The sequence below is a fragment of the Marmota monax genome, unplaced genomic scaffold (genome assembly GCF_021218885.2).
Source record: "Marmota monax isolate L192 unplaced genomic scaffold, Marmota_monax_Labrador192_F-V1.1 WCK01_AAM20220418_F8-fsc00211, whole genome shotgun sequence".
Taxonomy (NCBI): domain Eukaryota; kingdom Metazoa; phylum Chordata; class Mammalia; order Rodentia; family Sciuridae; genus Marmota; species Marmota monax.
In genome coordinates, this window is record NW_026694080.1 from 4096 (window position 1) to 75665 (window position 71570).

Sequence of the window (71570 nt, forward strand, 5' to 3'; positions counted from 1 at the left end):
AACAGCTCTGGCTTGATTGAGGATGGAGTGGGGAGACAGGGAAAGCCGAGTACTGGGGAAGAGGAGGTCAAAGAAGCAGGTGGCCAGGGCCACACCCGCTGGGGAGGTAAGTGGATAGATAGAGAAACACTGAGGACCCAGGCAGGACCAACCACCATGAGGTGGCAGCTGAAAGTCACAGGGACACCAAGAGCAGCACCCCAGGGGCTGGGATATAGTTCAGTTGGTAGAGTGCGCATGCGCAAGGCCTTGGGTTCAATCCCCAGCACACACACACACACACACACCCCAAAAAACAAGGCGGAGCCCTGCAGGCATGGAGCTGCGCAGCTCGTTTTCCATCTGGGGAAACCCTTTTCATTTTTATAATAACAGGCAGGAGAGAGCCGCCTGCGTCCTGAGACGCTGCCTAGGCACCAACACGCTGAGAAACGCCGGGAAGGACCCTGTGGGCACCGGGATCGAAGCCAGAGGCTCAGAGTGCAAATGGTGCCTGTCGCACGCACGGCACTGAGCTGCAGGTGACGGCTCGTTTTCTATGCATGAGGACCTTCCAGTCGTCTCTGGAATAATGGCAACTCGACAGCCACCAGAGCAGAGATGATCTGTCAGCTGCCCTGCATCGAGGGCCGCGCGGGGACGCATTGAGGGGGGCTCCGCTCCTCCTGCGCCCTCACCCGCGCCCCACCCCGGCGGGGGGGCGTCTGCGCCTGCCCCTGCCGGTGGGAGGAACGGAGGAGCTGCGCGGACCCCAAACGTTGCCACCCGTTCCATCTCTCTGATCTTTGTTGGCAAACAAACAAACCGATTTCAAAGCCTGTGACTGGGGAATGACAAACAAGGCTGAGGAGCCGTCCTGCCTGGGCTAGTTGCTGCCCAGCTGCCACTGGGAGGCGGTGTGGCCCCAGGGCAGGGGCTGTGCCGCTCTGGAGGCCCTGGGATTCCTCCTCGGCCTCAAGGTGGAGGGCAGGTCAGGTTGTTCCGGAGCCTCAGCTTGCCCACCTGTAAAGTGGGCATGGTCATTCTTGCCAGGCTCACACAAGGCTGTTTGAGGACCAATTAAGGAAATGGTGACACATGAGGAAGATGGGTGCTGCTCACCATGCTGAGTGACCTCCTACTGTGCTGGGCACATGGCTGGGGAGTGCCACCTGTCCCCTCCCTGCAGAGTCCAGAAGCCGGGACCTGAGCCCAGAGAGCCTCAGTGTGCAGGAGAAAGGACAGTCAGAGGAATACGTAGGGGAGTCCGTTTGTAGAAGGAAAAATCATTTTTTTGGTGAAGTCTATGGACAGATTTGGGGAGAAGGTAATGAATGGCACCAAGTGTGCCCAGCAGTTCCCCTTCCAGAGCATCACATGACAGACACACCTGCTCGTGCAAATGACCTGAGCACAAGGCTGTTCACTCAGAAGGGTGTGTAATTGTGCAGGTCAGAAGTCCCCAAATATCTGCTAGTTAGAGGGGGCTTGAATAAACAGGCTACATGAAGAATAAGGAAAAGATCTTTGTGAGCCAATGTGAAAAGATTACCAAGAGATACTAAGTGAGGTAAAAAACTGACCAAAACAGTACAAAAAAAGCAAGGAAGACTATCTATAGAATATACCTATTTATATGAGCAGAGAATGTTCTAAAACTAATTATCACAGACTAGCACCCTTAGTTGTCTCCAAGGAAGGAAAACTGGGAAATAGGGGTAGGAATATCATTGCATATCCTTTGTGTCCTTTGATTTTGGAGCCATTTAAATGCAATATCTATGAAAGAGAGAGAGAATAAAGAAAAAGGAGGAAGAGGAAGAGAGTGGGACTCCAGAATCCGACGTAAGAATTCCAGCTGTTCACCCAGAAGAGTGTGTAATTGTGCAGGTCCGCCACTTCCCAGCTATGTGACCTTGCCTGAGTTACTCAACCTCTCTGAGACTCAGCCTGGGCCTGAAAGAGGCATGATAATATCATAATGCCTCCAATCTACCTGGTCTGTTGGGAGTTAGAGACTAACGAGTTTCAAGCACTAAGTTGAACGTGATTGTTGTAGAAGTCATGGCTTCCCACTCTCCAGATCAGCTTCCAGACTCCCTGGAGGACATGCTGCTTAGTCACAGGCAATGTCACTGGCACCCAGCCCTTGGGAATCCCATGCTGCAGGTTACCAGGTCACAGCTGAGTTGGAAAAGGGCATTGGTCTGAGTCATGTGCCACCCCCCAACATGCTCTCTCCCAGTGCAAACACCCCAGACTAGCTACTGAGCTCTCTGGTAGGGGGTCCAGTTCTGCTGAACCCCACAGCCCTTTGTCCTGGGCTGCACCTCCCCAGGCAGATGAAAACAGCAGTTGTCAAGTATGGCTGTCAAGTTCAGGTAGGAGCGGGCATCTGAACTGCTGGCACTATGGCGAAGCCTGGGCCCACCCTGGACCCCATTCTGCCCACGGAGCTCTCCAAGAGGGAGCCCCAGAGGCACTCAGGGCTCTAAGTCCCACATCCTTTACCCAATACATCTTCCCAGTTACTCAGCGGCCCCCAAGCACATCCCAACCTTTCCACCCTCTCTCCTGAGTCTGGCTGCCTGGTGTCTTGTCCAAGGATCCTCACTTCCCAACCCATCAATGCCCTTTCTCATACTTGCCTCAGTGATGCCTGACTTGACAGAAGCAGCTCAAATATCCCCTCCCCAAGCAACCCTCCATCTGGGGCTCTGCTGGGCCTCCTCCAGGAGCCCTAGAGCCTCCAGCTTCATCACGGCTTCCTAGAACTAGAACGGTCCTGGATGACAAGGGAGCCAGCGCATGAACAGAGTGGTTCAGTAGCATTGGCCTGGTCCACTCCCAGCCCCAGAAAAGTAAGTGCTGTTGACCTTTTCATGGTGGGGAGAAGCTGAGACTCAGGGAGGGCAGAGAATTCAGCCAAGGTGGCACAGCACATAGGTGGGGGGCCAGGGCTTGTCCTATATTTGGTTGTTTCTGCGCATGTGCTGCCCCGGCCCCTTTGAGACTCATCATCTGAGAGAAAGGGGTGGGGGTGCAGGGCAAATGGGACAGGGTGGCCCTGCAGAGAGCAGGTGGATGAGGCTCCGACCCTGGGCTCCAGGAGTTAAAGAAATTTGCTGAAAATAAGCAGGCACAGGCCATAGAAGAAAGCAAACTGTCTTCCATCTAAACGGCTCAAGAGGTTCCCGGTCCAGACCTGCCCACCCACACCTCGGGCGCAGGTGCACTTTGTTCTCCACACCCCCAGTCACGTGCTGCCCAATGGTTAAAGATTGGAGGCCACTAGGTGTCCATTCTTAAGGAATGGTGCAATCAGTCAGGAGAATGTCATATGATGGCACCCTCTGCAGCCAAGATGGGAGGAGGAAGCCCTCACGGCTCTGATCAGGAATCGTTGCCAACATGCATTTGAAGTAAAAGAAAATGCCAGGTGCGTAATCAGGGAAATGAAAACCTAACCTCACTTAATGACGATTGACCTGGATCTGTCTGGCAGGTTTAAAAGGTGATTAAGGGGAACTCTTACCGCAGGCAGGTGTGTGGAAAGTCACCACCACTTTAGAAAACTGATCAGCAGCATCTACTGAAGTCACCTGTGCATTCATTCCCTAGGACCCTGCCCAGGTCCTGGAGAAGTTCTGACTCAACCCTCACAAACACCAAGTGAGACAACTAGGCTCATGCATACCCCTGCTCTGCCTAGAAGCAAAAGCTAGAAAGCAACCCAAATGTGCTCCAACAAGACGACGGAAATGAACCCCAGTGTCTCCATGCCATGGAATTCTGTGCAACAGTGAAGATGGGCTGGGCTGGGTCTCAGTGGTGGAGCGCTCGCCTGGCACGTGTGAGGCCCTGGGTTCCATCCTCAGCACCACATACAAGTAAATAAATAAAACAAAGGCCACAACTAAGAAAGAAAGAAAGGAAGGAAGGAAGGAAGGAAGGAAGGAAGTAAAAAAGAAAATGATCAGTCTGCAGCTTCCTCTCAGCACCCTGAGTCTGGGGACTACAGTCATGATTGGAATAAAAGTCAGAGAGGGCTACCAAAAGGTTGAGGAAGTATGCAGTATGTATTTGCAGCATTTTATTATATTTATTATATACAGTGCTTATGTTTATTATATCTACTGAATGTACTACTTTTTTATGATTATTTGATTATAGTAAATACATATTTATTATAATATATTATAAATAAATGACAAGATTACAAAGGAAAAAGGCATAATAGGCATAAAACTGGGGAGGTGTTCAGGGGAAGAGCAGTGGGGCTGGGGAAGGGCACAGAGAGCATTTTAAAGGCCAGCCTGGGCAACATAGGCTGTACAAAAAAAGGAAAGAAGGAGTAAAAGGAAGGAAGGAGAAAGAGAGGAAGAAAGAGAAAGGAAAAAAGAAGAAAGAAGGAAAGAGAAAGAGAAAAGAGAAGCAAGGAAAGTCAGCCCTCTTTGTCTAAAACAGATTGCAGATACCAGGTGGGTTCATTGTATCATGGGTGTCTTTTAAATTTATATATATCTTATGGGCTGGGGTTGTGGCTCAGCGGTAGAGCGCTTGCCTAGCATGTGTGAGGCCCTGGGTTCGATCCTCAGCACCACATAAAAATAAATACACAAAATAAAGGTATTGTGTCCATCTCAAAAAATATATATATTTTAAAAAATTAAAAAAAATAAATTTCTATATATAACTGTTATATCTGCTTAATACTTAATGAGACCAATGTTTAAAAATGAGGTTCAAAACTGTGTGTGCAATATGCTATAATACGTACACAAAACGGAGACGTGCGCATGCGTGTGCATACACACACGCACACATTCTTATACTAAAGGATCTCTGGAAGGTTGCATCTGTGGCTGGTAAAATCCTCTGGCTGAGGACAGTGAGAGGAGTTTTGGAATTCTGAATCATATAACAAATGGAAATCAAAAGTCATAAAGAGGGCTGGGGATGTGGCTCAAGTGGTAGCGCGCTCGCCTGGCATGCGTGCGACCCGGGTTCAATCCTCAGCACCACACCCAAACAAAGATGTTGTGTCCGCCGAAAACTAAAAAATAAATATTAAAAAATCTCTTTCTCTCTCTCTCTCTCTCTCTCAAAAAAAAGTCATAAAGAGAGAAGATTGAGAGGGAGACAAGGGGGAGGGCGAGATGAAGGGTGGAGGGGAGGCACCCAATCCAGGTCCCAGGCTGGGGGGCAGGAAAAGGGGAACTGGCTTTGTGGCTCCGGCTGCCATTCCTGGATATGTCCAGAGCCCTGTATCCAGCTCAGGAAAGCCTGTGGCCTCACCCGCCTCTGAGGACCCACCCCTGCCCCCAGTCCTAGATGATACTCTTTTTTTTTTTTTTTTTAAAGAATTTTAATATTTATTTTCTTAGTTTTCGGCGGACACAACATCTTTGTTTGTATGTGGTGCTGAGGTTCGAACCCGGGCCGCACGCATGCCAGGCGAGCACGCTACCGCTTGAGCCACATCCCCAGCCCCCTAGATGATACTCTTGAGCCTGAGGACAAGGCCAGCTTCAGAGCGTTGCTCAAGTCAACCCTGGATCCACAGTCCTGTGTGTCCAGAGCTTGACTCCCTCATGAGGCTGCCCAGTCTCTTCCCCTGACCTGCATTCTTATCTCCAATGACCTTCACCCCACCAGAGATCTGAGTGAGTCCTTTGAAGTCACTTCAGAGACTTCTGCGCCTTCTCCTGCTTGATTCTGAACACGGTCAGCCAAGGACACATGGGCCCTTCTCCTCTCCTTTTAATCCTCCCTCAAGGTCTGAGTGTCCTTGTCAATGGCCTCATGCAGACCTGCTCCGGTTGCCTTTGTTCATCCAGGTCACCAACCCTTTAAAGGGAAATGGACCCACTCTGACCGGGGTCGAGCCAGTGGGTCATGGCCTCGAGAGGTAAAAGCATGGAGTGCTAATGGTGGAACTGGGGACATCAGCCTGTGGGCAAGGAAGGATTTGGACACGATGTGCTGGGGGTAGACTGAAGTGCTGGAGGCTGGTGTCCTTTGGAGCCCCATGGGCAGGGGTGAGGAGGAGAGCCAGGGAAGGGCTGTATACTCTGAGCCAGGGACCGTTCAGCATGACTCACTTTGCAACGAGCCAGTGCAGAGATGCCATGGTGCAAGGTGGGTGCCAAGGGTAGAGGGCAGCACAGTCGGGTGGGCACATGCGTCTGCAGACTGCACCCGCTCAGCTTCCCTCCCCACCAGTCCCTTCAGTTGGGGGTTCCCCAGTTGAAAACACCCTGGAGCAGGGTAGCACTGTAAAGGAAGAAGAATGGCTGCCTGCTGGAGCTCAGTGGAAACCATTCAACAACCAGATCCAGAGCAAATGCCCTGGGCGAGGAGCCGTGTATGACATGGATGGGGAACACCTGGACTTGTGCCTCTGCTGCGGACCTGTGTCACTGGGGAGTGTAAAACGAACAACCAATGGAAATCCGGCAGAATGGACTAACGCTAAACATGAATCTGCCCCACCGCTAGGCGATGCCACTCCTGGGGAAACAAGTGCTTATGTCCACCAAAGACACATACAAGAACGTTCCTAGCAGTGCCGGCCTAACAGCCCCCAAATGGAAACCCCAGTGTCCGTCAGCAGGAGAACACACAGACAGACTGCAGGGTGTCTGAACAATGAAATGCTGCTCAGAAATAGCAAAAAACAAACTATAGCTACAGGCCAAACAGGAGAGAGCTCAGAAACATGATGCTGAATGGAAGAAGCTAGACACAAGCAGCGCTTTCTGTGTGATGCCATTTACACCAAGTTCAAGAATAGGAGGTCACCTTTGGAGCAGGGGTACTGACTGGGAAGGGCCATGAGGAAACTTCTGGGGCCCTGGAAATATTCTGCATTTTGACCTGCACATGTGCAAATTCATGGGACTCAAGGTAAAGTTACATCTAAAAAAAGATTCAAAGTTTAGAGCTCAGTTGCTCCTGCTCCCAACCCACCCACTCAAGCCCCAGGTCTTGCCCTCGGAAGAGCATCGTGTCCACCTGAGAATGACCTTCCATTCTTGATGCTGGTGGCTGTACTAAAGGGCAGATTGAGAGTTTCTTGAATCAGAGGATGATGTGGTCTTGTGATGCCTCCTTGTTCATGGACTTTTGGAAATGGGGCATAATTTGGTCTAGGACTTATTCCCATGGAAATGTACAAAGTTGTTGGGACAGAGATGTGTTGCATCCGTCTGATTTCCAATGCCATGGAGACTTCCGGTATTTTAACAAAATGAAGGAAAACAATGACAGGCAGTGTCTGGGGTGTATAGTTTTAGTAGAAGGCCAGTGAGGAGGAGGCGTTTGTGGGCAGAGGAGGCTGGGAGGCTCGCATCCTAGTCATACGGAGAACGGGGCCGATGATTTCTCAGCCACCAAGTACAAGAAACTAAAACACATGCTCACCTAGAGAAAACAAGAGACTCTCAGGAATCATGTTAAAATGGTTATTGCTGAGGATAGTTCTTATTTTCTCCTTAGCACTTTCTTTTTTTTTCTTTTCCTGTCCACTCCAATTACCAGCTGAGGCCCTTGAAGGGGAAGGGCAAACAGGACACCCCAAGTGCCAAGATGGAGCCAGTTCCCTGTTGCTCTGGCCCAGCACACACACACCTCCCTGGCCCCTGCAGTCATTTAGAAACTTCTACCCCTTGTTTTAAAGAAACTATTCCCTGCTCTTGACTCCGGTAAAGGCCAGATTGGCTGCAGTTGGCAGGACCAGAGATGCGCATGATTGATGCTTGTCCACAGGCATTGATGGAGGCCTGCAGCCCCGGGGCTCATGAAGGCCTCACTGTCCATGTCCCCCTCAGCACCCTCTTGCATAGCCCGGCAGTCAAGGCTGAGCCAAGCCAGGTCAGGCAAGCCCTTCTGAGAGGCAAACTCACGCTCAAGTGGTAAGGCCAACAGTAACGGAAGTGGCCAAGCCAACCATGTTTGTTGTTGTTTTTTTCTTTTAATATTTTTTTTCGTTGTCAATAGAACTTTATTTTTTTATATGTGGTGCTGAGAATCAAACCCAGGGCCTCACACATGCTAGACAAGTGCTCCACCACTGAGCCACAATCTCAGCCCCCGACCCCCACCATGGTTTTTTGGCAAATGCTTTTAGTGATATTTTAATTTTTTGATTTTTTTCTGTACCAGGGATTGAACCCAGGGAGTTTTACCACTGAGCTACATTCCCCAGTCCTTTTTATTTTTTGAGACAGGGTGCTCAGGGTCTCGCTAAGTTGCTGAGGCTGGCCTTGAACTTGCAGTCCTCCTGCCCCAGCAGCCCAAGTCGCTGGGGTTACAGGTGTAGGTGTGCACCATCACGCCCGGCTTCATGGTGTTTTTAAACTTCTTAGGAAAACAGGATTCTCTGTTCCAAGTCAGACCTCCCCTGCTGCATGCTCCAAGGTTTAAACACCGTGTTAGACTTGAGTCCATGAAGTCCAATCACACCATGAACAGAACTTACTAAGGACATGTTTGTTCCCCTGGAAGGCTCTGAGGGGTGGGTCTGCGGAGTAGGTGGTGCTGGGTTCTGGGCTCTGCTCCGGCACCGCCTTTTCTTGCCTTGTGATGCTGAGCACACCTGGCTGTCTTCCCCCCATCCCCACCTGTGGGATGATCCCTAGGGCTTGCCAATTCTCCACAGGGACCCCTGGGGACCAAGGCCCTCTGAGGGTGCTGTCTCCATCCTCTCCCTGCCTTCTATATACACATGGGACTTTCCTCAAGTCTTTTGTCACCTCCTCTTTCCTTGGCCGTTCTGCTAACTGCCCACCTCCTCGTCATCTATTCCTTTTCTTGAACTCCGGGTCCAACTCCCACTTGCATACTAGAGGTTTTTCTCAGAAGCTCCATAGGCAGCAAAATGCACCCTCCAACTTCCCAGGCTCCCTGATCCCCACAGTTAACCAGCAACCCTGTCTCAAACACCTGTTTCTTTTCCTTTCTGATCATCTCTTCCCTGTTCAAGTCCTTAGTGGATGCTGCCACTTTCTGTGTACTGATGCCTTGCCCTGGGGGTCCTCCACTACACCAGTCTCAGAGAGGCTCAGAGATGTTGACTGTCATGCTTGAGGTCACACAGCCAGTGAGTGACAGGGTTTTTAAGCCTGATGCACTGCCTCACCACCTTATTGGCTTCCAGTCAAAAGGGGTTTTAGTCGGTCACTAGTCAGTATATGCACAATTCCTTCCTTAGCCAGGACAAGTTGCTTCATCTATCTTCAGGTGTGCCTATTAAATCCCACCCACTTGGCCATTTTTCCTTATTTCTAAAATATTTTATAGGCTTCATAATTTCATTACACTATTTCATAATTCAAAATTCAATTCATAAATAAGGACTTTTTGACAATTTTTCAAGGCTTGAATTGCTTATTTCTTCTGAAAGTTTCATTATTCTCCAACCAAAAAAGTCTCCCAAACTTCTCCAGGCTTCTGGGACTCTGGTACTGGCCTCGTTCAGAGATTTCTGTGATGTCTTATCATCAGGTTGTGAGAACCTTGAGACCCAGGCTCTTTGCAACACAAGGATCATCAGCACAAAGGAGGAACCTCTTTAGTGTTAAGCTGAACTGACTTTCACACATTAGTAACCTCAATATCAAGAATGTCACAGGCCTGGGTAGAAGACAGTCAGGAGACCCATGTCCTCTGCCACACTAGACAGGCACAGGAGCTGGGCAGGCCCAGAGAGGCGGTGGGATGGGAAAAGCTATTTGAGGCCCAACAACCAAGCAGTTTGTTCCTGGGAATCCTCCTGCTGCTTCCGTTCTTCTCAATGCCCTTTCCAGAAAGGCTGAGGCCACAACCACCAAGAATGGGGAGCATGGAATACAAGAGGCCACTACAACCTTGAAATGCCGTGGAGCCCACGGGGCGCTCTGGCCAGATCCTCCTCCCAGGACTCTGCCACCATTCCTTAGCTCGTGGACCTTGGTCAAGCCTTTCACTCCTGCTGGCCTTGTTCCTTGTTTCTGTGAATTGGGGGCAAGGCAGGTTCAAGGATCCCTTCCAAATCTAAGAAGAGCTGGGCTCTGCCTGGTCAGCTGCCCATCTATAGAACAGACCAGCAATAATGGCAAAAGGAGAGAGCGTCTTAAAACTCTTGAGGTGCTGTGGGTGTCCGGATGGCCACTCCTCCCACTGAAGAGGAGCAGAGCTCCTACAGGAACATGGCCACAGAGAATCTGAGGTATAGGAAGGTGGGCTGGCCCTTCCGTGGCTCCCAGGTGGCACTATCTGGGAGGGAAACAAGGTCAGCACCCATCTTCATGCCTACCCAAAGGTTCAAGAGACAGAGCTCTCTCCAGCCAGGGGCCTGCAACAGCCAGACAACCCCCATTCTTAAGGGCTCTGGCCTTCTGAGGAGCAACTGAGTAGGTCTTAGGAAGAGGGGCCCCCACTGACCACATCAAACACAGCAATTGCTGCCCATTAGAACATTTATTTCTCAGAGAGAAAATAAGTTTCCGACAGTCATATTATAGTAGGTAAAATTAACTTTTGTATTCTTTACAGGCATAGATTTTCTCTGTTTATTACCTCTCTTATACCATCTGTTATAAACAATTCTAGAAAGCAAATAAAGTCACTTTCTACAATAAATAGAGCATCATGTGCTTCACAGCAGACGCGACAGAGACACACAGGCCCCATGCCACAGCAGGATCTGAGCCGTTTCGCGTTCTAAAAGAGCATTTTTAAAAATGAGACTCAGAGAGAGACTGAAGGATTCAGAGGTTGAAAAATAGACTAAGAAAAGAAAGTGCTAGGGGAAGAGAAGAGAGAGACAGACATGGAGTGGGGGAGTGGGGAGAGAGCTCCAAGATCTTACAACACAGGTTTAGACAAAGGTCACAGAGTCCACAGTTGACCAACTACCCGGGGAGAGGGGACGCGTAGGCTCCTTTAAATAAACCACACTGTGTGGCCACACAATGGAGGACTCCAGTAATGGACAGTATAGGCCTGAATAATTTAGAACAGTATTTTACAATTATATACACCATGTCCTTCCCTAGCCATATGCTGAATTGTTTTTTGTTTTTTTGTTTTTATTGTACAAAATCCAAAATCCCATCCTTTATGTTATTGAGTTTAGTTGGTTCCCTTTTAAACTCTGGCTCATGTCCCAAATGTATAAGAAGTCAGTGTGTGGTTGGCTGTATTTTTAAAAAGTTGAGTGTGTACAAATGGCAGTGATCTCCCCAGTGACTTTGTTTTGTCCAAAACTCCCCTATGAAAAATTTAAAACAATTAAAAAGAACGTCAAGTTAAAAATCAACATGGCGGTCAGTGGCCTGCAAGCTGGCCTGCGACTTTGGTGTTTAAGAGGAGGAAAAAAGAAATGTCCAGAGAACAAACATAGAAGCCTCTGAAAGCTGCGTTGGTTTGTCAGTCAGCATTCCCCATTCACAGTTTTGTATTGTTTTTTCCCTTCCATTTTTTGGGAAGGTGGTGGAGAGGAGGTTAAAGAGAAAGAGGGAAGGAGACAGGGGATGAAATTCAAGGGCTATGTTCCCTGGTTTGGGAGGAGGGAGCAGCAGAGCCATGGGGCAGAACCATGGGGCAGAGTGCAGGCAGGGGGATGTGCGAGGGCAGCGCCATGCTGTCCACGGTGGTGGAGAGCTTTAAGGCTGCAGTTACAGAACAAAAAAGCCCATGAGAGGGGAGGAGGGAGAGGGCACACCCAGCTGATGGGCACCGCTCCATCCCAACTGCCCATGGCATCTCAGGGGACAGATGGATACTCTCACAATCAGCCTGGTCTGCTGATAGGGGCCCACTCCAGCCTGGGCCCATGACACAGCAAGACAGGGAGAGGGTAAGAGGGCCACTTCACCCTGGGGCATGCTCAGATGGCCAGGCTCAGCCCTATTAGCAGCAGCAGAGGTCAGTGGGATGGGGAGGTATGCTGGTGGGTGGGGTTCTCACGGGTGGGCTGGCCCCTGCCTGGACCCTGAGGGGCCTGGCAGAGACATCCACCCAGCATAGCAGCCGGCCAGGAAGGGAATGAGACTTTAAAGAAAAAGACAAGTTTGGTGATGTTTCTGTCAGTTTGGCACAAGAGAGAAAGGAAGGAAAGGAACAGGGAAAGAGGGTGAAGACAAGATAGGTTGAGAATGGGTTGGCGAGGGGGAGAAGGGGAGCTCGGTGGGATTCCCCAAGGGACCCTGGCGCATCCACAGCATCTCTGGGATCAGTGTCAGAACCTCGCCTGCCCTGAGGTGTAGTTAGCTGGGAAGGGGCTGGAGGAGCCAGGCAGCCCCTTGAGAAGGAGCCTAGCACCTCTCGCCTTCTGGGCCAGGTCCATCTCCTTGTTGGGCCCAAGCCCCACAGCTGTTTCTACTTCTAAGTGGTTCTTCAGTGGAATGGCCCTGATGGACCTCAGGTGGGAGTTTTTGGCACACAGCAGGCCCTCCAGGGAAACCATGTTATTGGTCAAAACTGAGGCCTTGCCCTAAGTGAGGACACAGTCCAATCCCTGGCCTGCCATGAGTGGGAACTGCCGGCCATACATCTGGCTGGGCAGAAGAGGCTTCTCTGTGCCCCATGGGACGGAGGCAGGCAGGGCAGCCAGAAGCAAACCCAGCCTCATCCTTACAGGTAGCTGGAGGTGACGAAGGAGTGGGGTCCCCGGACTCGGCTCAGGTGGATCATTGCACGGTCATAGGCCACCTGCACTGACTTGCGGATGCTGGTCTTGCGGCCTTCCAGCATCTTGAGCTTGTCCACAGTATCTTCTACACCCAAGGGAAGAACTTTGTCCCTTGGAAGCCACTGCCTGAAATACAAGCACAGTTAAAAAGCTGGACTGTAATGGGTCCAGGGGCTCCTCTGGGCCCACTTGCCCAGAACAGGCAAGGCTGGAGAGAGGTTACAGGGCAGAGTAGGTTAGATTGGTACAAATTCATGCAAGAGCCACCAAGAACCAGGTGGGACAGGGCAGCAAGTATGCAGGGGTGGGGAGGAGGGCATAGGATCTGTTTGGCAGCCAGGTCCTTCCCTGGGCCCTCACTCTGCTCTGAGGGTTGTCAGGGCCCTAGAGCCATTAGAGGCCCATCTGCTGTCCCAGAGGGCAGGCTGAGTGACCCTGGAGGACTTTGATCCTCACATGCTTTGGGGAATTAGGGAGTTATGGCTAGGAAATGGAGCTGTGGTTAGGAAGTAGAGGCAATGCCAGGAATTTATGGACCTCCTTGGTGTCTACATTGTGTTTATGTGTGTGTGTGTGTGTGTGTGTGTGTGTTATCCCCCTACCCCCATCCCCACTTCCCTAGTTGGATCTAATGTGTGGCTGAGAGCACAGCCTTCAGATCTTGGTTTCTATGTCAGTTCTGGTCAAGGTGTCTTTTATTTTTTGGTACTAGGGATTGAACCCAGGGCACTTAACCACTGAGCCACATCCCCAGTTCTTTTTTTGTGTGTGTGGGGGGGGCAGGTACCAAGGTTTGAACTCAGAGGCACTCAACCACTGAGCCACACCCCCAGAACTATTTTGTATTTTATTTAGAGATAGATCTCACTGAGTTTGCTTAGTGCTTAGCTTTTGCTAAGGCTGGTTTTGAACTTACGATTCTCCTGCCTCAGCCTCCTAAGCCATGGGATTACAGGTGTGTGCCACCGCGCTCAGCATTCCCAGCCTTTTTTATATCTTAGAGACAGGGTCTCGCCAAGTTGCTTAGGGCATCACTAAGTTGCCGAAACTGGCTTTGAACGTGCAATCTTCCTGCCTCAGCCCCCGGAGTCACTGGTATTACAGGTGTGAGACAACATGCCCAGCAGGGGTATTGTCTGAGTCTCAGCCTCCTCATATAAAAAAATGAATTGTGAGGGGACTGGGATTTAAATGAGAATAAACCAGATCATGTTTGTAAAGCAATTAGCATAAGAACATGGAGTAAGCACTCAATAAACAGCAGCTATTGCTATCATTATTTTTACCAACCAGTTCCACCTCCTTGTTTTACAAAAGCAGAGGTGACAACACTCTCCTGCTAGTGTTAAGAAGAACCTTAAGGTGTTCATAAACCATGGCAAGTGATTCCCTTGTGGAGGGTTCACATCACCCAGATGTTCTCCAGGATGGAGATGCGTGTTCCCACAGCTGCAGGGAGTGCTGGCAGCCGACAGGCTCTCAGCTGAGTCTCTCTCTCCAGGAACCATCCACCAAGGGAGCTGCCTGGCCCAAGGTCATGCCCTCTCCAGGGACAGCTGGCATTCAGGGACAAATTGGCATGAAGGTACAAAGACACAGTGCCAATTCCCAACAGCCCTCCCAAGCTCCTCAGAGGATGAGCTGAGGCCTCCATTTCAAGGTTTTTGCACTTTGACTTCTTCCTCTGCCCAGTGCTGTGCCCCTCACCCCACAGCTCTCTCTATAGCCTGCCTCCTAATGCAAAGCTTCACCTCGGAGTGCTTCCCAGAGAGTCCCATCTGTGACCCCCTCAGTTACTACTAATACTAGTAGCCAGTTATCATTAACACAGCAATACAGGACAGCTGCTGGTAGGTAACGCCTCTCCCTTCACCTGATGGCCCCAAGTGGTGCCATCACTCACCAGGTGCGCTTGTTGTCAAAGAAGAGGACAAGGAAGAGCTTCTCTCCAGCCTCTGCCTGTTTCTGCTCTCCCAGCTTCAGCACGTCCAGCGGGGGGACAGGGATGGGGACACCATTGTGCAGGAGACCCTCCCGGGGCATCTTGGGATCGATGATCTGGAGGCAGAAAAGAAAATGGGCACTCAGTGGGGAAGGATAGGTTGAACAGGAACCCCTGGTGCAGGACCAGTTGCCAAAACACCCTATACCTAAGCCATGCAAGGGCTCAGCTCTGCCCACAACTGAGGAATGGAGAGGCCGGTGTCATCCATGACCTGCAACACTTCAAAACAGAAACCATGACTCTGTCTAATCCTCCAGCTCTGCCCAATCAATCCTGATGACAGAACTTGTTTTATGGACTATCAGGCCTTGGAGTTGAAACAAGAAATGGGAAGTTCATGCAGGGATGGTACTGAATGGGGTATCTTTGATGTCCTGACCAGGTAGGTAAACCCCTTCTTCCCAATGTCCTTTACAAGGTAAGAGTAGAGGTCATTTCCCCCCTCAATTTCCCTTTAGAACCTTTGTAATTCACCTCGAATGCTTAAGGAAATTGCCTAGCACCATGGCTACCAAAAAGGCTCAGTATTAGCAAGTAGGACATCCTTTCAGTTCTATGGAAAAGAACCTGGTCACCCAACATCTTTTTTTTTTTTTTTTGCGGTGCTGGGGATTGAACCCAGGGCGTTATGCATGCAAGGCAAGCACTCCACCAACTGAGCTCTATCCCTAGCCCATCCAATACCTTCTTGCCCAACTATAACCCATCCTGAGGTAAGGGTCAGATACACATCACACTTCCACGATAAAATCAGAAGAGGTTCAGTGTACAGGTAGAAGACTGAGCTTGGAGGGTCAGTGGAGAAGGGAGAATGAGATTGTTGGAAACAAGGACCACTGGAGGAACTAATCCTTGAGGCAGAAGCACCAGAGGTGCAGGGGCTGGGCCTGCCTCGTTCGGGGTTTGTTTCCAGCACCTAGCACCCCCGGCCTAACTCAGAGCAGGTGCACAGCAAAATGCCCGGCAGCGTCAATAAAACAATAATTTTCTAGGCCTATGGAGCACTCTCAAAGTTTCCAAAGCTTCTAATTATTTACACATCATCTCATTTCAATCTCTTGCTGATGCTGGGAGGTCTGAAAAGTGTTACCTGACAGACAAAAAGACCAAGCAAGTAGATGTAGTTGGCTGAAGCCATGGCTGGGACGACAACCAGATACCTGGACAAGGCCTGGGCCTCTGCTGCCAGCAGCCTCCTGCACAGCCCATTTCCAGAGGAGTGAGCTGATGGTCTCTGCGCACAAAGGCCAGAGAGACTTGGAAACTTATTGAGGAAGCAGTCTTCTCTAGAGACAGAGTAATCTTAATTCCTATACCATGTCCCAGGGGCCTCTTCTTCATAATAAATTGCTCTCATTATTTACCTTTGGGTGTCTGCCAACTTCCCCACATCCCTTTCAAGATAAGCAGCTGAAAGTAGGTGCTCTGTTTAAGAGTTTACTCCAAGGAAGAACCACCTCTACCCCACCCGCCAGCTGTGTAATTTGGTCAAAAGTCTACCTCCCCGCATGAGTCCCTTCTGGAACTGAAGCTAAGGGTCCTAATAAGAACAACTATACAAGCCCTTCTAAGCTTCCTCAATTACCAAAGGAGGCAGTGGGGCTACTATGGCATGCTGGTTCCTGAGAATAGATTGTGAAAAACTTTTTGAGGGCAAAAGCAAAGTAGGTAAGCCTGCCATCTGAGAATAGCTTTTATGTCCCAAAATAATAAATAATGGTCCATTCACTCAATGAATGCTATACAGATGTAAAACAAGATGGAAACAAAGCTTGTGATAAAATTTAACATTATACAATAAAGTGTACCTTCTCTATTATCACAACTACAATAAGTAAACAACAAATAAAAGTATATAAAATATTTAAGAGCAACATGTTAGAATGGTGGGGTTTATGTTGCTTTTTTTCTGTTTTCCCAAAACTTCTACATTTTAGCACACTAAAAAAAAAACAAAACACATTTGTATAAAAGACAAGGAATTAAAATAAGATTAAAGTACAATATAATATGCAAATATGTACTGAAATGTGCACAGGAGAAAGACTGGGAAAGCATGCACCAAAATAAAAACACAGGTTGTGTTCAGGTGGTGGCTGAATTTCTTTTTAAACGACTAGTTTGGGACTAGGTCTTTTGCATGTGAGGCTTAAAACAAAAAACCACCAAACCTGCACAGCCTAAATAAATCATTTCCTTAATGACTTAAGCTGGGAGTGGGGCGGGGGGGTCCTACAGTCTCACAGCTGGCAGGGCCCTAGCCTTGTGAAATCGGCAGCCCCTGGTCCAATGTGTACAGCTGCGGGACACAGGGTGGATCTTCCCAGCTGCCACTACTAGGAGAGAATGAGGTAGGTAAGGCGGGTTCCCATTATGGCTGCAGCAAACTGTATAACCTCTTTGAGATACAGTCTCCTTATCTGTCCAAACAGGATTGTGTTCCTGCCCTCTTTATCTTAAGATGCTGTTGTTAGGCTCCAAAGAAGCACAGATAGTAAAGGGCTTGGGGAAGCAAAAGCCCAGAGATGTGTGCATATGAGAGACTAGCAGGTGGCTCCCATCCTGGCTACAGAGCACTCAGGAAGTTTTTGAAAAAATTATCCATGCCTCAGTCTGGGTTTAAGAGAGTCTAATTTGGCGGTTGTAAGGTGGAGTTGACTCAGTGTATGTGCTGTTTTAAAATCCTCCCCACCCCCAAATGATTCTGACACGGCCCAAAGGTTTAGGATCAGTGGTATCTTCCAGAACCAGGTGGACTTTTCCTCCCCAACTGAGAAAGAGCTCTAAGAAATAAGACTCAAGGCGGTAAAAATGGAATTCTTAGCTACTGTACTATGGAAGAAATGGAAATTTTAGCTACTGTTGGTGGAAATATAAACTGGAACTCATATTCAGGCAACTTGGGAACTTGTACAAGAATTGTACAGACTTTGCCCCAGGAAGGCATTCCTCAGAATTCATTGTAAAGAAATAACAAGGATACACAGAAAAGTAAAGATACAGTGATCTCTATTGCCAACTGTTTATCATGGTGAAAAATTCAAACAATCTAAATGTCCAACTAGGGACTGATTAAAATATGGTACATGAAAACAACTGAAGATGATGCAGTCATTAAAAGTGATGCTGATGAAGAATGTTTAATGGCATAAGAGCTGCATATTCATAGTATGCTTTTTAAGTGAAAGGGAGGTTAAAAACAGTATGCTTTCGTATATATGCATATTTATGCATTTAAAAAAAGGCTGAGTGATGTATACACCAATTTATCCCTGAATACAGGACTGTGGATGATTTTGAACTCAATGGCTCAGAACAAGGGCTTTGGCATCACACATTTTGATCCCTGGACTCAAATTCCAACACATATGCATAAGTAAATAAATAAATGCTATCAAAACTCTAAGAACCCTAATTTCTGTCTGCCTATGCTTAACCTATTTCATATGCTCCCAGCTGGAAGTCTTACTGGCCTGCCCCATCCAGGCAGGGGTAAAACTCCGCTCCCCTCTACAGTTAAAGGCACCCTGACTCCCACCACACTCTGCTGGCTTGACCCACTCAGATAAGCCCCCAAGGCAAGGCAACAGGTGGAGGTAGGTGGGTGGTGTCTGGGGCAGACTCACCAAGGCAGGGTAGGAGGGGTAGCCTCGGCACTTGGCCCACACCAGCTCCAGGGGCTCCAGGTCTCCGCGGTCTTCAAAGGGCATCAGGAGGCTTCTGCCTGGGGGTGGGGGAGGGGAGGAGACAGCGCCCGAAGGGGACTTGGAATGGTGCCCCAAAGCCCTGCCTGTGGCCTCCACTTGTCTGGGGCAGCCCAGAAATGAGTCAGCAACATCCCCTCCACCCTTCCTTTACCCTGCCCTTTCCTTAGGAGAAATTCTTAGTGGATCAGGAGTCGGCAAACTAGTTCTACAAACTGCCAAACAGTAAATATCTTAGGTACTTAAGGGCTACATGGTCTCTGTCTCAAGTATTCAACTCTCAGTTGTCCAATGAAAGCTACCACAGATGATCTGTGAGTGAATAAGTGTGGCTGTGTACCAATTTTTGTTCTGGACACTGAGATTTGAATTTCAAGTAATTTTCACATTATAAAATATTCTTCTTTTGATTTTCTTCTTAATAGTTTAAAAATGTAAAAACCATTCATAGCTCACAAGCCATATAAAAACAGGCAGAAGACTATAGTTTACCGACCTCTGAACTTGAACCCTAGGATGGTTTTCCCAGGGAAACCTGCTTCATCCCCAGGGTCTCAGGGAGAAGGGCAATACCCCAGCTTGGGCAGAAAGAGCCACATATCACTCTCTGGCCCCGCTAAGTAGGGAGTCCTCATGATGGAAGCTTTGAGGGAAAAAGTATCTGGGAAGGACATTGCAGTAAAACCACTTGCAAAGTGAGTTCTTTTCTGACCAGGCCACACTGGGTCATCCAGGTCACCTGGCTGTACAGCACTCAGCAGAGCCAAGTAGGTCTGCAGGTATTTCACATCTGTTTTTATCAGACTTTTCTCTGGGTGTCTGGCCCTAGGCAGGCACCCTATCTCCTCAGCTTACTTCATTCTACACTCAGGCCCCACCTAGCACACATGCTCAGGTGCTTCACAAATGCTTCCAAACACCAGAGAAAGCTCTTTCTCTCCCCATATTTACAAACTGGGAACAAGGAGGCGATTGCACTCAACAAAGGAAAAAGGTCCAAAGCTCAACGTGGCTAATTATATTTCTCAGGAAATACTACACTCTCATTTATGGTTTAAAAAAAAAAATGTACCCAAATAATGAGGTACTGTTTTGACTCTACTGAATCAACAGTAATAACAATGAAAAGATAAAAGACACTAGGTGAAGAGGCAGTGTGAGCGGGAACTGGTGCAGTGATACACTGCTGATACAACTGCAATTCTTTTAGAATGTAATTTGGGGTTATGTCTCAGGAGCCATTAAAAAAGTATATGAACCATCTGCTCCTTGGCTACTTATTCTAAGAAAAATAACTTTAAAGATGAATAAAAGGATTCTGAACAAAAATGTTCACTACATTATATAATGTTAATGTATAATGTATGTTAAAAGTTGGAGATGTCTAACAATAGACCAGTTCATTATAATGCATTGATTATATTCAATACATTTTACAATAAGAGATATATAAAGATTATGTGTCAACATGAAAGAAGTATGAGATAATAGTAAAAAAATAACAGAAGACAAAAGTGTATATGTTTTGGATTAGCACTTTGTTAAAAACATGCCTAAAATAAACAGAAGGCAACACAGAGAAATGAAGATAATAGTGTTAAGATGATAGAAGTATGAGAGGTCAATTTCCTTTGGCATCATTTTAAGTATGTGGGTTTTAAAAATAAGAATAAAATGTCACCACCAGAAGCACAAAGTGTGCCAGTTCACTCTTGGTTTTGATATTCGATGCTACACAAATTCATCTAGACATGACCCTGCCTTCTGGGTGTTGACAGTCACAGAAAGTAATGAAACACGCGGGCATGCATTCATCAACACACATACCAGAAACTGATGCTAAGGGAAAAGGAAAGGGGCAGAGAAGTGCTGCAGAGACTGCATGGGGATGGACAAGGGTGAGCTCAGAGAACAGCCTGCTCTACCTGCTGCATCTGAGCCCCAGCCCAAGTTTCTCCTCTTGGCCAGGCCCTGCCCTTTAGTCCACTGATCCAAAGAGTAAGACCCATAAAACAACAGAGTTTTGTGAGATTCAGTGACACACTCTATCACTGATTAATGAGCATAGACAGGCAATATCCATCCAAATTACAAATGCATATTTCCTTCAATCCAACAATTTACTTCTATAGATATATCGCCCTGGATATAAAATGGTCCATACACACATAAGGATACTCGATGCAATACTGATTATAACAAATAAGTGAAAACAATCTACACTTCTACCTTTAGATGGCTAAGCAAATGAAGGCGCTCCATGTATTGGGAACAAGGCAACCAATACAAATCACAGAGAGATCTCCAAGCTATACTATTAGATGAAAAAGAGAAATGGTTTAGAGGAATATGTATACACTAGCTTCTTTGTTCATTCAAATAGACACACAAGTTCTGGCTTGTACATACATGGATTACCTCTGGAAAGACACAAAAGAAAATGCTAACAGATGTTCCAGGGAGGGGAGCACTGGCTGTCATTATATACCCTTTGGCACCTTCTCTCTCTTCTTTGGTACCATGGCATGGCATGCGTTATATATATAAATTTAAGATGAAAAAAATATTTAAAAGCACGAATGGCCTACAAGTGAGGGACATTTCCTTGGCCAGTGTCTGAGAGTTTGGGGAGCTCCAGGACTGGCTGCCTGATTCTGTGCCCCAGTGGTGAAGCTGCCTGAAGAGCTGGCTGCTCAGAAGACCTGCCCCCCCACCCACCAGCACTGCCTCGACACCACTCCTCACCTGAACCACTGTAGTCGGTGTCTCCGTTCACACCTTCCAGGAAGGGCACTCGAGACAGGGCTGGCTTCCCACGACTGCGTTTGGGGGGCGTTAGACCACTGCATACAGAGTAAGGAGAGGGGTGAAACGAGCAGTTTAGATGACTAACACACCCACTTCTGCTCTCCTATCTCTGACACAGTGGAGCTGCAGAAGCCCACAGGGAGGAAATTCACAGACAGCTTCACTAAAGCCCACACTGGACCACAGCACTCTTCTGACCTCAAAGTTCCCACCAGGTTTTCGGGAACCACTGCTTCTATGTAGAAGGATTGAACACGAACAGAGAGAGCCCTGTCCAGGGACTTTGGACTTCATCCAGAGGACAGGTCACCCTAGTCTCTTGTCAATCCTTCCACAGTCTCAGCAGCTTTGCCATGAGGGAGGGCCACTTCATATCTGCCCAGAATCCCTTGCTGTGTGGTTCACATGCTGCTTCTTTAGAAATCAGTTTATTTTAGAAGTACAAAAATTTGCCTCTTTTCCAAATTTTCTATAATGGACACATCTTACTTCTAGAATTAGAAAAGACATTTTTAAATGGAAAAAAAAAATCTACTTCTTACTTCCAAATGGTTTATGTGTGAAGTTTTTCTTGGATAGAGAGAATTTTTTTTTAAACTAAAAAGTAGATTGACTTTTTTTTTTCAAACATGGCTTGTGCAAAGAGGTAAAATATATATATTAGACAAAGACTAGAAGGTAATAAGCAAAACTAAGAATAGCAATACCAGAACAATAGTATAACGGAGGCCACCCAGGAGTCAGTATTTTAAATAGCTCCCCATGCAATTCTAATGCACAACCAAGCTGAGAGCCTCTAGCAAGAATGATGTGGCAAGGGCTCTTTTTCACCCAAACTTTAAAAAATATTACTGCTATATATTTTTTCCAATAAAACAATACTTAAAAGACAGGTCAACAATCTGCAGAAAAGTATATGTATTTAGGAAATCCTGGTGGGAAGAGCAGCAGCCAGGGGTAGAAATGGTTAGAGAGCAGAGAGCTGTTTTACTGAGTCAGAACTCTCATGATCTTATACTTTTTATACAATCCTCCTTTGGTAATAGGGATTGAACCAGGGGCACTTTGCCACAGACCTACATCTCCAGCCCTTTTAACTTTATTTTGAGACGGGCTCGCTAAACTGCTAAGGCTGGTCTCCAACTTGCAATCCACCTGCCTCAGCCTCCCATAGTAACAAGGTTTTGCTTAGCCAAAACCCATGAGGGCTAAAATCCTTTAGTAAACAATAGTTACACTGGAAGGTTTTTCTTCCTAGTCAAATTAGTATCTTTTTTTTTTTTTTTTTGGTGGGGGGAACCCAGTTCACATTAAGGATTCAGTTCTTACTCACCCTACAAAAATCTATCCATGGGCTTAGAGACTTTAAGGTCTTATACAAATGTTAAGTGCTAATAATTTTATTAGGAAAACCCCTCAAAGTTCATATCCTGAGTCTGGAAAGGCATCTTCAAATATGACAGGAGAGAGCACAGCAAAGGGGTTAAAATATTAAACTTGGAGCCAGGTTCTCTCTGTTCAAAACCCAGCTCTTCTCCTCATTAGTTGTGCAACCTCAAGTGAGTTATTTAACTTCTCTGAGGTTTGTGTTCCCTGTGTGATGTTATGGGGATTTAATGGTTTAATACACACAAACCACTCATTATAGCACATACCATGAAATGAATAAACAGCCGCTGTAGTTATGTGAAGGGCTGTAAATTTCAATGTCTTATTTAAAAAAGTATTCCAAACTACTAATGTTACACTATGGAATGATGAGCTCTGAGAAGGATGAGCTCAATATAATAGGACGCAATACTAACATGAGGCCTTGGGTTTCTGATTCCTAGAAACTGCAATGGCCTGCAATGCAGCCCTCTGTTAAGGGACCTTCTGGAAGATAAGTCCATGAGAACAGATACCTCATCCGTGTCTAGAACAGGGTCTGGCATACAGTAGGTGTTCAATTATCAATAGGTGAATGAGTGATCTATACAAAGAGGACACAGCCCCAACCTGCTAAGAAAACCACCAGAGAAAATCATCCCAGGGGTGGGTGGGGAAGAGGGAGTCTACGATGGGCTAGTGACCCATTCTTTCAAGGTTACATATAGTTCTGGGATGATGTGATTCCAGTCTAATAAGATCTTCTTTTCTGTACTTACTACCATAATGGAGGGAAAAGAAAAAAGAACTGCAGTTGGAGCCCCTCAAGCTCCTATTTTAAGCCCGGAAATTCCACTGATAATCACTGAGTTAAAGAGGAAATGCCTTCCAAGAGCACTGTTCCTATATCAAGTCGGTGCCCCAAAGCAATTGGTGACATTGGTCTGGAGTTCCTCCTAGACCAGCAGGCTGAGCTGAGCCTGGCTTGCTTCTCATGACTCATAGCTGGGAAGAATGCCTTCACAAAAGGAGACCAGCACACCTTCCACCTTTAGTCAAGGGCTAGAAGGGAAGGTTGGATGACCTTGCTCCTATTCCAACCTCAATGAACTAGGTTTCCAGGCACCTTAACTTTGAAGGAAGCCAGGAACTCCAACCTGGGCCCAGATTAGAAGCACCTTCTAAGATTCTGAACTCTCTGTTTCTGGTATTTCTCCTGGTATTTTATCTACTTCCCTTATCCATCTGGAGACTGCAACAAAGAGGGAGACAACTAGGGCAGTTTTGAGGCACTGTGGGAAGAAAAATCTCAAAGGAACCAAAGTGGGAGACCAGTCTAGCACCAAAGGGTAAGTAGAGGTCCGGATGGTCCTCCCTGGAGCCCAGCAGCCAGGGTAGAGAAGGTACCTACCAAACCATACACAAACCCTGCCTTGGAAGCACTGAAAACAAAGACATGTAGTCTACTGGTACTGCCCTGGGACCTTTCCTCCCCAACTCTGAAACTCAGCAGCTGTGGTAAGACCAAGCCATCAGCTTTTAGGACTAGTCATTTTCTTTCTTTCTTTCTTTTTTAAATGGACACAATACCTTTATTGTATTTATTTTTATAAACAACCCAGTGCCTTACATGTGCTAGGTAAGCTCTACCACTGAGCCACAACCCCAGCCCCAGAACTAGTCATTTTCTTTAGTGGCACCGAGGTTCTCTCAGTTTCTAAGAGTTTCACTGTTTCTGGGTTTTGCAGAACACAGAACACAGAGCAGAGGTTCAATAAACTCAGACCTCTGAAGAAACTTTTAAGGTTCTGGTCCCAAAAATCCTCCCTTCAGGTTAAAGAATGACAAAAGAGACCCATCCCTTCCCAGCTCAAGGATGACAGATGAGCTGGGGCTTTTATTTGAATAAAAAGCAATTTCAAATTTCCTATTTGCTCATTCCTTATTCCATACAGCACCTCTAAAGAGGTAGTTGCTATGAAACCCCAAGAGGCCTGGGGCAAAACTAAGTCTGTAACAAGTTGGGTTGCCTGAGTGTGTGTGCACACACGTGCGAGTGCGCAGGGGTCTGGCTTAAACATTAGCTTCATTGGGCAATAGGAGATTCTGCTGTCCCCATCCTCTAGAGTCCAACTTCAGTCCCACAGACCGCATAAAGCATCAGAACCACACTCTTCTCTTAGAGCACATGGTAGAGTCAAGGATCACCCTATTTCTTAGGAGCACCCCCGCTCCGCCCCACCAAGTTAAAGACTAGAAGCCTCAGAAAGTAGTAGGGGTTAGAATCAAGATAAGAAGTTCAAACCACTACTGAATGGAGAATAAAGGGAGAGGTGGTGGAGCTGCTGACAAAGTTTTGGGGACAGATGTCCTTACCTGCAAGCTTCAAATGCCAGTCCACCACTGAGACCCAAACTACATTCCGAGTCAGACCCGCTTTCAGTGTGTTTTCCAAAGCCATTGGTCACGCCTGCCAAGGACACACAGAGTGAGCCTGTGAGCACAGAAACTCCCAGCCCCTGACACATGCCACAGCATGAGGTAGCCACCTTGGTAGGGGTCAGTGAGGAGGGTGGAGAGGATGGCTGCCCTTCACTGTGGAAATGGATCTCGGGTGGTAGAGAGAACCTCACAGAAATAAAGGTTTAGGGAGAACACTCTTGGCTTGGGCAATAAGCTGACACTGCATTTTCCTTCCCCTTTAAGGAAAACAGCACACAGTTGACTTCTGCTATGTATCTGAATGACAATCCGAATGACAATTCGGATACAAAGGAAAATACTAAGACTTTCCCACCCTGGCAGGCTCACCCTGGATCTGCTTCTAGTTTCAAACCTCAATTACCAGGGAGTCTCCTCTGTTTCTTGAGGAGCCCACCCGCCTTGCCTCTTTAGATAAACATTCACACCCTGCACATCACACAGCTGGCAACAGCTTGCTTCATTCTGTGGACATGATGTCAGGAGGGGCTGAGGCAGGATAAGAGCTCCTGCCAACGGCCCCTGAGATATCTAGCAGAGATATCAGGATTAAAAATGGGAGACTTTCCAGGAGATCTACAGCATCCCAGATATTGCCAAGACAGGGAATCAGAACTCGGGGTTTTAGACTGGGCTCTGAAATATTGGGTCCCTTTTCCTTGTTAAGCCTTGGCCTTTCCTTTCATGAAGATAATGCCTTCTTACTTGTAGAAGATGCTACTCATCAAGATATAGGGGTCTGTTTATTGCAAGGAGCCTTCAGAAGCAGATGAGGATTGACTGGTCATCTCAGGGGCATGATCTTGCTGTGAAGGCTTCCACTCTGTCTATCCAATTTCTAACCACATTCCGGAGTCCTGCAACTGACAGCTGGATCCAGATAGGCAAGGAGGTGAGCCAGGCACCTGATTTGGAAGGTGTAATAGACACCTTGGCCAGAAAACTGTGAGGCAAGTCACATCTGTAAGAGCAGGTGTCTGAGCCAAGATGTCTGTACCCTGACCTGATCTTGCCTCTAACATTAGGACCTCAATTTAAATCACCGAATCCAGCTGTGCCTCAGGTGCCTCACTTGTAAAGGATCAATACCTGTTGTTATGAAATTCAACTAAGGTTGTACATAAGTATTCCTGGGTGTCAGGCCACCTGGAATCATGGGACTGAAATGTATTTTCTCAGTATCTCCAGGCAGGGGCCTCATCAGATTGGATGGTGCCGATGTCCAGACCTAGTTCCCAAGAGCAAGAGATTTCATTTTTAGTGTACAATGTTCTCAGTGCCATTTGGCGGAGCCACAAAGAGCAAAAAGATGACAATAACTGCTCTCAACTACTGAGTATATTAAGTGCTTTACACAGCCTATTTCCAATTCTGAGAGTCTTCCAAGATAAGTATCCTAGCTCCATATCAGAAAGAAGGAAACAGTTCAGAGAGGTTAGTTTTCCTAGGTTACACATCTGTAAGAAGCTGGAATGTGAACTCAGGTACGCCTGACTCTGCTCTTGCCCCTACATACCAACGTTCTTCCCCAACACAGGGAAACTTAGGACAGATAGGAAGAAAAAGTAATGTTGGAAACAAAACATTAGGTTGGAAGGGAGAAAAGCAAGTGCTTGTTACACATTTCAAAGCTATCACATAAAAGAACATGAGAGCGACACAGGAACAAAAGACAAGAGCAGCCCCTCCCTGCCAGCAAGCTAGCCTTCACTATCCAAGACTAAACTACTTTGCCCAGCATTCCTGACCCTCCACGTCTAGGCCCACCTTACTCAAGTAGGCTCCCCCTAACTGTCCCTTAGAGACTGTCTTTCTCCTTATTTCCACACACCTGGGCCTAAGCCCTTCACCCCCATGTATTCGTTTCCATCCTACCCTCACCCCTTAGGGCCAGCTCAGACACCACCAGACTGGGAAGCCTTCCTAACTCTTTCACCTCCAATTACAACAGCTCTGGCAGTGCCACCTGTCACCCTACACTTAACCACATACTGTTGGGTTCTGTGATTTCTCTGAACCTTGGGAGACTACTTTGTTTCCCTACTGAACTGTAAATTCTTCCAGAGCTGGGACTGAGTGAATCAGCTTATTATCCCCACAGGGACCAGTTCATTCTGGACACGTAATAAGAACTTCTCAGTGATATAACCTCACAGCCTACCTCTGGGCCTCATCTCCTCCACCAACCTCTGCTGCAGCCACACTGGTTCCCTTGCTGTTCCTCAGACATGCAAGCATGTTCCCACCTCCAGGGCCAGTGCAGCTGCTAGTCTCTCTTTTGGGAATATTTCTCCTCTGGATACACAAACAGCTCTTGCCTCAACTCCTTCAAATCTTTACTCAAATGTCACTTCCTCAGAAGATCTCTCTGGCCATCCTTTAAAATACCACTCGCATTCCCTATTCCCCTTCCCTGCTGGATTTTTCTTCAAAATTTCTAATACAGGATACCTCATTTTCTTTTGGTTGATTTCCCTTATAAAAGAGGAGATTTTTATCTGTTTTGTTCACTGATTTTTTCCCCCAGTCCCTAAGATAGTGCCTGATATAAATATCTGATGAACAAACTAAAATGAAGATACAAACTACATTAGCATATACAAGCCTGCATCCCCTCAGGGCCAAGAAAAGCTCAGACATAACTTGGCCTTCTGAAATGCCACTCAAAGCCTGTTTCCCTGGGTCGCTACTCATGTTGGTCCCACTGTGAGCTATAGAGCCCTCCATGCTACTAATAGCATGCAGAGGCCTTAGGGAGATAGCCAACTAGGGAAGGTGCTGGCTGGCAAGGCAAAGCAGAAAAGCAGCGAGAGAAGTCTCAGGCAGGGTCACCTGTCTCTTCCTCCTGCTGCGGGGACCTCTCCCCTTCGCTTTCACTACAGCTCCTGCTCCTTGGCCGCTTCCGGGAATGGTGCTCCTCTTCAATGCTGGCTGGAGAGTCAGGAGAGCCCGCCATACCATGGTCCTCGCCATTCTCTGGAGCCCGGTCTGGGCTCCTCTGTAACTTAGCCCCATTCTTGGCCTTCTTGAAGAGGACTGATGTGCGGCGACCCACGCCACTTAGAGAGGCACCAGTAGGGGTGTCAGGAGCCATGACAGACAGTCTGTTGATGCCATTGTCACTGAGCAAGTGATGCAAGGGCTCACTCCCTAGCTGCAGAGATGATTTTTCCAAGAGCTCATCTTCTTCCACCTTTTTGGGCTTTGGGAATCGGCTTGGAGGTTTACTATCATTGATGGGTTTCAGAGTAGGGGGATCTGGGGGAGATTCTTGCTCAGACAAGGAAGGTGCAGGCCCAGTAGGCTCCAGGGTTGGTGGGGGAGGCAGTTTGGAGTCATCTGTTAGAGAAAAAGGGAACCTGCTTGAACATTTTAGAATGAGTCTGACCCTACAAGCCAGATACTGACACTGAAAACCAGGAACCAAAGGTATGGGGCTGGCAAATGTAGAAAGTTTCTTAAAAATTCCAATGCTCAGGTCCCACCCCAGAGCAACTAAACCCAAATCTCTAAAAAATGGGGTATTTTTTTTTTTTTAAAGCTTAACATGTGAGTCTAAGAAGTGAGGGTTACAAACTGTTACTCTACACCTGAGAAAGCTGCCTGCATAGTCAATACTTAGGTTAAGTCCCAGCTTGGCAGATCAGAGGTCTAAAATTCAAGTGTTTTCTGTCTGTCACTGATTTCCTTTCATATCACCCAAGTTAGATCAAGTAGAGCAGGCGGCAAGAATGAGTTTATGGATGTGGAAAATGAGAGCAAGTAAATCAAATCAGTGCTTCCCAAACATGTCTACTCACTTACCACATTGCATCTTTTAAAAATTGAGACTTTCAAGTCACAGCCCAGACTTCCCTATCTGAACCTCTAGAAAGTGAGGCTGGGAATTTGTTTTTGTCTTTTAAACCCTAGTAGATGCTGTGGCATCTGGTCTATGGGGCATGACACTGCCCTGCCAGAGTCCAGAATGGGATTCAATGGCACGCACACGCCACACAGGGAGTTGGTAAGAGTCACATTGAACATTGAACCCTCTAATGCCAAATGTGACCTTTCAGCCATCTTCCCATTCTCTGCCAACTTAAAATAAAATGGACCACTCCCTCCAATTTGGGCCCCTATTTATTGGAGATAAGTCCCAGTCTTTTGGACAGTGTGGGTAAAAGGCCCTCCCAAGCCCTAGGCTCAGATCCCAGGGCAGGTGTGAGAGAGACAATTCTATCCCCAGCAAAGGGGAAGGATTGGGAGCAACTTAGCTTATAAAGCTCCGGAGTTTCTGAGAATCACTTCCCCAGCTACCTTTTATAGCCAGATGCCTCTGCCTGGGAGGGGCCTGCAGACCTGACTCAAGAGCCCAAGACATATGTAGGGTCATTCCTGCTCTGCTATCTCCTCATACCCTCCTAACCTGCTTGAAGACTCTCTCTTCATGGTGGAAGATCTAGACTGATATTTAGCTGAAATGCACAATATGGTCATATCAAGTGCAAAATATTGTGATATTTCTCAATTTAGGTTAGTCAATAGCTACTGCTCCAACACCTAAAACTCCTCTAACTAAACCTCCCCCAAATCAAGCAACTAACCATCCACATCCAGGGCCCCCAGGAGCCCAATCCAAAACAAAAGCCTACATCTACTATGACAGATAAATTTTGGTCTCTACAGGTTATTATATTTTGAATATCATCCCCTGAACATGATATGGAAGGGTGATTCCTCCATGGGCTTCTGCTTGCTCAGAGGATCAGACCTGACCTGAAATTTCCAAAAAATTTCAGCTTAGATTATGCCCATCCCATCCCTCCCACCCAACACACCAGCACCATGCCTGCCTGTGACACACTCTCACCTCTGTCCCCATCATCTTCTGGCTCCTCTTGCAGGGCCTGCTCCAACACAGCTGTATCCCCCGGGGGCCCTGCTGATAGCTCCCCATTGGACATTGTCTTGTTCAATGATGGCAGCTGTGGTGGTGGTGGTGGTTGTGCCAGCTTCTGCCGAAGGGCATTGATCTCCCGGCGCAGCAGGCGGACACGGCGGGTGCGGGCCCCACTGGACCGCATGGCACTCACCAGATCCAGTTTCTCCAGCAGCTCCTTCAGCTGCACCTCTGGAGACAAATGGGCCCGGTTCTCCGGGACGAGGATGTTGTCCACTGCCAGGGAGAAGAAAGGACAGAAGGGGCTGAAGGACCTGCCCAGCCCAGGACAAGGGAAAGGGGCTGAATCCCTCAGATGTGAAATGCTCTCCTGGAATGCCTGGGCCAGTGGCTTCCAGCAACATCACTGCCCAAAGACAGCCACAGGGATAAAGTCAGAATGTCGGAACTATCTGCAGGATACAGTCCCAACATGGGCTCTGTAGAGCAGGCACGAGGCAGCTTGGCAATGCCCTGGCCTGAGTGACTGTTTGCTATTGCCATCAAGCAGCAGAGAGCAGGGGCAGGTGGAGTTGGAGGCTCAGCGGCAACGCTGTCTTTCTGGTCCTCCACCTGCACTGAATGATCCCCCCACACAGCAGCACTGTGCTGCCCTGTCCCATGCTCTAGTGCCACACAGAGGTGATCCAGGAGAGGAAGACTCCTGTGAAGCTTCTCAAACAGACAGCAACACCTGATTTCCCTTTTCTACCACTCAAAAGGTATTCAGTGCACTGGTTAAACTTGACCCTGGGAACTGTTCTATCCACAAGCAGGACAGAACATGTACCTACCCCCAACTTTGCTTCTGGAGCCTACACTAGAGCCCCAAGGCCCACACTGACCCCTGGCTCTCTGAGCTCCGTCCCTGTGTTTTTCCTGGTGCCTTCCCCCCTCACCTATCCAGGCTTCTCACCATCTTCCCAGGAGAAGCGGTAAAAGTCTTCCAATTTGGGTGATTCAGGCAGATGGGTGCCCCTCTCGGGGTCATAGCCGATGTTCTCTGCCTGCCGACGGGCATGCCGCAGAATGGCCCCTCCCAGGTCCCGCAGGCGGACAGCTGCTCGGTGGAAAATTGTGTCTTTAGCATTATACTTCATGCAGTTGGTAACTATAAGGTTAAAGTCCTCCTCAAACTCCTCCAAGGTGCGGTACAGGTGGGACTCCAGCTTCCGCCTCATAGTAGAAAAATCCATTGGCTTGGATATGAATTCCAGGTAATCTGGAACCTAAACATATAAAACCTGTACAATTACAACAACCATTTACTAGCCAAACAGGCACACCCTTCACCGGCACTCTTTGCCTCCCCAGTTTCTGATTTGGGCATACCAGGGGTTCATTCAGAGCCTTGGAGGCCTGGTCCACCCTGACTTAATGCTGACCCTCACCATAGGCAAGTTTATTGGCTTTGCCAGATCACACCACTCAGAGTAACATAAACCCTTCAGCACAGTGCTATCCACCCAGCCCCCAGCCTAGTTACACCCTATTTCCAGGAAGGGTTTGCTGCTTGGGATGTGACAGGAACTTGCCTCACTCAGGTTGACAGGTTCGGCAAAGATGTGTGCAGGATCCTTTTCCTGCAGCAAGTCCAGTGTGGTCCTCAGCAGCACATTGAATGGCATCAGCTCCAACTCCATGGCAGCTTGCTGGACCTTGACCTGTGTGGAAGGTGAGAAGCAATCAGAACATCCCCTGCAAAAATGCAGTGAAACTTTTTTTTGACAACTTAACTTTCATCAATGATCTACAACAAATTTTCACAGAAGATTAAGCTGACCAGTGTATGAGGAGCTATCACCCTATCTTCAGCCTAGGAATAATGACACGACCAGTGGTATGGTATGAAGGTGTCTCTCAAAAGTTCTCGTTGGAACCTTAATTTCCAGTGCAGGAGTTCTGGGGACATGGGACCTGACTGGAAGTGATTTATATATTACAGGATTCACCCTCATGAATGGACTGAGACTGCTCTCATGAGAGTTCTCACAGGAGTGGGTTAGTTTCTGAGAGTGGCTTTGTCATGGAGGTGAATTCTCCCACCTGTGCTCTCACCCCTTTACTTTTCCACCAAGAGATAATGCAGCACGACAGCCCTCACCAGTCCACCCTTGAATTTCCCAGCTTCCAAAATCATGAGCTAGATAATGTATGTGTGATACACACACACACACACACACACACACCATACATATGTATTTATTTATGTATTTGGTACCAGGGATTGAACTCAGAGGTACTTTATCCTCTGAATTATATCCCCAACTCTTTATTTTGAGACAGAATCTCATTAATCTCATAGGCTGAGGGCCTCACTAAGTTGCTGAGGCTGGCCTCAAACTTGCAATCCTCCTGCCTCAGCCTCCTGAGCTGCTGGGATTACAGGTATGTATCACCATGCCTGTTAAACTTTTCATTATAAATTATCTAGTCAGTGTATTCTATTTATAGCAGCAAATGAAGTAAAATAGCCACCATTTTGTAAATGTTTCCTATGTTTCAAACACCATACCAAAACTAATAATGGTAATAATAATTATTACTATTCTAATAGTTTATAATTTTATAACCCATACTAAGTAATAGGAATGCCCTAAACATTTTATAAAATATGTGAGTATATGAGGCAGGTAAAGGTTAGATATTTTACAAACAGGAAGCTGAGGCAGAGAGAGGCTACCTGGCCCAAGGTCATACAGCTAATAAGGGGTAGAATTAAGATTCAGTACAAGACAGTCTGCTTCTTGACCATTATGCCCCTCTACTTCTCTATTGTATTACCTCTGTTAATCACTATAACTCTGAAAGAGAAATTTTTATCTCTATTTTACAAATATGGAACCTGAGGTTTGGAGAAAGTTGATGGAGTCACAAATCTAAGGTCATCTGACTAAAGAAGAGCACAGATGGCATTTTAAAACAGGTCTGACTTAGTCCAAGAAGTACACTGATAAAATTAAATGTGCCTTGGACCAGAATTTTTTTACCTAGAGTTGCAGTTACTGATCCCATTAGCACTAGAGTGTCTGGGTTAGACTGGGGTGACCAGGGCCTTCAGGCTCATCTCTCAAGTGGCAAACGACTTCATATATTTAAAGTGGAATGCTGTACAAATCTTACTTTCTATGTGTACCCTAATGTGAAATGGTTGGGAAGCCCACCTCTTGGCCTCATCAAAACAAGCTGGACTGCTTTACCAGAGCCAGGGCCTCCTCTCCCTCTCATTTCTCTGACCTGAGGCAGGAAGAAAAGTACAACTATGGGACCAAGCCTGGGATGGCACTTAAAGTCTGAATTCATGGAGAAGATCCTGAGATAGCCTCCATGGTCACCCATGCTAAATATGGTAAGAGCTGCCCAGAAGCATAAGGAAAAACTCAGGCTATTGACCTGCTAGAGAAACAGTGATATAGGGTTCAGAGAAAGAGAGTAAGGAGCATTTTTAACCCAGGCCTCTGAAGCACATGAGTAACGGCTGCTATTCCTGGACCAGAGAGAACAATTCTGGCTTCTCATCCATTCAATTAATAGTATTTGCTCTCTGCCATGTGCAGAGCCCTACAATAGATACTTTAGTAAGAAAAAGGGTATCAGTAACAACAACTACTGACACTTCTATAGTCCTTACTAGGTAAGCACTGTTCTAAGCTACTTTTTACATATACAAAGTCATCTAACCTCACAAAGACCTTATGATTTAGGCTCTTTTATTACCCCCATATCACAGATGAAGAAATGAAGGTATTAAGAGATTAAGTACCTTGCTTAGTGTTACACAGGTAGTAATTAGCAGAGCCAGGATTTAAACCCAATCTAGTGTCACAGCCCATGTTCCTAAACCCCTGTGCTATATCACCTACCTCACCATGCTCAGGGGAATAGAATTTCCTAGAATTGAGGTTGGGAAATTTAAATGATTCAAGACCATAGTGTTTAAGGGCCAAGTGAGAACCCTCAGCAACTCCCAGGCCAAAGGTTTTCAGTGATACCCATTAGAATGGCCTAAGAAGCTCTTCAAAATATTTAAGGTAGGCTTCCCACTGAAACATCCTGAATCAGAAACTCTAGGTATGCACTCAGGCATGTGATAAGAAACTTATGCTTGAAGCCACAAAGAGTTGAACCTCAAAACATAGAAGCCATCAGCAGCTCTATACCAAATACAGAGCAGGTAGACCTTGGAGCCCATACAGCTGGGCAGGAAAGGAAGCAAGGGGTCTCCTAGTGCCACACTAAGATTGGGAGAAAGGGACCCCGACAAGGCGCCCCATGACTGGGGGTTCCTCCTTACCTGCTCCCGCTTGAGCTTTTCTCTCTTCCGAATCAGCTCAACTAGCAGCCGCGCCCGCTCCAAGTCATGCCGCAGCTTCTGCCAGTATTTCAGCTCTTCCTTCACTGCACTTGTCTTTTCATCGTGTTCTCGCTGTAGGAAGCAAGAGGAGGAGCTGGGGGCCTTCTTCCTCTCCATAGTTCTCTCCCTATCCAAGCCCCACAGGCTTCAGGAGATAGCAGAACCTCACCCAAGAGCCTCCATTTCACCCCTCTTGCCCTGTGCCTTCCTCCCATCCTTCCCTGGCCTTATAACAAGATTCTCCATTAACAGTACAATAACCACTGCTGGGACTCCTTCTCCTGGTCCCTCAGGGATACCCGAGATCAGTTAGGGCCCTCAGGGCTAGAAAGAATTTCAGAAGAAAACTAATAGACACCTTAGGGGTGGAAAGAATCTCACCCTAGAGCTTCAATTTGGCTAGAAAACAAAGTCAAGTTCTTACTATTTGCTTGTACTAAGTGGCTTGAACAAAAATCTGTCAATTCTGTCCTAGAAGAGATGATAGTTGTTGGGGGAAAGAAAAGACCCAGTGTTTAAAACCAAAGCGCATGAAGACAATAAAAACTGATAATGTAAAACTGCACATAAAATGCGGACAAGACAGAAAGTAGAGAGGTGGGGGTTAGATAGGGAAAAGTTTCCTTGGAAGTATCCTGCAAGAGCTTTTGCATACAGTAGTAGACATAGATAGGCTAAGCAGTAAGGGAGGTCTCTTCTGGAACTGACAGGACCAGAGGGACAGAAATGTAGAGGTAGAATTAGTGATTCTGTGTTTAGTTGAGTAAAATGGGCTGGCCAAAGTAGAGAAGCTGGAGAACCACAAAAGCCATAGAACCCAGGATCCAGCTGACAAGAAGCCTCAAATGCCAGGGTAAAGAACCTGGACTTGGCCTCCTTGGAGAGGGAGAGTATATTCTGGAAAAGGAAGTGATAGAATGGAAAAACAGTATATGTGACCCCACCAGTCGTAGAGCAAAGAATTAGAGGCTGGAGACACCTACAAAACTATTGTTGAAAAGAAAACTATTGCTGAGACTGAGGGGGCATGGATAGGCAAGGTAGCATAAAATAAAGACAAAGGACTAAACTGATAAATCCCCCCAATAGCTTAAAGAATGATTAATTCTGACTCATTATAGGGTAAAAGTCAAAAGTAACTCTAAGGTGGAGAATTCTTGATATGAAGTCAGGAGGGGGAAGAGTTCCACGGCAAAAATGAGAAAATAAGTTTACTAAAAGGAAGGAAGATAATTCATTCAGGTTCCAGAATCTGAGTTACAGTAACTACCTACACATGGAAGGATCCCAAAGGGACTGAGGACAGAAAAAAGGGATGAGAATAGCAAAAAATCTGGAGATACTGACACAACAGTTATTTTCAATTATTTTTACTTGGACTTGCTCTCTAAGTAAATAAGCAGGCAGCAGAGGGAATATTACTGTTAAAGACTTAAAAAAGGGATCAGCAAAAGGTACAATCAGAGGGGTAGAAGAGATGGGAAATGATATCACGGAAAAGCTTAGACAAACAAAGACCCAAAAAGAAATGCATCTTGGGGCTGGGGTTGTGGCTCAGTGGTAAGAGCGCTTGCCTAACATGTGTGAGGCACTGGCTTCAATTCTAAGCACCGCAAACAAATAAATAAAATAAAGGTCCCTCAACAACTAAACAAAAAATTTTTTTACAAAAAGAAAAGAAAAGAAAGAAATGCATCTTGATGGGCAGTATGGTGGGAATTTAAGGAAAGACTTGCTGGAGGAGGTCACTGACGTAAGGGAGAATTCAGGGAAGCAAATGGTCCAGAAGGCTCAAGAGGAACCAGACATAGGTTTGTACTTCAGGAACTTAGTTACAAAAGGCAAACTAAGATCAAACAGAATGCACCAGTAACAGGAAGGTTTCTTTCTTTTCTGGAACAACACTGTGGGATGATTTAAAGGCAGAAGTAATGAAGGATGTAAAGAGGGAGAGAAAACGGAAGATGTAAATACTGGAAGGAAAATCAGGAGCAAAAAAAAAAAACAAAACATAAAATATGCAGCAACTATAGTTGTTAACGGCTAAAGGCCACCACAATTGGGTGAGCTGTGCACTATAATAAGATCATAAGTTTTTTTATTTACTATGACACATTTTTTGGCAGATGGCAGTGTACTGTCTTGAGAAAAGGGCGCCTTTTTCTAATTCACACAATGCAGCCACCCTGGCTCTTCTTCCTTTCTGTCCCATCTGGAGGGTTTCCCCACTATAGGGAAAGTTGAGCTGGCCCTACACTCTCCCCTAGAATTTGCTCCTAAGTCAAGCCTCTACCATCCAGAAAGGGCTGCTGTTAGGTCTGAAGATATCTGTAGTGCTGGAGGTTATTTCCAGGACAGACTACCCAGCAGGGTGATCATCTGTATAAAAGGCTCCACAGAGAACTCAGGGATAGGCGCCAGCCCCTCCTCTCAAATCTTCACTTCTCCTTCAGGCTCAACCTCCCTCCACCAGCCTCCAATCATCACTCCACCTACCTGTTCAGCGTTTCTTTGGGATTGCAAGTGAGAGTGCAGGCGCCGGATGAGGGGGACACCATTCCGTGCCTGCCGCTTCAACAGCCAGTAGTTGTGAAGCCGCTGCATGAACTGGTTTTTCCTCTGAAAGGAGAGACCACTACAGATCTTGTTCAACCTTGAGTAGAGGCACAGAGAAGTGAAAGATAGGGTCAGAGGGCAGCCCAGATTATAGCCCACACATCCTATCCAGAACCCGGTTCATTTCTGAGAGGAAGATAGAATAAAATAGCCAAATGCCTCACCTCAGAGAAAGCCTTGAAAAAGATAGCAAAGTTAAGCAGCTCAGATTCAGCAAGAGGTACTTTACTTGCTTTTCCACCTCCTGTGTCACAGCCTTGATCCTCCAAAAGAACCTATTTCCTGTGATCCTGGACTCCTTTATTCCAAGTATTATCTGAGAAATGGGCCTGTACACTAAAACCTCCACCCTCCTATTAGTAAAGGCAGCAAAAGAAACAGGAACTTAAATAAGCTATGGGCAATGTGGTCACTATTACTGCCTCATGTGGCTGAGGATCCCAGCTCACAATCAAGAAGGAAGGAAAAACCAGTAGGAATACATCAGGTTACTGCTTTCTGAGCCCAAATGCAACCCTTTAAGAGTTGTTTGATCTCTGATTTTCATTTTTAAAAATCAACAGCCTAAAAATGCCTAATTTTGAGCCAAATGGAGAAAAAAATGGATCTAAAGGTGTAGGATGGAGGATCTGAGGGAAAACCTAGCTAAACTACCCAAAAGAGAAGTCTTAAGGTCTGGGGTTAGGCCTGTAACACCTGGGGTGGAAGGAACCAGTAAGAACCTAAAATTTCTATGTTAATGCCCACACTGTAGGAGGAGAAACACTATTTACGTCACAAAAGACAGAAAAGCAGCTTAGATGTATCAATTGAATAAATGGTCAATGCAATGGATGCAGTTAATAAGATGGTGGATCTGAGTGAGATCTGAATCTATGATCTCTCTGCTCTACCATGGTGCATTCAAAATTGTTTCTCCACAGGGTAAGTCAGGTCTCAGTGCTCCTGTGTTATTTCCTCTGTTTTGTCTCTTCACCCCACTCCACTGAAAAGAAAATAAGTGTGGTTAATCAAGAAGGCGGAACCTTAGAAGGATGGGCATGTTGGGCAGGACATTGCTTACTTGGGTGTTGTTCATCTTCACAGTCAGACACTCCTGCCCCAAAGCCAAGCTTATAAAATCAAGACCTACACCTTTCCCCAAAGGACAGATCCCCACCAATGCCCATGCCAAGCACACCTGCCCAGATGCAGGCAGCCCCCTCCCTCTACAACCTTTTGGCCATGGGGGGCCCCAACAGCATTTGTGCAAGTAGGGAAAAGAATAATAATAATAAAATAGCAGCAGCAGCAGTGACCACCATTTATTGAGTACTTACTATTTGCCAGACACTGTGCTAAGTGCTTTACTAATATTACCTCATTTAGTTTTCAGAATTCTATGTGACGATTCATTTATAAATAAACTAACTAAGACTTAGAGCTGTTAAGCAACATGTCGAGTCATATAAGTACTAAGTAACAGAAGGTCCGTCTGGCTGTTAGTCAGTGTAGCTGGTGCCTGGGAGAGGCTCTAGAAGGACAGACATGACACCCAAAGATCTAGCCCCAGGGCCTAGTCACACTACAGACAGGGACAAAGCATGGATCTACTTACCTCAGGGAAGAGGTAGCCTAGAACAGCTCTATGCCTAGAATACACCCAGAATCACTGGAATTCTAACTTGGGCCATAGGTTGCAACAAGAGCATCCCTGCCTTGATCTCACTTTTATGTCTTCTTCCTCGTCTGCCAAGTCTGGTTAGGCAGATTTGTCCAACCAGAAATGTAAACAGATTTCATACTTTTCATTCCCCACAATCTTCCAGTATTCCTTTCTCCCTAACCTTTTCATGGAGGCGACAGTACTAGCCTCGAGGTATCATGAGCTACAGCTTGTAATCCAAATCTGTCACTTTTCACCTGGTCCCATTTCTTAGAACAGGATGTGGCATGTAGTAAGTGCTCAATAAATATATCATTGAATGAATAAAGATGTAAACAACTTTACCTCCCGGGGCCGTGGTTTCTTCATCTGGGGGTATGGGAGAAGGTGCAAGGACTACATTAGATGAACAATCTCCAACATTCCTTCCTGCTCTAATCCTGTATACTTGCTAATGAATCACCCTTGAGATGAGCCCCTGCTGGAAAATCCTCCTTGTTTCTTGCTTTTCTACCAAATTCCCACCTAACTGCTTCAACAACTTAACTGAGATTTTAAAACAAGTACAATGATTTCTCTACAGCTTCAATGGGGGCCCAGGAGTTTTAGTTACACAGCTAAATTTTCCCCTAAATCTAAAGATTCTGAAAAGAAGGAATAAAACGTTCTTCCCACACTGCCACCCCCTCATACAAAGTCCCTGATACACCCAGGACAGAGTTTGTTGTACAGAAAACCTGTCAACCCCTTATCAGAGTGGTTCCAAATTAGGAATACTTCTATTCACCCAGGGGTGTTTGGAAACTCGTGTGAGGTTTTCACAAAGATCAGGCAATTGGATGGGATGAAACGCATTTACCAAGAGCAAGGATGCTAATAAACATTTAGAAATGTAAGGGACAGTTCTAACAATGAAGAATTATTCTGTCCAAAATGCCAATTAGTGCCCTTCTAAAAAATACTACCTTATATATCCTGTTACCCGAGTTTCTAAGCAACTCAAGTGTTTTGCTTTACCCGGAACCAAAGGAAACACATTACTATGAGGATACAATCAAAACCACAAAACAAGCTGGGTGAGCCAGAATCCAAAGGAGATATTTAAATATGGGGCATAGAAAAAGACATCCACCAACCATATTTGAGGAAGGCCTGGCCCAAAGCCAAGACCAAACCAAGAAGAAATCATGAATCGTTAAAGAGTCCATCTGGGCAGGCTCACCTGTAAGAGGGTATCTGTGGGACAGTGACCATGGGGACAGTGGCGGTCCCCATGGTGGGTGTGTCTCGGCCTGCTTCCTCTGGCTCCTTCTTGATCTTTTGCTTCAAACTCATCTTGTTCTTCTTGGGCACTCCCTTCAGAGGGCCACCCACCCCACTTTGGCCTTCCTGCTCCTCCTCCTCCACTTCTTCCTCTTCTTCTTCCTCCCCACCACCCTCCTTCAGCCCATCCTCGTCCCCAGCCTCACTGAGGCTTCTGGGGGAGTCACCCTTCCTCCTGGCAGTGGCAGAACCTGGTGGCGAGTGGGCCTCACAGTAGGCGGTCTTACGCACGGTGAAGATGGTGCCATTGAGGCTGGTTTCTCGCATGGGCTCAATCTTCATGAAGAGCCCAGCCCGCTGTGCACATGTCACATGGAAGGCTGTGTAGCAGTTCACTTTATGGCACTGGATAGCTGCACCCAGCCCCTTCTGCTTGCAGATATAGCAGGTGAGTTTCCATCGGGCAGGTGGGATGTTGTCGATGCCCTCAATAGGCTCCAGGAAGACAGTGTTAGCAAAACAGACTTCTGGAATCCAGATGGCACACACTACATGGGCCCAATGCCCATCACTGGTCTGTTTGAAGGCACCACCCTTGTTGGGGCAGAGGACACAATCCACAGGCCGAGAGGGAGACTGCAGGCAGCAGCGGCATAACCACTGGCCCTCGGGGATATAGGGTACACCATAGCACTCCTGATGTACGGCCAGGTTACAGATGTCACAGAAAAGAATGACATTGCTATTATGACATTCATCATCCAGGCATACACAGCAGAAGGCATCTTCATCAATGAGTGACTGTTGGGCCCCACTGCTACGACTCTCCAAGTATGACTCCTTCTCAAGCCGGTCCACCAGCAGCTCAAAGGTGTCTGCTGACACCAAACTGTGCCCATCTACTCGCCGCTTTTCATTCACCATGTCCAGCCAGGCAAGGTCCTCCTCATCCATGTCATACTCTACCTCTGCATCCAGGTCTTCAGGTGGCTTCTCAATGTAGCGGTAATAGGCAGCGGGCAATGGGGGTGCTTCAGGCTGGCTGCCTGGATCCACCACACGGAAGCTGGGCTGTGGGAGGTGGAAGGAAGTTCCAGATGCATGCTTAGAGCAGGATTCCTTCTTTTTGCCCTTGGATGACGTTTTCTTGGACTTGCCTGGGAACTGAGGCTGCTCACTGTTTTCTTTGTTACTATTGCATTCGGTGATATCCTGAGCAGTCAGTTCATCTTCAGTGATGATCTTAAGTGGGTCATAGATGCTGATACGATGCAGGCGTCCATCAATATCCACCTCAACAATACGCTGGGCCTGGGCATATGTCAGGGTCTCCCGGGTGGGTGAGCACTTGAGACTGTAGGGGGATGGGGAACGCCGGCCCTCGGCATTCTGCCGCGACTTCCGGCGAGGCTTCCTCATGGCACCTAGGAACCAAGGAGACTGGCCTAAGGAGAGAAGACCAGGAGACTGTGAGCTGGATATTCATGCATGTATGTATCCACTCACCCTTCCATCCAATCAAGTGGCCACTGGGAGGACTAGCTGTTCCCTTAGTCTGAATAGTCTGCCCCTGAGGCATCCACAGGGCTTTACCTCCTTCAGGCCTTTCAACAAACAGCATTTCTCAGTGAGACCTTCTCATTACTCTGTACACCACTGCAAATACCTTCTCATTACTCTGTACACCACTGCAAATACCTTCTCATTACTCTGTACACCACTGCAAATACCTTTTCTCCACCAGCTATGGACCTTTTATCCTGCTTTATTTTCTCCTATAACACACTCCATCTTCTACCATGCAATGTAATTTACCTATATATAATGTTTATTATTTGCTTCCTTCTGCTAAAATATAAGTTCCAAAGGGTTGGGAATTTATGCCTGTCTTCACTGCTATATCCCCAGTGCCTAGAGTGATGCCCACCTCCTAATCCTTCAATCAGGATTAGACGAATATATTCAGTGAATGAAAGGAGAAATGATCCCTGTCTTCAAGGTGCTATGCCTTAAGGGAAGGGAAAGAAAACAGATCCTCACAATATGACACATGGAAAGAGCTAATGTTCAAATGGTCTATGTAAGGTTGTGGGACACTAACTGTGAAAAAAGAGAGGGTGCTTAAGACTTCAGAAAGAGAAAACAGGATGGCCACAGTGGTACACATTGGTAGTCTCAGCTACCTGCAAGACTTAGGTGGAAGGATCACTTGAGCCCAAGAGTTTAAGGCCTGCTGGACAACATTGCAAGATCCTGTCTCAAAGGAAATGTTTTTGAGCTCTATACCTGAACACTACGCCCCATTAGTGGATTGAAAACTCACAGGTCTAGAGCCCTCTTCCAATCCATCTTACCATGATCAAAAGCCCTATCTGGGCAGGGGTGAGGCCCTGGGTTCAATCCTCAGCATCACATAAAAATAAAATAAAATAAAGGTATTGTGTCCAACTACAACTAAAAAATAAATATTTTTTAAAAAGCCCTATCTCTTCCCCGCCCCCCACTTTTTTTAAGTGGTACTGGGGATTGAACCCAGGGCCTTACACATATTAGACAAGCACCCTACATCTGAGGTGCATCCCTAGCCCTTTTTAATTTTATTTTGAGACAGGATCTAAGTTGCCCAGCACATGCAGTCTCCCTGCCTCAGCCTCCTAAGTAGCTGAGATTAATGGGCATGTGCCTGCATGCCCAGCTCCAGAAGTCCTATCTCTTCTGTTCAGGGTGAAGGCATCTAAAAGGCTTATCACATGTGGTCAAAGGCTTCAAACTACAGTATGCAGGGCATTTCCTGCAAATGGAAGCAACCAGGATAATTGGCTAATAATATATTTCCAAGCAGAAACCCTGCAAGTTCTGGGAGTAGCACCAAAATATTTTTACAGTTTAAGTGTACTGTGTGGGTTCCTCAGTGGAACCAAGACCAAGGTGACTGGGACAATTATCTGAGGTAAATTCCCAGTACTTTGTTACCTCATACTTACATCTAGTCTACCCTTGTGAAACAAGGAGAAAGCTCTAAAGTTTTCCACAACATTCTCAGGATGGAGGGAACTAGGGTATGTGGTTATCAAAGCCATTACTACCAGAAAGACTTTGGGGATATGGTGTCCCACAGTATGGGCACAGATTTGGAAAGGTATGAACAGAGAAAGAGCTTTCAAGGGGAAAAACCAATTTCATCATCTTGGTTGCAGCACCAACCATCTTTACAAAGTGGATGGTGATAATAATTTAACACACTTTTACTAATCACAAAACCCGTTTCCTTTTGGTATTGCTCACAACCACCTTGGATGACATAGAGATAGTATTTTTTTCCATCTTGTGCAGCTCAGAAGGGTGTCACTCAACCCAGAGCCAGTATAAGGTGGTGTGGTACGAAAAGAGGTTCTGGGGCAATCGAGGTTCTAATCTTGGCCCTATGGGACTCGGAATAAGTCTTCTAACTCCATACTTCATCAGTAAGGAGGCTAATAACATCTACCTCTTAAGGGCTGCTGTTTGTTAATAAAGTATTATCAACATCAACATCCTTATTTAAAAGGCCTTCTATCCCAAAGTGACTGAAACAAACAACCTGCCCAAGGAGCGGCAGGCACACACCCCATTTGGAAGCTCAAGGAAACAGAATCATCACAGCAATTCTGTCCAGGTTCCAGATACCCTTGGCCACGAGATTCCTTCCAAATACCAAGTTCCCAGAGGCAGGCCAGGCCAGCAGATGTGCTTCATTACCGCCACCCCCCAAGGCAAGGGAGCCCCTAGGAGAGACAGACCTCTACCTCCATAGTTCACTGAGCCCTCCCTTCAGCAAGCCCTGCACAGTCTTCCCACCTGCCACCTCCTCCGCAGCTCAGCAATCTCTCAACCAACCAGCAAGTATCTATGCAGACCTCTTCTGTCCCACCCAAGCCTCTAGCCGCGGGGAGGCAAACCCTACAGGAGGAAGGGCTGCAGCTGAGGAAATCGAAATGAGCTTCGCCCACAAGGCGCTGACAGTCGCGTTTTTTTGGCGGGAGTTTTTCAACCTACACAGCTCTTTCCACATACCTATGAAATACCCTCAACATCTCCCCGAGATGTTCTCAGCAGCCCCTGGTCCCCTACTCGCCCACCCCACCCAGATCCCCCAAAGAACCAGGAGTTTCTGCAATTAGACGGAATCTCCTGCACTCTACACAAGACACTCCTGAGACGAGGGGAGACCCCAGTCGAGGCTACTGCCCCTTTAAGGGACGCCTCTTTCAGAAGAATCTTGACCCCTCAGAGAAGAAAAAAGGAGGGAAATAACATCTCCTCCCCAGAGGGGAGAGAGAGGGCTAGGGCATCAGAGACATACTGACGCGGAGTCCGACCCTCAGAGAAAGCGAGCGCCAGCGAACCAGCGGGGCAGAGAGCCGAGCGCCTATTGGCCGCCTGACCTGCCCGTCAGGGGGAACTGGAGGGCCAAGGGAAGCACAGGGGGCGGAATTCTCCTCTGGTGTGGCCAATTGGAGAGCGTGGCGGAGGCGGGGCTTGGCAGCTTGGCTTCTAGGGCCGGGGGGAGACAAGATGGCGGGTGCGGGAGGGGGTCCTTGCTTTTCAGCTCCCCCACTCGCCCGCCTTCTCCTTCTCCGCCGCCGCCCTCGCTCCAAGAGAGAGCTTTCGCGCCGCCCCCGCCCCGCTTGGGAAGCCTCCCGCTCCCCGGTTTCCACCCCCCCGCGAAGTCCCTGGTCCCCGTAGGCCCTGCTGCTCCCGCCCCCGCTCCGTCCGGCCCCGCTGCCGCCCCCATTACCTCAGCCGCCGGCCCGGCCCCACCGTTCGGGGCCCCTGGGCGCGGGCGGGACGGCTGCCGAGCAGGTCGGCGCGGCCCTGGGAGCGGAGCGCGGCCTCCTCCCGCGCCAGCCTCCGCGGCCTCCGCCGTGCCCCCTCCCGGCGCGCGCTGGGGCCCCAGCCCGGCCGCCGCCACTGCCGCCGCTCCCGGGGGAGGAGGGGGAATGGAGCCGCCGCCGCCGCCGCTGCCGCCACGGAGCCCGGCCGAGGGGAGGGAGGGATCAGCCCCCAGGCAGGATCCGCCCCTCCGGCCTCCCCCCGCCACCTCCACCCCTTCCCTCGCTCCCTCCCTGGCTCCGCGGGCTCTCCCGCTGAACAGGAGCGAGAGCGCGAAAGGGGGAAACGGGAAAAAAATCCCCCCGCCCGTGCCCGGCGCTGCTGCGGCCGGGGCTGCGCGGCGAGGAGCGCGGAGCCGCTGCCGCCACGGGGCACCGTCCCCAGCTCTGCCTCACGGTGGCGGTGCGGACGCGGCGGGGGCACCGAACAGAAACCGGGTCTGCGCCCGCCGCAGCCCCGACTACCCCGGCCCTGCCCGCGGCGGGATGAGCCCGTCCGGAGAGCTGGAGACGTTCGGGTCTAGTTGGAAAAGACTAGGGTCCCTAACTCTTTAGAGTCGTCTCCCCCCATTATTGCGGGAGAGGTGACCAAGGTTTGGTGTAACAAACCCCCTCCGAACTGAAGGGCTCTACAAAGGTTAAGCGAGAGCAATTAATAGAGCTGAAACCGGCCTCTGGTTTATTGGGGTGCAGGTGCCTGTACTACTCCCAGAAAGTCGCCCCCTCCCCCAGGTCCTGAGGACAAAGGTCTAGCGATGTCCGTCCCCTCCCCCAGTGAGGACAGCCAGGGAAGACCCGCGTCTGTCGTGTGCGGGTGAGCGTCTTGTACCACACAAGACATCCTTTTTAAGAAACAGATCTGACTTTTCGTTATGTGCCATCCTTTCCCTTCTGTATTTAAAAAGAGTAAACATAAAAGTTTTGACAGTGTACTTAGGGACGTCTGGTAACTGGTTTGTCACTGTAGGCATGGGAAACACTTTCTCCTTAAGTCTGAGTTGGCTAGGAATGGGTTAATTTAATATACTAGGGGCTTTCTAAAAGATGCCTGACAAAGAGCAACTTCAAACTCAGATGTAATCAAACTGGCTTTTGATTTGATTTATAAAAAATGAACTTTAAAAGGGCTTTTTTGCCACCTCCTTTTGCATATAAATTGGAAAGCTTACCTTCACATGACTAAAGTCTTAAGCACCAATATTTAATGATGTTTATAAAGGATACATGGATAAGCTGCCTTCAAATGTGAAGATGAATGACATATTTTGAAAGCATCTCCTCTGACCGAACCGATGTAGCTTTTGAGATTTCACCATTTCTTGCTTGGTTCTGATGATCCAGAACATGGTTTCTAGAGTCAGAATGATAAAGGATAAAGTCTTAGGATCCAAGTCTTCCAGATGTTTAAATTGAATGTACTGCTGCTTTTGAAGTATGTATATTTATTAGCCTAAGAATTTAGATATAAATCATTTTAAGTTTGAAAGTTTGATTAAAGCAAGGAAGTTAATTTGCATTACAAAGGTGTTTTCTGAGTAGATGGTAGCATCTTTTGGCACAGAGTAGTGCAAAAAATACTTCTGTTAAGCAATTTTTAAAAAGAAAGAGAAGTGGCTTGTGGTGCTAAGCAAGGGCAGGGCAATGTTTTGAAAGCTGTGAAGATGAAATAGTATGAATTATGTCAAGTGTTTTAAAGCTACGGGGAATAATCATCCAGAGAGAAGGTGTGGAAGAAAGATGATTAATTGTGGAAGGGAAGCCCCAGAGGCAAGAGAATATTGCAATTACTTTTAGTTAAGGGAAAAAAAAAAATCTGAAGACCAACAGGAACAAGAATACTGAATTTCATTTCTTGATCTTTTAAAATACAAAATATAATAACCATTTACACATATGAATAGTGACTTATTTCCTGAAGAAAGTTCTCAAAATTTATATAGCACAATTCCCAATTGTGTGATTGGGAGCTGACTTTTCCCGCTAAAATAAATGAATAAATACCTTGAGAAACTGCTATGGTTTCCATTGGTTATAAAATAATGATTTAAACTTTTTTTTAAGTTGTTGAAGGACCTTTATTTTTTATTTATTCATTTATATGTGGTGCTGAGAATTAAACCCAGTGCCTCATGCACGCTAGGGAAGCACTCTACCACTGAGCTACAACCCTAACCCCTGTGATTTAAATGTTGATGAAAATATGTTGTCTACCTAGTGCATGTAATCTCCAGGTTTTTGTGTACAACACTTTTATGTTAAGACCTTATTCACCCCAAGTGTTTCTCTTGCATTTTCAACTTCCACTTTTTTAGTGGTAATATTGCAGTTGTTCTTATTTACATTTTTGACATTTGGAATTGGCTTTTGTTAGTGTAACTATGCACATAACTAGTTAACTGTGGTGTAATCTTAAATGTAACATGGAACAATTATATCATTAAAAACAAATTTGGAACATGTATCAAAAATCCCAGAGGCACTAAATGTAATTCACTTTAATCTTTAGCTATTTTAAACAGTTTAAATTCACCAGCTCCTGGCCTTTCCATTAAACCATACAACCATTAAGTTCAATCAACGGGGGCATGAGCCTTTGATTTCAAATAGTTGTTTTAAGAAAAAAAGAAATCCTGCGTCTCTAGAAACTAACTTATTTGGGCTAGGAGAGTATTTTACATGTAGATCTAAAAAAGGAAACAAATACAAAAAGTCTTCATTTCGCACATGTAATTTTTTTTAAAGTGTCTCAAGGTATCTTTTTAATGCTTCACTATTATCATTAGCTTACCAGGGCAGGAAGCCTCTGAAGGGTCAGATGATATACCCACTGGATTAATAAAATATGTATGATAAGAAAAAAATAGGCCTTGACTGATTGTTAAATTATTTTTAATAGAATGTTCCTTCCTTAGACATTTGGCTAAAAGAATCTGAAACCACAGTTGGGAGGAATGTTGGAGGTTGGAATCATTGTGATATTTTTATGCTGTAATGCAAATGATTTCAGAATATAGTTTGCTTAGAAAAGGGAAAAAGTTTAGCTAAAATAACAACAGGTCTTAAATAGAATACCACACCCTCTAAATTTAAGTCCATTCATTTATTCCTGAAACACATTTTTTGACCACCTACTGTGTGTTCAACACTAAACAAGTTTCTTTGGAAAAGAATGACAAAATCTGAACCTGGAAAGGATGAGTGAGCATATAAAAAGACAGAATATTTTTCTTTGTCTTGAGTAGTGTGCAATCAAGAGAAAAGCCAGAAATAACCAGAAAACATGCAGAAGAAATTAGATATGGGCTGGGGATGTGGCTCAAGCAGTAGCGCGCTCGCCTGGCATGCGTACGGCCCAGGTTGGATCCTCAGTACCACATACAAACAAAGATGTTGTGTCTGCCGAAAACTAAAAAATAAACATTAAAAAATCTCTCTCTCTCTCTCTCTCTCTCTCTCTCTCTCTCTCTCTCTCTCTCTCACACACACACACACACACACACACACACACTCTTTCTTTAAAAAAAAAAATTAGATATGGCATTGAATAGTGTTAAGCCACCATTATTCAAAGAAGGCTTCTTTAAGGACCGGAAGCTTCTTTTGCTAGGTACTAAGTAGGAATGGATGTAAACTGGTGAACAGTGTAGAATGACATCATTGGGTTGGTGATGGGGCAGTTCAGGCAAAGGGACAATACTCAGGGAAAAATAACGAAATCATCCTAGCTGGTCTGCATGGGCAGATGTTAAAAAAAGAAAAGGTTGAACCCATAGTCCCAGCTACTCAGGAGGCTAAGGTAGGAGGATCACTTGAACTCATGAGTTCAAGACCAGCTTGGGCAAAAAAAAAAAAAGAAAAAGATTGGATTGGGTATGAGGTGTGACAAAGGTATAGGGAGAAAAGGAGATACCCACTACTTAGTGCAAGTGGTGGAGGTACCCACGACTTTTATTGAAAGTATTTGTGGACCGAGATTAATAAAGGAAATCTATTGACACGCATAACCATAAGGTCCAGGAGTACATCTAACTTTAGGCATCAGGATGCTCTCTTGCAATCTGTCAGCCATCCTGTCCCCATATGTATGGTTAGAAAGACATACTACTCTGGTGAGGTCTGATCATATGCCCACTTCTAGAACTAGAGACATGGGCAGGAGGTGATTCTCCGAAGAGTCTTTGGACACATGTACAAAATAGGTCCAATATGCACACCAGATTTTACTTATCAACTTACTAACTCTATGAAATAAATATTATATCCCCATTATGCATAGGGTAAACTGGAGCCAAAAGATCAAATAAACCAAAAAGAATTTACTAAAGGTAACAAGGCATTATGAAAAGGTATTAACCAGAATGGTAAGAGAGGTGGTAGGAAAAGGAAGAGACAAATCAACAACTTGATGACTGACTGAATAAGGGGAAGATCAAGGATGAATCTAAGTTCTTTTTTTTTTAAGAGATAAATTTTTTTTTTAAAGAGAGAGTGAAAGAGAGGTAGAGAGAGAGAGAATTTCAACATTTATTTTTTAGTATTTGGCGGACACAACATCTTTGTTTGTATGTGGTGCCAGGTGAGCGCGCTACCGCTTGAGCCACATCCCCAGCCCAAGAGATAAATTTTTTAATATTTATTTTTAGTTATCGGCAGACACAACATCTTTGTATGTGGTGCTGAGGCAAGCGCGCCACCTCTTGAGCCACATTATACTGCTGGTAGAATCACTGCAAATTAAGAGGTAGCAAAGGGTTGGTAACTCAGAGCTCCTGCTGGGGCTGGGGCCTAAGGATTGAGGAAATGATCAGATCAGCTGAAGTTCTCTGGAGGCTCTTCTGAACACTCTAAAATACATACCCTTTCAATAAGTATTTGAGCTAATAGTTGGGCTCTATTTTATGTCTATAAAAGCCAAAAGGTGAAAAGGGTATGCTTTCATATGTGAGAAGGCACAATCACAAGAATAAAGCAAATGGAATGTGCCTTGAGAGAAATGCAAACGAAGTCAGTTTGCTGGAGAAGAGGGAAGTTTCAGTCTTCCCTCTGAGCCATTTGAGCTTAGGTAGAGCGTCAGCTTAAAAGATAGTTACAGGTTGAGGTTCTGGCTGAGCCACAACCATGAGCAGAGAAATGTGTGTCCAAGAACAAAATGTCAACAAATCGAGTTTCAAAGATCTAATTGACTTTTGTTAGCAATTTAGAAATAGGCAGCATCTATTCTACAAAATAAAAAGAAGCTCCAATGAACTAGACAGAGTGGGTGAGTTTTATAGGCAGGGGGAAAAAAAAAAGCTGAGGTAAAGCTAGAACAATGAGTGGAACAATGAGCGAGTAGTGGACTGGTCATGTCCAGATTACTTTCCTTATTGGGATGTAAACAAAATCTGGTTGGCTTAATGAGATTTGGCTGTCATCTCCTGATTGCTCCAAAGTTCACATCTTTCAAGTAAACAACTTAGATTTTGGTTTGATGATGTGGAAACGGCATAAGTGATTCCATTTGGGGTCTGCTCTCTTTTCTTTGACAGGCAGAACACCATAAAATTGGGCAAAGAGTGGGATGGTTGAAAAAAGGGAGATGTGAGGGAGAAGGTTGGAAAAGATGGGATCAAATGAGAGCATGGAGAGCATTGGGGAGGGAAATAGACCTAAGGGGGTGAAAGTCTTGGTGATTTTTGAAATAGGAAAAATAATCCAATAAGTCCATGCTTTAAGATGTAGGCAGGCAAGAATGTACAGTGTGATGTAAATCATCCATCTACTGTAGCTTGAATGATCCTCCTTGGACTTGATTCTAGCTAGAACTTCTGACCATGACCTCAGTGGAATGCTAAACTACAAGCTTGAAAGCAAATAGGATGTGGCAAGTATAAATCATTCAACCTGATTTAATGTCTTATTTCAACCTTTAATTAACATTTCTGTTAAATCCTTAGATTTTTACTGTGAATGAAGCCAGGATACCAAAAAATAGAACTTATTTCCACATTTTAATAAAAGATTCAGCCCTATAAAAAGCTATCTTCTTGGTATAATTTTACCAAGAGAGAGAAAATACACAAAAATAATAGCACCTACTAAGCCTGCATTTTAACAAGGTCCCTCTTACATGATTTATATGCATATTAAAATTGAGAAACCACATTAGAGGATATTAGAGATTCCCAGGATTAAAGTGTTTTAAGATCCTTAAGATAACATTAAAGGATTAATATTAGCCATCGATTAGTCAAGAATAAGTAACAAAATGTGTGATTCTATTTTTATGAAATTCTTGAAAATGCAAATTAATCTGTAATGACAAGCAGCAAGTTGTTGGTTGCCTAGAAGGGAAGAAGAGCATCAATTATAAAGAGGTATGAAAGACCTTTTGGGAGTGGTGGAACATTCTGTAAGTTGATTATTGTGGTGCAGAAATAGGTACATGCACTTGTCAAAAATCAAACTACAAAATAGCTTTTATTTTATTTTACATAGATTTTTGCCACAATTAAGTTGATAAGGAATATCAGTTGTTAGGGCTGGGGTTGTGGCTTAGCGGTAGAGCGCTCGCCTAGCGCACGCAGGGGGCTGAGTTTGGTCCTCAGCACCACATAAAAAAATATATATATAATAAAGGTATTGTGTGCAACTACAACGAAAACAAAATATTTTTTAAAAAAGAATATCAGTTGCAATTTTTAGACTAACAATTAAAAAATGAAAAAATAAAGATGAACTCACAAATGAATAGAGGAGAAAAGAATCATTGAAAAATTTTAAAAACTCAAAAAGACAAGGAAAGAAAAAGGAATATAATATAGAACAAATAAAAAACAAATGATAGTAGATTTAAACACAATATTTAATCTACTTTTCTACACCGTAGAATGGGATATTTCTGGATAAGTTTTAGATAAAGGGTTAAAATGTATACTTTGAGCACGTGTACTTATATCTACTCCCTCCCCAACTTCATTAATATGTTAGCAAAGGATTTTAAAAATCCACAAAATAGGGGCTGGGTTGTGGCTCAGCGGTAGAGCACTTGCCTTGCACCTGTGAGGCACTGGGTTCGATCCTCAGCACCACATAAAAATAAATAAATGAAATAATGGCATTGTGTCTATCTACAACTAAAAAAAATTTTTTTAAATCCACAAAATAAAGTGAATGATGGAAAGAAAAAACAGCAGTTGAGCCAATGCCAACACTATATCCTTGAACTTCCAGACTGTAAGCAAAAGTAAACTTTTCTTTATAAAGTTACCCATCCTGAGGTATTTCATCAAAGTAATGAAAAATGAACTAAGAAAAACCTCAACACATCCGGGGGTCATGTTTTGTGTTATGAACACAGTAGAAAAAAGCTAAATTTTTTTATATATCAAATTCTTCTTTAATCTATTAATGTGAGGAATTAATTCTCTAATAATAAGGCATTTCAGCAACCCTAGAATTAGCCTGACTTCATCATAATTTATTGACTTTTTTCTTATATGTCATAGTAGACATATATGTCTTAGTGGTTTGCTAGCATTTTAATATTTTTGCATATAGACCATCAGAGAAGATTGGCTATAATTTGTTGATGAATCAAGTGTCATTGCTATCATAGAAATGAGTTGGGAATTTTTTTATTTTTAAAGAGGTTGTATAAGATTGGAACAAACTGTTTCTTGAAAAGTTGGTAGAACTTGCTGCATTTCTGCTGCTATAACAAAACAGCCAAACTGGGTAATTTATAAACAATAGAAATGCATTTTCTCACAATTTCAGAGGCTAGGAAGTCCTGGCAGGTTTGATGTCTGGAAAGGGTCCCGGCCCTATTTCCAGGATGGAACTTGATTCTTTCCCATAACCCTCTTAAGCCTTGGCAACCACTTTTCTGTTTTCTATTTCTATAGTTTTATTATATCAAGAATGTTATATAAATGGAATCATATATAATATTTTGAGATTGACTTTTCCCACTCAGCATAATTCTCCAGAGTCATCTAGATTATCATCTTTATTAATAATTTTTTCATTATTTTTGTTAAGTAATAGTCCACAATCGGGGTGTACCACAGTTTGCTTAATCATTCACTCATTGAAGGACATCTAAGTTGTTTTTGGCTTGAGACTTTTATGGAAAAAGGTGCTGTGAATATTTGTATAAAGTATTATGTGAACATAAGTGTTTATTTCTCTGGGATAGATGCCCAGGAGTACAATTATTGAATTGTATGATATCTGTAGGTTTAGTTTTGTTTTTTTTTAAGAAATTGCCAATCAGCTGGGTGTGCGAGTGCACGCTTGTAATCCCAGCTACTTGTGAAGCTGAGGCAGGAAGATCAAGTTTGAGGCCAGTCTGGGCAAGTTAGTAAAACCTTGTCTCAAAATAAAAAATAAAAAGGATCAGGGTTGTAGTTCAGTGGTAAAGTGCCCCTGGATTCAATCTTCAATACAGGGAGGGAGGGAAGGAAGGGAGTGGGGGGAGGCAGGGAGAAAGGAAAGGAGGCGGGAAAGCAGGAAGAGAATCTTACCAGTATGTGTTCCAGAATGACTACTTTTTTTTTTTTTTAATTTTACTGAGGGTTTAACCCAGGAGTGCTTTACCACGTACATCCCCAACCCTTTTTATTTTTTATTTTGAGGTAGGGTCTCACTAAGTTGCTTAGGGCTTTGCTAAATTGCTAAGGCTGGCCTCAAACTTGTGATCCTCCTGACTCAGCTTTCTGAGCCACTGGGATTACAGGCATGCATCACCATGCCTGGTGAATGGCCATTATTTTACATTCCCACCAACAATGTATGAATAGTCCAGTTTATATTGCATCCTTGATGTCAAAATTTTTTATTTTAGCAATTATGATAGGTGTGTTAATATTTTATTGTGATTTAAATTTGCATTTCCCTAATAGTTAATGATATTAAACATCTTTATATGCACTCATTTGCCTCCTCAGCAAAATGTTAATATCTGGTACTCCTTTTCAAATTGGATATTTCTGTTTGTTTACTCTTGAGTCTTGAGAGTACTTAATTTTTTCTAGAAATTAATCCTTTGTTGGATATATGGTTTATAAATATTTTCTTCATTTTGTAGCTATTCTCTTCATCTGCTTAACAGGGATTTTTTTCTTTTTCTTTTTTTGTATTAAGACTAAGAAATGTTTGCCTAGTACTGGATCTCAAATACTTCCTATTGTTTTTTCTAAAATTTTTTTTCAGCTTTATACTCTACATATAAGTCTGTAATCTATTTTGAGTTAAGTTTTGTATAAAGTATGAGACTTAGGCCAAAGTTCACAGGTCTGTTTGCCTGTGGAGGTACAGTTCTCCAGCCCTGTTTGTTGAAAGGCTCTTTCCTCCCCTGAATTGCTTTTCCCCCTTTGTCAAAACTCAGTTGGGCATGCTTGTGTCCCTCTGTTCTCTCTCTCCTGTTCCATTGATCTGTATGTTTCTCCCTTTGACAAGCCACACAGTCACAGTATTAACTATAGAAATTTGTGAAATTGGAGATACTCTGGTCTTCCCACTTTATTATTTTTTTCAAAATTATTTGGCTAATCTATATCCTTTTTCACATAGCTTGTAGGGTAATTCTGTCTATTCTACATAAAACTTTGCCGGGATTTTAGTAGGAATTGCATTAAACCTGTATATCAATTTAGGGAGAACTGATATATTACAGAAGTGTGTTTTCAAATTTCTGAATACATAGAGAGGTTTTTCTTTTCTTTTAAGAGAGAGAAAGAGAGAGAGAGAGAGAGTTTTTTAATGTTTATTTTTTAGTTTTCAGCGGATACGACATCTTTGTTTTTTGTATGTGGTGGTAAGGATGGAACCCCGGGCCACATGCATGTTAGGCGAGCGCACTACTGCTTGAGCCACATCCCCAGCCCCAGAGGTTTTTCTTTAATCTCTTTGTTATTAACATTTAATTTAATTCCATTGTACTCAAGAGAAGGCTATCAATATTATGGCAGTTCTTTGAAATTTGCTCAGACTTAATTTATGGACTAATGAGTATTTAATTTTTTATAATGTTCCACACATGCTTGAGAAGAACGCAAAGTCCCTAATTTTTAGGTTCAGGGTTCTATTGTATGGCCAATAATTACTTGTATTCTTCAAACCTCTATATATTTTTGCTGATTTTTTTTTTTTGGTGTACTTATAAGTCCCTGACATATCTTTAAGTTATGTAATGAAATACTCCCTCCCTGTGGGATACTCTGGTCCTCCTACTTTATTCTTTTTTCAAAATTTTGAGGCTGTGTTTGTCTTAAAATCCATTTATTTCTAATATTCATATAACTGCCTCTGCTTTCTTTTTTAAATTTTTAAATATTTATTTATTTATTAGGTGGACACATATCTTTATTTTATTTTTTGTGGTGCTGAGGGTCAGACCCAGTGCCTCATGAATGTTAGGTGAGGGCTCTCCTTCTGGGCTTCAAGCTCAGCCCTCCACTTTTTTTTTGTTAGCGTGTGATTGAGTCTTTTCTGTTTGCTTTCAACTTCTCTGTGGCCTTGTGTTTTAAGTGAGCTAATTTCAAATAGTACCTCATTGGATTTTTGTTTTATTTTAAATTTATTTTTTTCTTTAATTTTTCTTCCCTGAATGGAACTTTTAATTTTTAATTTTATTGTAACTATGATATGTTGGTCTTCCTTCTGTCGTCTTGCTTTGTGCTTCTTATTTGTCTGCTTTCCCCATGTCCCTGTAATACTCATATTCCTTGCCTCATTTTGGATTTTTTCAAGTTGATTTCTTTTCTTTTTTCTCTCCTGATATATCCACTCTCTACTGGTTTAAAAATTATGCATTCTAATTTTATTTTTTTATAAATAACTAAAATTTTACCATGCACACTTAATGAAGTCCTGAGCTAATCAATACTATAAGTCTTCTGTGAACAATATAAGAAACTGAGAACTTTTTACTCCAACTACCCAAACTTCTGATTACATCCTTTAATTTTCCAGCATATTAGACTTTTTTAAAATTTAATTTTTGTGACTAAGTGATGCATTCACATGGTTCAAAAGCCAGAAATATAAAACAGTATATAGAAAAAGTCTTATCTCATATTTGTCCCCCATCTGCTCAGCTCTCCCTTGTAGAAAATCACAGTTCTTTGTTTACTATTCATCCTTCCGGAATTTTATTACACACAAGCAAATATAAACAGACTTTTAGTACTCCATCCGCCTCTTTGAATGAAAAAGTTAGCATGCTGCATTAACTACTTGGCATCTTGCTTCCCCCTCCCCCTTGGCATATGTTGAAGTTCTTTCCATATCAGTGCATGCAGGTCATCTCATTCTTTAAAAAAAAATACTTATTGTTATTTCATCATATATATTAGCACGATTTCTTTTTATAGTCCCATATGATGAAATTTGTGTTGTTTGCAGCCTTGTTATTACAAGCAGTGCTAGAAAAGAATAATCTTATACATATGTCACTTCACACATGTGCAAGTGTGTCTATGGGATCAATCACCCAAGTGGAATTGCTGGGCCTGAGGCCATATGCATTCGGAAGTGTGACAAACTCCCTGAGGGCGATGCCAATTCACACTCTCATAAGCCATGAGTGAGCGTCCCTGTTTTGAAACAGCTTCATCAACAGAAGGTTCCACAAACTTTGGATATTTGCCAATCTGACAGGAGAATTGGGGGTATAAATTAGAATTTCTTTTATTATGAAAGAGTTTGAGCATTCTTTTGTATGTTTAAAGCCACTTTTAAAAAGAAATATTTATTTTTTAAGTATAGTTGGACACAATGCCTTTATTTTATTTAGCTATTTTTATATGATGCTGAGGATCAAACCCAGGGCCTCACTTAGGCGAGTGCTCTACTACTGAGCCACAACCCCAGCCCTGAAGCCTCTTTTTATTGTCCTTTTCCTGGGAATTTATAATGGTCTGGATGTATTACTCTGACTCTGCATGTGTCTGTCATCCAGAAAAAGGGCTTGGCTGAATAGAACCTTTTCTTTTTTAATATTTTTTAATTGTTAATGGACCTTTATTTTATTTATTAATATGTGGTGCCGAGAAGCAAACCCAGTGCCTCACACATGCTAGTCAAAGGCTCTACCACTGAGCCATGACCCCAGCCCCTTACATTTTCTTTTCTTGAATATGTTTAAGGTATTGCTCCACATTCTGTCGGCACTGAGTATTGCTAGAAAGAAACCTGAAAACAATCTTATTTCTTTTCTTTTTTTGGAAGGAGGCCGCGGGGCATTTTGAAATTGGTGCATTATGGTAGGGTTATACATGATGGTGGGATTTGTTGTTACATATTCACACATGCATATAATATAGTATAATTTGTAAATATTTTTCTTTTATAAACTATTTCATTTTTGTGGGGAGATACTGGCTGCCCAACCAATTCTTGGCCTTTATAGTCCAATAGTTTTTTGGGGATAAGTTTGAATCTGTTTTCTCTGATACGTAGTATGATTTGACTTGAAAGGAAGTCCAAATCTTTTTTTTCTTTTTTCAGTACAGGAAAGATTATAAATTTTTATATCTATCTCGAAATATATCTTGATCTCAATTAGTAATTCTGAAATGTCCAGTTGGCTTGGTTTTCTTCTTCAGGGATCCCAATTTTTTGTGGAGTTGGATCTCCTCTGGCTGTCTTAAACACTATCATTTTCTCTCTAATCTTACACTATCTAATGTGGTAACCAGTATCTAAAACATGACCATTTAAGTTAGTTATTTGTTCAGATTTTGCTGCATTAAAAAAAAAAATTAACCAAATTCTTTTCTGTATCTCAGACCTGTTAAGCAAACTCATTTTCCCTTTATCTGCTCTTTAGAAGTTTCTTCTAGAATCTAGAAATTCACTCTTTAGAAATTCCTTCAGAGAAGTTCTGATTTTTTTTTGTTACCTGGCAATATATTTAATTCATCAACAAAATTAAAATTAAAACAAAATTAGCTAGGCATGGTGGTGCATGCCTGTCATCCCAGCCAACTAGGGAGGCTGAGGCAGGAGGATCTCAAATTTAAGACTAGCTTCAGTGACTTGGTAAGACCCTATCTCAAAATAAAAACAAAAAAGGTCTGAGAATGTTGCTCAGTGCTAAAGCACCCCTGGGTTCAATCTCCAGTACCAAAAATTAATTAATTAATTAATTGAAAAATTCAGTTCCTTAGTGACACTAACCTCATTCCCATGCTCGATAGCCATGTGCAGCGAAAGGTTACCATATGAAGACAGCACATATATAGATTTTCATCATTACAGAAAATTAAACAGAGCCACTCCCTTAAACTCCTTTTGTTCCATTTTATTTTGTTTGCTCTTGTCATCTGTTCTTTTGTCTGGTTCTTGTTTTTTTTTTATTATTATTATAGATAGACACAATGCCTTTATTTTATTTGTTTATTTTCTATATGGTGCTGAGAGAGAGAGAGAATTTTTTTAATATTTATTTTTTAGTCCTCGGCGGTGCTGAGGATCGAACCTGGGCCGCATGTGCCAGGCGAGCGCGCTAAGCTTGAGCTACATCCCCAGCCCCAGCTCTTTGTCTTTTAACTTTCTCTCTCTCTCTCTCTCTCTCTCTCTCTCTCTCCCCCTCCCTCCCTCCCTCCCCCCTCCCCCCTCCTCCCCTCCTCCCCTCCTTTTTCTGTGTAGGGACTCCCACAAGCTAGGCAAGTGCTCTGTCACTGAGTTACATCCCTGCCCCCATCTTTTTTCTTACAGTATCTTCATAATGGTGATGTGCCCATTCTTTAATCATTGCATTTTATCCCGTGAGTTGGAGTTTTCCAGCCCGCCATTTGCAAGAGGTTCTTTCTGTGAGGGTATTTTCTGAGGACCTGCCACCACTGGGCCATTTCTCTATTGTCCTTTAGTTGTGTCCTTCTACCCACATGGTTTCTGACCAGCTGCTTTCTGCTGATGATTTCCAGCTTTCTCAGCTTTGTGGTATGTAGAGGATGTAGGTTGCTCACTTCAGGGTGAGCGCTTACCCACAGGAAATGCAGTTTTTCTAATATTTTCTGAGCTCTGCTGGTTCTGTTCCTCTAACCCCCTGTGCTATCTACTGCACTTGGCCCCCATGCAGTGGCTTCTGTGAAGCTTTTGGTAGCACTCAGGCTCTTTTGTGTCTACAAATCCTGTGTCACTCAATCTTGCTGGACATGCAGTCTACTGGTTTTCACACCCTCAAATATCTTGCAGTTTTTGTAAGACTATTGCCATCCATCCGAGCTGGCAACCTAACACTGGGTTCATAAAATCTGAGTATTCCAATAACTTAAGTGGAGGGGGCTGGGGTTGTGGCTCAGAGGGAGAGCGCTCGCCTAGCACGAATGAGGCACTGGGTTTGATCCTCAACACCACATAAAAATAAAATAAAGATATGTGTCCACCTATAACTGACAAATAAATATTAAAAAAAAAAAGAAAAAAGAAAACACGCAAACTCATCTTTTCAAAATCCAGGGACAGCTCTATGACCTTAGGGGTCCATGGAAAGAAGAAGAGCCACTGGAATTCTTTATTCTTATATAAAGAATAAAGACACACAAAAGGAGGTTCCAGGGAACATTCTATCCCCAAAAGGGCAAAAGGGTAGGATTACAAAAGAACAGGTGGGTGTAATTCAACCCCATTGGGTGATGCCCACTCCTGGAGCCACACCTTCCTTATCTGAGGGGAGGTAAAGCCCAATGTATTGCGGGGTGCAATACCTGTTCAGCATCCCTTTACTCAGGACTTACAGACATGCACATAGTTTCTGTCCAGAGCGGCTCCCAACACAAGACATCTTCAAAGAGAGATCAGTTGCTTTCGCCAGTCCCTTGTGACTACAAGATTTGACCTTTATCCCCACTCATCAGACCTTTACGTTATTATCATCTTACAAACTATTTGTTCAGATTTACCTACATTAAAAAAAATTTTTTGACCAAATGTTCTTTCCCATTTCTCAGACCTGTTAAACAAACTCATTTTCCCTTTATCTGCTCTTTAGAAGTTCTACAATCTAGAAATTCACTCTTTAGAAATTCCTTCAGAGAAGTTCTGTTGGTTTTTTGTTATCTGGCAATATCTTTAATTCATCATATTTCTTGAAAGATTACTTTCTGGTGTCCAATTTCAAGTTGATAGGCATTTTTTCTCAGCACTTTAAACACTGTGCCAATATTCTGGAATTTATTGTTGCTATTGAGAAGTCTGTTCTTAGTCAGTTTATTGTTCTTTATCAGATGATCTGCCTTTTCTCTTTTTTAAAATCTTCTCTATGTTCTTGGTATCTTATTGTGTTTAGATGTGGGGGTTTTTGCTTTTGTTTTGTTTTGCAGTGCTGGGGATTGAACCCAGGGCCTGATGCATGCTAGGTAAGTGCTCTACACCAAGTTACATCCTCAGCCCTTTTTTTTTTTCTTTGAGACAAGGTCTCACTAAATTGCTCAGACTAGTGTCAAACTTGCAATCCTCCTGCCTCAGCCTCTGAGTAGCTGGCATCTTTCTTGGTACATATTCTGCATTCTGGATTTGAGGATTTATATCCTTCATCTGGTCTGGAAAATTAAAATTACTTGTCTTGAGCATTGCTTCTCTATGATCCCTTTATTTTATTCTTCTATGACTAATTATTCTTTCATATTTCTTAAACTCTCAAAGTTTTTAAATATTTTATCCTCTAGGCTTCATTTTGGGTCACTGTTGTTTACTATAGTGTGGTTTCTCTTTTATTTCTTTAAGCATTTTATACATTTAAATATATTCTATGGCAAGTAAAGAAGCCAGACACATATAGGGCAAAATTCCATTCATATAACCATCTGTAAAAGGCAAAAGTATAGGGTCAAAAATCTGGTTGTCAGGACTGAGACATGGGGGAGGAAATTGACTTCAAAGGGACATTAAGGAATTTTGAAGGGAAAGAAAGTAGTTGATATCTCGATTATGGTCACAGTTACACAACTGTACACTTGTCAAAATGTATTGAGCTGTACACCTAAAAAGGATACCTTTTACTCTATTAAATCATACCTCAATAAATCTGATAATTTAAAAACAAAAGAAAAAATTGTATATGTAACCACAGTTAGCCACTATTGCATGCCAAATATAAATAGTGGAAGTGAGGAAGAGGAAGAAACCAATTCATTAAAATGTATAAATATATAACAAATAAATAAAGAAATGTGAGTAGAGATGAGAGTCTCTATTCTGTAAATTTTATGTAATTACTTATGAGGCTGTCCTCGGTTTGTGAGACTTTCCCCCTCTGCAGCTTGTGCCATGTTCCCTTTGCTTTCACATAGGAACTGAGAGAGTTGGGGTTTCTTTCTTTTTTTGGTATGTCAATTTTTACACATTTATTCATCAAATATTTATTTAGCACCTTCTATCTTTGAATATTTTTCTGGTAGCTGGGCACAGTGGTGCATGTCTGTAATCCCAACCACACCAGAGACTGAGGGAGGAGGGTTGCAAGTTCAAGGCCAGCCTGGACAACTCGGCAAGTCCCTGTCTCAAAATAAATTAAAAAATAAATAAAGGTGGGACTGGGGCTGGGGCTCAGCAGTAGAGTGCTTGCCTAGGGCATGCAAGGCCGTGGGTTCGATCCTCAGCACCACATATAAATAAATAGAATAAAGATATTGTGTTCAACTAAAACTAAAAAATAAATATTAAAAAAATAAAAATAAAAAATAAATAAAGGCTGGGGATGTAGCTCAGTGGTAGAGCATTGCTTGTCTGATTCCCAGTGCCAAATATATATCCACCACACACACACACACACACACACACACACACACACACATATATATATATATATATTTTTTTTAATTTAAAAATATACATATATATGTTTTAATTCACTCTTGGGGAGCTGTTACAGTGTTTTAGGTTCTTCTGAGCCACCATCTTCATTTGTGAGTTGGGATTTCTTAGCAAATTTACCTTCACAGGATAACTGGACCTTTGAAATTCAGTCCTAACAGGGTCCAGGACAAGATCTTCTCCAGAACAACAGGGCTGAGTTATGTTAAGAATATATTAATAGATCTCACAAAAATAAATGGAGTAGAGAAAGAGGATGCAGAGGCAGAGAGGAGGGGAGGGCATGGGGTAGTACTGGGGAACGAAATCTACCAAAATTCTGCTCTGTCCGTGTATGAATACACCACAATGGATTCTCATTATATAATTATAATGCATTAATTAAAATAATAATAATAATAGAAGGGAGATCCAGTAGAAAGTGCAGGTCAGGGAGAAGGAGGAGAGAGGAAAAGGAAAGGTACTGGGGAATGAGATAGATCAAATTATGTTCTGTGCATGTACAAATATGGCATAATGAATCCCACTATTATGTATAATTTTAATGCACCCACTTAAAAAAAGCAATATTAAAAAAGATTCTCCCACCCTTGCTTTGAAGCAGCAAACTTCTTTCCCCTTCATGGACAGTATTAGTCATCCCAGTCAACATTTTTTTTTTTTGCCTAATCATGTGTGATGTAAGAGCCCCAAATGACCAGCAATGGAAACATTATATCTCTAGTATCCCCAAAACCCAAATCAGCAGCACCCCAAGTCATAGAGATGAGAAGCAGTAATTTGATGAGTAAGTCATTAAACCTCATCATAAAAGGCACTCTTCCACCTCCACCGCATTGTTCCCATACCTACATATTCTAATTATAGAAAAGGCAACACGTACACATACATTGGTTCATGATTCAGATCATATTATACATGCCGCATGCCAGCACCCCAGCCTCACGAGATGTTGTCACTGTTGGAGGCACAAGTGCCTCTTTAATAGGGCCTTCTGCTGTTCTGTAGGGCTCCGCTGGACGAGGCATGAGTAACACATTCATGCTACTTACTGTGTCTTCAAAATTGGCTGGAGCCTGCTCCTGTGTTTCACACCCCTTACAGCTAATGATAAAAGGTTTGGAGTGCCCAACTTCATCACTTGTGGCACAAGCAATTCAGGGAAGGCAGCTTTGATATCAACGTTGGGCTCCCCCAGGACCTAGGAGCAAGAGTAGAGTAGTTTCTCAAGGTAAAAATGATCACTTGCTTATGAGGCTCTGCTGCATCACAACATGGGCCTCTGCTGTGACTCCTGTTGATACCTGTCACAGATTCCATTTCATAGTCCCAGCTGCCACCCATTCAGGGAACATCACGGGACACAATGGATCATACAGGTCAATAAGAGTTCCCTACGTGCTTCACAAATATGACCAGAATATATTGCCCACAAGAAAACCCAAACTCAAACCATGATAAATGATGTAAAAGTCCCTCTGTTCAGTGGCTTTGATCTCAAGCTGGCTTCTCAAAGGACCACAAAGTCACAAAGGACCACAGTAATTCCTTGGAACATGCCCAGACATAAGAAAAACTAAAGGAAAAAGAAAGGCTCCTCCTGCCACCACTTACCTGATAAGAGTGGTTTGTTTTAGAATTGAGGAACAATTTCACAGAAGCCTCCAAATTCCCTTAACATCTTCTTGTCCGGAACGGATGGCGTATCTGGTCTTAAGCCAGTCACTGGCAAAAAGAACAAGAGTACCATAGTTGGCTTGGAGACTCATCATTTGGGGTGGGATGGATGTTGGAAAGTCAACCACCTTGACCACTAAAGATTCGAACTACACTCCTCTAATATATCTATCCCTGTGTGTCTGATGGTTAAGTATCACTGCATGGCCACTGGAACCTTCTGATCCTGTTAAATTTAGGCATTCCATCTCATTTAAAGTGATTTTCGAAGACAGTGGCATCCTCATTGATGCCTTAAGCCTTTGATGAAAGGATTGTCTCTTTGCTTTCTGAGGCCGCATACCTGTATATATGTGTTATTGGTGGTGGGATTAAATAGGATAAATCTTTTTTTTTTAATTTTTTATTGTTGGTTGTTCAAAACATTACAAATTTCTTGATATATCATATTTCACACTTTGATTCAAGTGGGTTATGAACTTACATAGGATAAATCTTCCAACGTTCTTGTCTTCCCAGTTGTTGAAATTTCTTCTTCTGCATTATAAGAAACTCCTGGCATCTCGACTTAGTGTGGTCCATTATTAAGAAGTGGAGGCCAGGGTGGGTCTGAGTTTTGCTTAACCAGCTAAGCAAATTGTTAGAGCTACTCCCAGCTGCTAGCTTAATGAACCCCAAACTGTAAAGACACCCACATGAGTAAATTTAGTTCCAAACTAAGTTTACAGTCCTCCTCATTTGGTGGGCTGACACAGAATCCAGGTCTGCTAAAAATTAGCAAATACCCTGTATTGGACTTGAACTTATATCTCCCAGAGCATGCGGGATCTGCCTCTAATATGTTGAGGATTGGCTTTCCTTGTAAGGAAAGGGGGTGGTTGTATTTTCCAGTAAGGGAGAAACTTCATCAGCTAAGCAATGGAAATGAGTATTGAGACTCAGTGCAGGAGGGTTTCTGTAAGGACAATCTCTTCCACCCAAGTTGTCGCACAAAGAACACAGAATATTCTTCTCAAATGAATTGAACTCGAGATCTGGAGGGAACTAGGGCAGCTAGTGTGGTTTGGGCACCTCAAGTAAAGCCTCATCCTGGAATTTGAGGACTTCCTTGTAAAGTAAGATTCCCCCCATCTTACCTAAAGCAATAGCGACCCCTCCCCCAGTACCTGTCCCTGGAGAGATGTTGTGGTTACCACTTTCACAATATGAGCAGAAAGCCAAAGGTCATCAAACAAAGAGAAAGTCCTATAGCACACAAATGGAAAACCAAAGTAAAAAACGGAAAAAATCTGACATCAATACAATTCAGGAAATAGAATAAATGCAAGAAATAATCCATATTTTCAAAGATACAGCTTTTTAAATAAAAATAAGTCATAATGTCATGAAAAAGGAACAAATGGAAAAATGAATTATTGAAAATTAAAAACATAATTGCTGACTTTAGGAGGATAGTGGCAGCATCTTTTTAAAAGCTTTATTGAGGTATAATTTATATAAAACAAAATGTGCACATTTAAAACCTGTAATCTGTAAGTTTTGACGTACATGTATATCCATGAAACCATCGCCACAGTCATGATAATGAACATATCATCACCTCCAAAATTTGCTCAGGCCTCTTTGTAATTTCTTCTCTTTTCCCCCACGTCTATTTTTTTTAGTACTGACAGTTGAACCCAGGAAGTTTGCCATTGAGCTATAGCCTTAGACCTTTTTACTTTTTGTTATTTTAAAATTTTGATACAGGATCTTGCTAAATTTCCTGGATTGGACTCAAACTCCTGATCCTCCTGTCTCAGTCTCCTGAGTCACTGGGATTACAGGTGTGTGCCACCATACCTGGCAGATTATTTTCATTATTATTATTATTTTTTTTCAATATTTATTTTTTTTTTTAGTAATTGGCGGACACAACATCTTTGTCTGCATGTGGTGCTGAGGATCGAACCCGGGCCGCACGCATGCCAAGCGAGCGCGCTACCGCTTGAGCCACATCCCCAGCCCCTATTTTCATTATTTGACCATTACAAATAATGCTGCAATTAATCTTGGGCTGGAAATGTATCTCAGTGATACAGTGCTTGCCTAGCATGTGTGAGAATCTGGGTTTGATCCCCAGACACACACACACACACACACACATAGAGCTAGTCTTTATGGACATCTATTTCTTTTGAATAAATTCCTGGGGTGGAATGGCTGAATCAGGCTGGATCATATGACAGGTTTTTGTTTAATTTTTTAAGAAACTGACAAATTGTTGTACTATTTTACATCTCCACCAACAGCACATGAGAGTTCTAATTTTGTATGTCTTCACCAATACTTGGTACAGCCAGTGTTTAATTTTTAAAAGGACTTTATTGACATATAAACTATAAACCATAAACTTTACCCATTGGAAGTGTACAATTGTATGAATTTAAAACATTCACAGAATTGTATGATCAGTATGGACAATTTTAGAATATATTCACTACCCATAAAAGAAATCTCATACCCACTAGCTTTCATCCTCTGTTCTCTTCATCCCCAACCTGATCCTCTAGGCAACTACTGATCTATTTTCAATCTTGAGAGCTGCCTATTCTGAGGATTTTCATGTACATATAATATACAATTGTGTGTGACTGGCTTTTTTCACTTGACGTATGTTTTCAAAGTTTGTACCTGTTGTTGTATCAATTCTTCATTCCTCTTTTTAAAACATCTACATTAGTGATTACTAGAGTTTGGGAAAGATAGAAGGGAGAGGAGACATGGGCTTACTGGTACACATCTATAATCCCAGAGACTTGGGAGGTTGAGGCAGGAGGATGGCAAGTTCAAGACTAGGCTCAGGGGCTGGGGATGTGGCTCAAGCTGTAGCGCGCTCGCCTGGCATGCGTGCGGCCCGGGTTTGATCCTCAGTGCCAACATACAAACAAAGATGTTGTGTCCGCCGAAAACTAAAAAAAAAAAAAAAAAAAAAAAAGACTAGGCTCAGCAATTCAGTGAGACCATATCTCAAAACTTAAAAATCTAAAAAATGTGGGGCTGGGGATGTAGCTCAGGGATAAAGTGCTCCTTGATTGGATGACTAGCATTACAAAAATAAATAAACAAATAATAACATGTTTAAAAACATTAAAAGGACTGGGGATATAGTTCAGTTGTAAAGTGCCCCTAGAACCAATCCCCAGTATCAAAAAGAAAGAGGGTGAGGGGGAATAGAGAGAGGCTGGATAATGGGTACCAAAGTACAGTCAGATAGAAATTGTAATAAGTTCCAGTGTTCTCCAGCACAGTGGATGACTGTCATTCACAATGACTTATTGTGTAATTTATGAATAACTAGAATAGAGGAGCTTGAAGACTCCAAATATGAAGTAATGATAAAGAGGAGGAAATGTTCATCCCCTGATATCGTCAGCACACATTACATACATGTACTAAATGATCATACTGTACTGCATAAATGGGAACAACTATAATCATAGTACAAAATGAAATAATTGAAATTCCGAAATAATTATAGATTCACAGGAAGAGACTAAGATAGTCCAAAGAGTTCTATGTATGTTTTACCCAGTTTCCCCCAATGGTTGCACCCTACATGATTGTAATATCTGGGATTTGGCATGGGTAGGAAGTGTGTACTGTTTTATCACATGTGTAGATTCATATAACAACGCGGCGCCCAGGATGCAGAACTATTTCATCACCACAAATATCTCCCTTACCTTCCCTGGCCCAACATCCTTAATCCCTGGCAGCCACCAATCTGTTTTCCAACCCTATAATTTTATCATTTCAAGAATGTTATCTAAGTGGGAATCACACAATGTGTGACCTCTTGAGATTGCCATAATGAATTTCTCCTAATGTTCAAATAAAAACAGAGTAATTAGATAGTGAAACCAAAACTCGTAGATGATACTTAGAACAAAACTAGGCGACAAACCACAGAAACCAAAGAGTGGGGCCAAAACAACAGCCCCAGCCCTGCACAGAACCAGCATCTGTGGGAGAGGAGCAAGGGGAGAACGGTGAGCCGTTAGTCAGCTTGTCATCACTGGGACCAAAGGCCTGACCAGAACAACTCCGAGGAGGAGGAAAAGTCTACTTTGGGCTCTCAGCTTCTGAGGTTCTGTCCATGGTCAGCCAACTCCATTGCTGTGGCCAGAGATGAGGCAGAACATCATGGCAGAAGGGCCTGGAGGAGGAGCTGCTCAGCCAGGAAGCTGCGCAGGGCAGGGCCACGGACAGATCTAGTCGAGGCCACACCCCAGTGACCTATTTACTACAGTCACATCCCACCTGTCAACAGTTTCCACTCCGTGGTCCATTCAAGTTTTTAATCCATCATATGGATAATCCACTGATGAGGTTACAACTCTCCTAATCCAGTCTTTTCACCTCTCAACATTACTACCCTGTCCAATGCATGAGCTCGTTGGGGGAAATTTTTAGATCCAAACCATATCATGGTGTGTCTGAAGGACCCAAGGAAAGGAGACCCCCAGACAAGTCCCTAAAAGTACAACTGGAAAGTGAGTGAGGGCATTCTGAGGACAGCTGCAGAAGTCAGGACGAGTTCTGGCCACCCTAGTGGCTGGTGAATACAGGGCCATCCCAGGAAGATCCAGGGCCGAGAAGCTGAGCACTATATACTCAGGAGAGTGGCCTCCCAGGCGCTGGGCGAGGTGGTGCACCCTGTAATCCCAGTGGCTCGGGAGGCTGAGGCAGGAGGATCGCAAATTCAAAGCCGGCCTCAGCAATGAGGAGGTGCTAAGCAGCTCAGTGAGATCCTGTCTATAAATAGAATACCAGATAGGGCTGGGGATGTGGCTTGGTGGCGGAGTGCCCCTGAGTTCAATCCCTGGTACCACCCCCCCCCAAAAAAAAAAAAAAAGAAAGAAAGAAAGAAAAATGTTGAGAGTGTCCTCCCAGGACCTTCACTTTGGGGAGAAACTGAGGAGTGGAATCAAAGTCGAGCAGGTCAGGGACATCAGGACCAAAGGAAACACGAGAGCACAGTGAAATCCAAAGAGGTGGGGACAGGAGCCAGGAAATCCCAGAAAGTAAGCTCCCATTTACATGAGCACTGCACAAAAACAGAAGAGAAAACTCAGAAGTTTAAAAAAAATTATTTGAGGACTGGGGATGTGGCTCAAGCTGTAGCGCGCTCCCCTGGCATGCGTGCGGCCCGGGTTCGATCCTCAGCACCACATACAAACAAAGATGTTGTGTCCGCCGAGAACTAAAAAAATAAATATTAAAAAATTCTCTCTCTCTCTCTCTCTCTCTCTCTCTCTCTCTCTCTCTCTCTCTCTTTAAAAACAAAAACAAAAAATAAAAAAATTATTTGAGAGGCTGGGGCTGGGGCTCAGTGGTAGAGCACTCGCTTAGCATGTGCGGGGCCCTGGGTTCCATCCTCAGCACCACATAAAAATAAAGACATTGTGTCTAACTATAACTAAAAAATATTTTTAAAAAAATTATCTGAGCCTCTCTATGTTCATAGAAATTAGTTTCATATAAAACAAAGCAACAGAAAAATATCCAGACGAGTCCCATACAAAATTAGTACAATAAAACAGAATAATATGCAGAATGACATCCCTCAGCTAAAGAGCACACTCCAGGAGGAACCCACATAGTAGAACAAAACTAGAGCCTACTATTATAGGTTACAATAATAACCTATTATTGTAAAACAAGCTAAAAGACATTAAAATAGAATCGTATATGATATGGGGGGGAAAGCTATTTTAGATTTAGAAAAACTCAGCATGAATGACAGAATCCAGAATTAGAAAGAAAAGAATAATTTAACATTGAATAAAACAGAAAGGAGAATGAATAAACACAGATGATCCCCAAGAGAAATACAAGGTGAAGGTTTGTAAATTTAAAAAGGAAGAAGGGAGGGGCTGGGGATGTGGCTCAAGTAGTAGCGCACTCATCTGACATGCATGAGGCACTGGGTTCGATTCTCAGCACCACATAAAAATAATATAAAGATTGTGTCTGGGCTGGGGTTGCAGCTCAGTGGCAGAGCATTTGCCTTGCATGTGTGAGGCACTGGGTTCAATCCTCAGCACTGCTTAACAAATAAGTAAATAAAATAAAGGCAGTCTTTAAAAAAAAAAGATATTGTGTCCACCTAAAGCTAAAAAATAAATATTAAAAAAAAAAGGGGAAGAAGGGAGCCAAGCGAGGTGTAATCCCAGCAGGCCTGTAATCCCAGTGGTTTGGGAGGCTGAGGCAGGAGGATTGCAAGTTCAAGGCCAACTCAGAAATTTAGTGAGGCCCTAAGCAACTTAGCAACCTAGCAAGACCCTGCCTCAAAATTTAAACAAAATAAAATCAAATAAATTGAACAGCAATAGAAATAGCTTCAAAGAGAAGAAGGAGAAGGTGGAGGAGGAGGAGGAGGAAGAGGAAGATGAAGAAGAAGCAGAAACAGCCTTATCATGGCAGCTGGGATGAAGCTTGGTAGAGCACATGGTTAGCACATGTGAGGACCTAGGTTCAATCCCCAGCAGAAGAAAGGAAGGGGGTGGGGGAAGAAGGATCTGAGAGGAAAAGGTAGCAAATATTGAGGTCAGACCAAAAAAAAAAAAAAAGCGAACATACATGTGATAGAAATACCATTAACATTAGAGAATAGAATAAACACTACAAACTGTAATTCAACAAAACTTTTCTGATATTAATTTTTTTTTTTTAGAAAGACATTTTCAACTACACATGGAGAGAGCCAAAATCTCCATCCTCTTCTTGCACCCCGCCCCCAACCTGCATTCTGGGTTGCAGCATGCCCAGTGCTGTGAAGGTAAGGGACACCCTTTACCAAGGTGTCTCTGTGCTGTCACCAGGTAAATCCTACGCCTGAGGTATCTTTCCCCATTACTGTATGTGGCACATGACAGCATGTCCCCAGAACTAATTTCTATTATCACTTTCTCCATGTGCATCGCCCTGCCCCACCCCTTCTGGATCAATGTCCTTCTCTGTGTCTGTTGACACCCTGTCAGCCTGACTTCCGGCTGAGTCTTCGTAGTCTTACTTGCAAAACTCTCCAGAGGTCCCCTTCACCTGGCACAACACTTGGCCACTAGTTACCGTTAAACTAACACAAGATAATGAATTTGGTGTAAATTACTATTAGAGAGATAAAATTGTTCGACTATTATTCCATCTGTTAAGGAGGTATGTGAGGAAGGATGCATCACCATATTGCAATTTTACGGACTTTATACCAGGAACATGTTTGCCCTAATCTAGCAAATAAATTAATACTATGACACCAATTTATCAGAAAAGGGGATCTTAAATAGACAAAATTTTAAAAAATGTGTTAATAAATAATATGATGATTTAAAAGGTGATGTTTTCATTGATGATGAAGGAAAAATAGATGCAAAAGAATGGATATTTTAAAAAAAATTTTGCATTGGTGTTTCAAAAGCCGACCCCCTCTGTATTCAGGCCTCTGCCCCCAACACTCACAAAGGAGCTAGCCAGCGGAGCCAGAATAACAAGAATGACCTAACAAGAATGACCGCTCTTGTTAAAATGACCGGGAAGACCCATTCATGTCTCAGCTCCTTTTACCTTAAATGCCTTTGAATAATACACTTCTAACAAAGAAGGTGCCAGACACTGATGTTTACCGTCATTTAGATACGATCTAGGAGGCAGAGCAGGCAAATCTATTGTCTTCCCTCATCCCCATAAAAAAATGCCACACTGGGGTACCCACAAGAGACTATGAAACCTGGAGAGCCTAATTTGTAATCCAGTGTGATGTAGAAACACTCAGTTGGCAAGAATTCATGTTTATGGCTGGTCAGAAAGAGCCGTTACTCCTCAGCAAGGTTGAAATCAGTTGGAAGAATAAAAATAAAGTTTCAGTTTTCTGGACACCTGAATCATGACCATACATTTCAAATATGCTACAAGAGGAGGGTGTGCCTTTTGTCCACTGTTCTTCCCAGACATGGGTAATAATTCCCATGTTGCTGAAGTTATTTCTTGTGGTGATAATCAGTTATGATGGAAAGTTGTCGTCTTACCATTAGCAATAACTTGAAGTTCATATCCTCACACTTTATTGGTGTTTTTTCCAAATGTTTGCTCACCCAAGAACTGTAGTTCATTTGCTAATGTGCTCGCCCATCATACAGCTTCATGACACCTTCCTGACATTTGTCCCCTCTTGCTTGCTACTTCATCTAATGTCATCTTGAAATCTGTTTAATTCTGAATCCCCTCTCCAAGATTTACGAAGATAACAGATACGACCGTAACTGCATTGGTTCTTTAGGAAACCACACGGAAACTTCTTTATCGAAGAAGAATCCATGACTTATGCCCCCTTTCTCCTCCCTTTTGGCCTGCACTTTTTC

General features: G+C 44.1%; 2 protein-coding genes across 3 annotated transcripts; one reads left to right on the forward strand and one right to left on the reverse strand.

The window, feature by feature from the left end:
* Window positions 1-10421: 10421 nt before the first annotated feature.
* Brpf3 (bromodomain and PHD finger containing 3) lies at window positions 10422-44723 on the reverse strand. 2 transcript variants are annotated; one of them, XM_046464459.2, is made up of 13 exons: window positions 44598-44723; window positions 39780-41265; window positions 36793-36949; window positions 34237-34368; window positions 31478-31606; window positions 30859-31171; window positions 29874-30179; window positions 27854-28360; window positions 24917-25010; window positions 21110-21207; window positions 18287-18384; window positions 14559-14713; window positions 10422-12781 (listed from the first exon to the last, which is right to left on the reverse strand). In XM_046464459.2, exons 2-13 carry the CDS (start codon window positions 41237-41239, stop codon window positions 12598-12600), a joined length of 3633 nt encoding a protein of 1210 aa, XP_046320415.1. In that variant the 5' UTR covers window positions 41240-41265; window positions 44598-44723; the 3' UTR covers window positions 10422-12597. The 2 variants fall into 2 exon arrangements, with proteins under 2 accessions (XP_046320415.1, XP_046320416.1); XM_046464460.2 differs by lacking the exon at window positions 18287-18384 and having other exon boundaries at window positions 12642-12781.
* LOC124106741 (basic proline-rich protein-like) lies at window positions 42865-45509 on the forward strand. Its single transcript, XM_046464492.1, has 3 exons — window positions 42865-42959; window positions 44091-45214; window positions 45385-45509. The coding sequence occupies exons 1-3, from the start codon at window positions 42865-42867 to the stop codon at window positions 45507-45509; spliced, it is 1344 nt and encodes a 447-aa protein (XP_046320448.1).
* Window positions 45510-71570: the final 26061 nt, after the last annotated feature.

Excerpts from the sequence above, each read along its gene's own strand:
- Brpf3 (XM_046464459.2), bottom strand. The coding sequence starts at position 41,239 with ATGAGGAAGCCTCGCCGGAAGTCGCGGCAGAATGCCGAGGGCCGGCGT. Across the intron at positions 31,607-34,236 it reads AAAAGCTCAAGCGGGAGCAG|GTCAAGGTCCAGCAAGCTGC; the intron begins GTAAGGAGGAAC and ends CCTTCCACACAG. Across the intron at positions 30,180-30,858 it reads CCGCTTCTCCTGGGAAGATG|TGGACAACATCCTCGTCCCG; the intron begins GTGAGAAGCCTG and ends TCTCCCTGGCAG.
- LOC124106741 (XM_046464492.1), top strand. The coding sequence starts at position 42,865 with ATGGAGGGAACTAGGGTATGTGGTTATCAAAGCCATTACTACCAGAAA. Across the intron at positions 42,960-44,090 it reads ATGGGCACAGATTTGGAAAG|AGAAGAAAAAAGGAGGGAAA; the intron begins GTATGAACAGAG and ends TTGACCCCTCAG. Across the intron at positions 45,215-45,384 it reads GCTGGAGACGTTCGGGTCTA|GTGCCTGTACTACTCCCAGA; the intron begins GTTGGAAAAGAC and ends ATTGGGGTGCAG.